Source organism: Pelobates fuscus, chromosome 5, assembly GCF_036172605.1.
Source record: "Pelobates fuscus isolate aPelFus1 chromosome 5, aPelFus1.pri, whole genome shotgun sequence".
Lineage (NCBI taxonomy): Eukaryota > Metazoa > Chordata > Amphibia > Anura > Pelobatidae > Pelobates > Pelobates fuscus.
In genome coordinates, this window is record NC_086321.1 from 370,916,167 (window position 1) to 370,988,255 (window position 72,089).

At 43.6% G+C, this 72,089-nt stretch overlaps 1 protein-coding gene across 1 annotated transcript; it reads left to right on the forward strand.

Moving 5' to 3' along the window:
• The first annotated feature begins 30,873 nt into the window (after nt 1–30,873).
• Nucleotides 30,874–49,504, forward strand: LOC134612293 (uncharacterized). Its single transcript, XM_063456632.1, has 6 exons — nt 30,874–30,892; nt 30,977–31,027; nt 45,230–45,322; nt 45,599–45,685; nt 46,382–46,603; nt 49,332–49,504. Exons 1-6 carry the CDS (start codon nt 30,874–30,876, stop codon nt 49,502–49,504), a joined length of 645 nt encoding a protein of 214 aa, XP_063312702.1.
• Nucleotides 49,505–72,089: the final 22,585 nt, after the last annotated feature.

A 72,089-nucleotide genomic window follows, 5' to 3' on the forward strand; every position in this document is an offset into this window, starting at 1 on the left:
TATAAAATGAACAAAGGTAGCATTGTAAAGTTACATAGCTTCATAGTAATATAGGCTGGGTAAAAAAAATGTTTGTGGCAATAATTTGTTTTCTTTGGATCAACAAGTTGTTATTCAGCATATTAACTACCATATCCTTGAATATTCTTTTTTTTTTTTTTTTTTTTTAAAAGCCACCAGATGTTTAAAGGACAACTGTCCTAATAAAGTTTTTTTTTAAAGTTTATTACATTTAAATGTAACTTTTTTTTTTTTGTCAATCTTTCTTTTATTGAGGCAGGAATTAAATGGGGGTACAGAATAGAGAAGAGGGGATGCACAGTAGTTGTACAGAGTGGGAACACGTTAACACAACAGTACATCTCCTACGAATGGCAGCCTCATTTTATATTAAGCAAGCTTTTCAAAAAGGTACTAAAACGCATAAAATAACAGTTGTGAGAGTAGCTTTGAACTATACGAATGTATCGTCAGCGTTAAATTGAGTAAACAAGTGTAGAACAAATGAAAAACAAAACCAATCTATGCTTGTCGTTGCTTGACTTGTTATGGTAAATAGATCTAGATGTTTAGGTACATGCTAGCTTGAGCACGGCTGTAGTCGCTTCAGTAGCTGTCGTGTGTGTACTCAGTAAGCCTATCCTTATAACAAGGCATATAACGGTTGCTTATAACATTTGCTTATATCAACAGCAATAGAATTGGTGAGAATATATGTAGGTGCATTTGGTATCTCACTACTGTATGAAAAATCGATGTTTGTAGTATAACTAGCAGTGTGAGCCTGTGAGTAGTGAGAGTAGCTAGACATAACAATAAAATAGAACAATAGAGGCAATACAGATTTTGCTTATTCAGTAGATACGTAAGGAGAATTAGCCAAGCCTCAGGTAGTAAGTAGTTAAGTATTAATCCGAGTTGCTGCACATTTTATAATTAGGTAGAAATGTTCCAGGGTCTTAGATCTATGTGCAGGGTAATAGAAAATTACATGTTTTAGGTTTAGATCTATGGATAAACTGCAAAACATTTACCCACTGGGCCCAAGGAGTCAAGGACACAACAATAGGTCGAGCAAGCTGGCACCGCCACAGCCGCTGGGGCAGGCAGGCACCCTGATAGATTTTAACCGTCGTATGGCATAGAAAATCAGTGCACATTTGTAGTATTATTCAGAGTAGGTGACAGGTTGAGTGACGATCAGGCTAATATATTTTAACTTACTGATAGCCTAATGGTATGCTTGTTTGCTTAATGACATGTCAGATTAGCCTATGCAAGAGTAGTCAGGATTTAAGTAGTATATAGGCATGCAGCAAACCTTCTACAGGAGTGATATCAAATGGTGTTCAGTGGGATGTACTTTGGGAGATGATGTGCAGTAGATGATAACATTGACCTTTCTGTGTATGGTTATAACAGGTTGGTCTTAGCATGCTAGGTACAACTCCCAGGCACACAATAGTATAATATACATTAGGTTATGGTAATCGGCTATACTGGCATATCTCGCTAGTAAATGCAGAGCAAGCCTATCTTAACCATCATTGGCATTCAGGGAATATTTAGGCATGTATGCATAGGACCAGGTAAGCTAGGGTCTGTACTAGTCTACAGTAGTGAATAAAAATCCAAAATCAAAAACATAACATACTAGCCATATAAACCACTGTATCCCTATTAACCCTTTCGTTACTGGAGTTGCAGTTTAGGGTAATCCCTTCAACGTTTAGACCTGTAGAATAAAGTAATGAAAGATAAGAACTCATGTCCAAGTTAGTGTTGTGCTAAAATATAAATGGCACATTAGCGTAGGGTGTCTGTGTAGTCCAACTAGGCAACAGCCCATAATGGAATAGGGACCAGACCTGCAGTTTGAGTCCAGTTTCAGCCGACGCCAGTGCGTGGGAGCCCGCTGAGGCAGGTATGGGGCGTCGTGAGACAGGTGCAGAGATTGGCATCCCTCCAGCCCCAGGCTCTAAGGAGAGCTCGCATCTCATTGCCACGGAGTCGGTTGCTCACGTTGGAGTCCGGATCCTTCCTCTGGTGGGAATAGCTTGAGCTCCAGGTGTTTCTACGCCGCCTGCGGCGTCGGGGCTTCAGCTGCTGTGGGTGATGCCGGGAGATTGCCTCCCTATGTGCTCTCTGCCCAGGTGGGCCTTTGAATGCAGGTACTCTTTGAAGCTTGATAGTTGTGCCCGGAGGGGGCCCGCTCTTTCCCTGCCTCTCTCCGCTCCGCTCACCTCTCCAGTCCCGGGCTGATTCTGCCACAGTGTGAGCCTTTAATTTGACCCAGAAGCGCTCGAAGGCTGCGTCTATACATGAGCTAGATAGTCCATGATGCTCCTCTGGGTCTCTGCCAACAGGGTGGACTTGTGTTGGGCCTGTGCCGCCGCCATCTTGCGTGCGGATGCTGTGGTATGCGCTCGTGTCTTTTTACCGGGTTACTTTTAGCTCGGGTCTGCGTGGTGGGCCAGTGGGGACCGGGATAACCCCCGCCGGTCCAAAGGGGGGGGGGGACAGCTTCGAAGGGGGGGCCTCACCTTTAGCCCTCGAACCAGGAGAGCGGCCGTCTCCCCTCGGCTCGAGCGTGGGTAGGCCGCAAGCCTCGAGACGGGTAATCCAGCGGGAGGGACCCTTACATCGGGTATCCCCAGGTGCAGCTTCATCCCGTGGGTAAGAAGGTTGCTGGCTGTGGGTTGCAAGCGTGAGTGGACATGGATTAGTCCCCGTAGATTGAAGCTTGGCCCGGGAGCTCTAGCTGAGCACGTCCGGGCAGCATGGCGGTCAAGCTCCGCCCCCCTAAATTTAACTTTTTTTTTATCTGGTTTAACAACCATGTTGGATCAGTTCCTACTGTGATTGCTCTGTGTGAACCTGCAGCAGCAGACAAGTTAGGTTGGGCAGCAGTTCAAATAACATTAGAATTCACTTCCTAGCTAGAACAGGGGACAAACCTTAGCACTGCTTCCCCCAGTAGCCGCGACTTGACTGGGGTCCTGCAACCACTCCGTCCTGGAGCCGAATGGGGGAACTCGCTCTATCCACTTCCAGGCACTGGACGACACTCAGTCCTGGGAGCTCTCGTCCTTACAAGGACTTTCCCAGTTGAATCCTCCACACTGGAACAAGTTGGAGTAGTGATTAGCCCTTTCCAGTAACCAGACGACACATAGTTCTGAGAGTACAGGCTGGAATGCTTTAATCTGTCCAGATGGCCTGGTTTTATACATTTATGGACACAGTCAAACACGCCCATGACATTCCCACACAAAACAGGGTAATCCCTCCCCTGTGCCTGGGAGATAATAGAGTCAGGAACTGTACAAACTCAATTATCTCCAGGTCCAGAAAAACATACATTTTACAAAGACCCCAAAAGTACCTTCAAAACCCACGAAAAGCCCACAAAAGTTACATCGCCAGATAGCCCTGATCTGGGTGACCAACATATACAAAAATCACCCAGATCAGTTCAGGGGTTTGAGATTTCCATGGAAGTCAATTATTTGACAGACCGCGCACATGGTCCTATGCCCAAAACAGTTCCATGAAACCAGGGCTAGCAGTTCGTCAACTTTGGTAACATAAAAATGAATAAAATACAGAACGTAGTCTCTATTTGAACCGTGGAGCTTGTTCCCCTCATCCATACAAGTGGCCGGTTCCACCAAACAGTGTTCTTCTAGGATCTATATAACCGAACACAGGCGATGATGGAAGTCCAGCGGGAGTTTCAGTGTCTGATTTTAGTTCCATGAACTCGAGGACCAAACACCGCGTTCATGCGAACAAGATGGCCGCCACCTCGTGGTCGTTCATACGACGAACAATTAGAACACTGAGGTGAAAACTGTTTCAAGGTGTTAACAGGAGTTAACAAGCTCCCGGGTGGTCCCTGGTTCATCCGGTTTTGTTCGGTTCCCGAACGGAAATTACACAAACCAAGCCAGTTAAACAATCTTCTACAGGTTTCCCTGCAGGGCCCATAGTCTGTGGGCAGGAGGCTGGCAAGCAGGCTCCTCCGGGAGTTTGTTACATGCAGATATTGGACTTTATAATGGCCAAAGATACAGAATGCCACAAAAGAGTGGTAAAACAGAATGCACAAAAGGCACTCATGTAACCATAACCTTACTGGATCAGGACAAGGAAAATCACAAAAATAAAAAAAACATTCCAAAGTCAGGATACCAGAAAATCAGGATGGTCAAATGAGCCAAAACAAAAACCAGGGGAAAATCACTAGTAATCTCTATGCACACCTATACCATCACACCATCTGCCACACACTACATTAACAACTGATAGACACACAGTGTAATATCACACATGTGATATCTAATGTAGTGTATGGAAGTGTGTATGTGAGTATCTGTGTGTACAGGGTGATGCACCAAGTTTGGAGTTAATGAAAGTTAAAAGGTGTGTGGTTAATGCTGGAGTCGTACATAAATAGTTTGTATGGGCACAGATATGTGTGTGGGTTTGCACCTGGATTTGTGGTCTCAGCAGAACAAGATAACTTGGACATATGTTTATTTTGAGATACCAGGTATAGACAAACTTGCTTGCTATCAGCACCTCCCCGTTTCAAGCATAGGAAAGGAGGATGATTTAAAGGACCACTATAGTGCCAGTAAAACATACCCGCCGGGCTCTAGGGTGAGGAAGGGGTTAATCCCTTACTTTTTTTCCCAGCGCCGGACTTCCTCGGCGCTGGGGACTCTCCTCCTCCTTTCCTGTCATCGCCAGAATGCGCATGCGCGGCAAGAGCCGTTAGCGCATTCAGCCAGTCTCATAGGAAAGCATTCTCAATGCTTTCCTATGGACACTGGCGTCTTCTCACTGTGAAAATCGCAGTGTGAAGCGCGGAAGCGCCTCTAGCGGCTGTCAATGAGACAGCCACTAGAGGCTGGATTAACCCATTTGTAAACATAGCAGTTTCTCTGAAACAGCTATGTTTACAGCAGAAAGGGTTAATCCTAGAGGGACCTGGCACCCAGACCACTTCATTAAGCTGAAGTGGTCTGGGTGCCTATAGTGGTCCTTTATCTAGCAAAGTATCAAACCACCAGCAGTCATACACTGCACATAAAAGGAACACTCCATTGCTCAAAATATAAATCACTGTTTAGTATATGTACCCCCAATGACTATTTTCATGCATGTACTCATTGGGGGTATATCTTAAAATGATTTGCAAAAGCTGCAATTCTTATGAACTTCAGCCTTTGCAAGCCATGCCCCTTTCCCCCAGAAAGAGCCTTTATCTCTTCAAGAAGAAATAACCAATTAGATGCTTCTCACTGAGAATCCTCTGAAGCTCTCCAATTGTGTACGGGCACACACTTAACCTCCTTCTCGTCTGAGGTCTGTGGACCCTGGTCTGAGTTCTGATCTGAAGTATGCAGGGGGCGCGTTAAGGGGGCACTAACGGAAATAGGAGAAAAAAAAACTGGCATTTGTAAAAAATTTTGTAAAAGTGCAAATCTGCAAATGTTCTAATAACAAATGTTCTAATAACAAATGTTCTAATAGACTAAGAATGGTTCAGGGACCTATAGCAGATTCAAATTAAAAAAAGATAGCAGTAGTTAATTTTGTGGTAGGAAATTCTATTGTATGCTTCGAGTTGTTCTTGGAGCACTCGAAAAAGTTGTTCAAGGTCACTGTGATATGATCAGCAAACAAGCCGAGTATGCATGAGTGACATGGTCAAAATGGTAGCCATGAATGTGAGGAAAGGATATGATTGATATAGCTGAAGGTCCCTATGATAAGTCATACAACAAGGGCTATAGGGGACAGCCCTGTCTTGAGTCGCTCGAATTATGGGATGCACCTTCAGTTCATTATGGGCATCAACAGCAATGCAAGTTAAATGCTAATGGTTATAATGTCATAGGTTCCCTGGTGCCATTCCACAGGAAGCTGTAAAATCCTTCACAAATGGTTTGATGATGTCAGGCACCCTGCTCTCCATTTGCACTGAGCTCCCATGGCAGCTGTTGGAAAAAGCCCTAGGCTATTGTAGCAAATAATTGAAGACACAATAACCACTAGAGTGGTTGCGAATAGTCAACTGTTTTAAAATGGTTTGACTTCTTACCAGGTATCTGCTCAGCGTCTCCACTACTTCCTATGTCAGTAGTGCAGGGTTTGGCCCATTAGCATTTGTATTGCAGGGCTTATATCAGGAGAGCTAATGGAAACTCCTGCTTAGGAACCTCTGGCCCTCCGTAGGTAGAGGAGGTACAGACCTGCACCTTTCGGGCCCCAGGTAACAAGTCAAACTGTTCTAAACTGACTTGACTCCTTGCATAGGGGGCGGGACACCGGGGCACTCCTGACACTATTAACACTACAGTGCCCTATAGTGGTTATGGTGCTTGGAGTGTTCCTTTAATACTTTTAGTCCTTTTGTCCCTCAATTCCCCTTCTTTTGATATGTTTGAAAATCAGTCTTTTTTTTTAGTTATATGTAGGGACTACTTTTTCTTTAAAAGAGTGTGATTTCCTTTCCTTATGCCCCTTGTATTTTGTGGACTATACTCCTCTCTTTGGCAGTTGCCTAAAGGTTATATATTTTTTCCTTACACCAGATCTTAGTACATGAGCACCACCATTTCGTCTTACTTTGGAATTCTTTTGACTGATGGATTGTGGGTAACTTAGTTTAGCAACGGAAATGGAGCTTTGCTTAAAGGGCACCCAGTCCACGTCATTATTTTAATGAAGTGGACTGTGTGCCATGTCCCTGTTTGTTTAACACGGTATCTGAAAACATCCGTTTTACGGGAACCACAACATAAACGATGAAAGGGGAGTAAAACTATAAGTTTGTATTTGTAATGCTATAGTGTTCCTTTAAGCTCTGCCCATTGTCAACATTTACCAGACATCACGCTACTCATGAGAAAAAAATGTACCAATGTTATTTTGTGTATAGCTAAAGAAAAACAAGGTGAATTAAAAAAAAATAAAATGAAAACGAGAAAAACCAGAGGGACAAAAACAGGATTCATTTAAAAGCAAAACCTACAACGTGACAGATCTGCTTTAAAAGACAACTGTTATCTGAAATAAAGTTTAACTCATTACAATGCTTTCCATAATGAAACAAAACCCGTTTTATTTTAACGAGTTTCTCCATCTCTTTTTTTTTTCATTTTGTGAATGAAACCATATTGGAATTGTTCTTCGGGGTCTGCTCTCCTCCTCCCCCCTCCCCCCCCATCCTCCCATGTGAACGTTAAAAAATCTTATTCAATTATGTTTTTACTTATCTAAATCCAGCATCGGACAAAGCTCCCAGCGCTGCATGGCATACCCATGTGATGTCACGCGAGCCCCCCCCGAGGTCCAATCAAAGGCTTCTCATAGACTCTGAGCCGCCAAGGGGAGCAGGCAAATAAAGAAAGACAGGGGGTATAAAAGGTGGTAGCGCGGGGGAGACAAAAAATATGGATGGGATAGAGAGAGCTACATTTAAGGGGGGTGGAACAATCTTCCCCCGCCAGGCGCTCTGCCAGACAGATGTTTTTTATGCACATAATTGACATTAGGCCAATGTCATCTGTGCTGGGGATTAACAGTAACTCTGGATGCGCTATATCTCGAGCTGATACACTGCACATCCAGACTCATATCACCATAACCATTTGAAATCCCTGCAGTGGTCATGGTGGTTGGAGTAACCCCTTAATGTCAAGGTCACATAATATGGAAAATACGTATCTACCCAGATCTCTTTCTGATAAAAACACAGGGATAAGTCAGCGCTAAAAACACAAATAACAAAAAAAAAAAAAGGCAGCAACCGTGAGAAAGGGATTCCCTCCAAGCCCCTTCAAGAAGGACAAATACAGGAGGATAAAAAGATAGGAGGGCTGCGCCACACAATTGTCTAAATAAACAATATGTAAGTCCAGAAAAAATAAAAGTTCCAATTAGAATAGAAGAATATCTCACATGTAGAAATAGCATTCTTAGAGTGTAGTGTAGAGAAATGATTCTTTTAATCCCAGGGGGTACTGTGTAGCTCCAATTTCCCCAAATGTTTACAACATATGGAGATATAAAAAACAGGAAAGTCCAATAGTGTAAAATGTTTAAATGATGAACAAGGTAAAAAAACGGTGGTAATCAACTCACGTTTATTAGAGCTTGGCCAGCTCTAGCATATCTCGCGTACAGTGGTACAAACCCCACTTATAGCATATGGTGCCAGTGTCCTTCATGTAATAGGGAACCGGGGCTCAAAGAGAAGGAGATATAAAGGCAACAATAGTGCTCTCAATAAAATACATAGGAGTAAAAAGGTAATAAAAATATACTCACAAAGATAGAGCAGGCTCACTGCTCTAGGGTAACAGCTTTGGTGGTATGATCCCCACCTCGGATACTTTGGAGTAGAGGATAAAATATATATGAATGCCAGATAGAATGTTAAAAAAAATAAAAGAAGGGATTAAAATGAATAATTGGTACAACAGACTGATATTAGTAACCAAAACATCTCTTTATTAAATAAAAATCCCAACAATACTTCTTCACCTCTATTCCCTCGCCCGCCCCTCGCCCCCTCTCAAACCATTGAGGAAGACCTGTCCAGGTATTTGTAGAAACAGGATAATATATGCTATTAAATCCACGTCTCAGTATGCAATACATCCATAGGTTACTATATATATATATATATATATATATATATATATATATATTTAAAGCTCTGTATGTCTAGGGGAATATTCACTATGCATTGCATAGGTAAAATAATTCATTCTCCATCAATTCTAATAGGAATTTTTGACCTTTTATTTTTTCTGGACTTGCATATTGTTTATTTAGACATTTGTGTGGCACAGCCCTCCTATCTGATCTATCGTTTTTATCCTCCCAGATCTCTCTCTGTCTGTAGCTACAATCACACCTGCTGTGTCTCTGTGGTATTTTTTGCCTCAATTTCAACCCAGAGAATTCCTAGCAGGGTGGATATGGAGTGCTCGTTGATTACAGTAAGTGTGTGTGGGTAGGTTACCTCATTAGTAGTTAGAGATAATTCTACCCCCTCCCCCCATCAGTTCAGTGACAGTTTACTAATGCACTGGATATATGACTGTATGGTGCAGTAATATTGCCCCATATGAGAGAGCTGTATCATCTCCCTATATAGTAAGCTCATGTCTGTAATTGGCGGGAAACCTCACCCTGCCCAGCTCCGCCCACCACCCGCCCCGCCCCCGCCGGCCTATCTCCTCACAGACTGCCTAGCGCGCGCTTTTCTGGAAAGTGCCTTGTGGGCGGGGCTGTAAACCGAGCGGGACATTGGGTGGGCGTGGTCAATGTTCAGCCCGCACTGGTCACGTATTCTTGCAGAACGCGTCGACGTCACCAGCAGCCAGATGGGAGAATTGTGTTTAATGGAGGAGAATGGTCTGCTGGGGGTGAGTGAGAGCTGGTTCAGCACTGAGTGTGAGTGTGGGCCAGGGGTTACTAAGTGAGAGCTGGGTCAGCAGTGAGTGTGGGCCAGGGGTTACTGAGTGAGAGCTGGGTCAGCACTGAGTGTAAGTGGAGGCCAGGAGTTAGTGAGAGTGGAGGCCAGGGATTGCTGAGTGAGAGCTGGGTCAGCACTGAGTGTGAGTGGAGGCCAGGGATTGCTGAGTGAGAGCTGGGTCAGCACTGAGTGTGAGTGGAGGCCAGGGGTTACTGAGTCAGAGCTGGGTCAGTACAGAGTGTGAGTGGAGGCCAGGGGTTACTGAGTGAGAGCTGGGTCAGTACAGAGTGTGAGTGGAGGCCATGGGTTAGTGAGTGAGAGCCTTGGTCAGTACAGAGTGTGAGTGGAGGCCAGGGATTACTGAGTGAAAGCTGGGTCAGTACAGAGTGTGAGTGCAGGCCAGGGATTACTGAGTGAGAGGTGGGTCAGTACAAAGTGTGAGTGCAGGCCAGGGATTACTGAGTGAGAGGTGAGTCAGTACAGAGTGTGAGTGGAGGCCATGGATTACTGAGTGAGAGCTGGGTCAGTACAGAGTGTGAGTGGAGGCCATGGATTACTGAGTGAGAGCTGGGTCAGTACAGAGGGCTGTTTTATTACATGAAAACTGCTGCCTTGCTGTATGTATCATTCATATGCTGAAGGAGGTAAAACAATAGGAGGGTCAAGATGTGTTGATATTTTTGTGGTCTCTTTAGATTTTATGCAAATGGTGCTCAAGAGATGGTTTTATTTTGTTAAAAGTGTTGTATTTATTTTTATTGCATTACGTTTATCTTTAAAAACGAGCGTGGTCAACTTTATCCTGAAATGTCACTTTCATATAAAAATCCGGCACTCACATTAAATTACTTCTAATTTGTATTGCTTTCATTTACAGTTTTATCTTTGTTAGCACAGACATACATTGATCACCCACAACATTTAAAACCACTGACAAGTGAAATGAATGAATGGCAAGCTGTGGTATGCAGTGATTAGTACCTACGAAAAATGGCAACTGGTGTCAGGGTCAAATTTCCCCAGGGTCCATTGAGACGTGGAGAACAAAGGCTAGCCCGTCATGTCCGATCACACAGAAGAGCTCAAGTTGCTAAAAAAACCTCAAAGGGAAGCTATAGTGCCCACATCCCCGCATGTGGTGCAGAAGGTGTTACAAATGGTGATGTCCCTCGGTGCTGGCTTGGGTCCGCCTTCTCTCCTTCCCTGAGGACGTCATCTTTTGGGGGAAACTTAATGGGGGAAGAGTTCTCTCAGCCAATGCTCTGTTATTCTCTAAAGAGTGAATTTCAAGTTTTTAGGACAAAATTAGTAGATAGTAGGATCAGGGAGCAGTGCCTATGAAGGAATTCCCACGCTCGGAGTGATATGGAGGAGGGAAGGAAAAAGACACGGATATAGTGTAGTATGTGGAGATCTTAAGTGATGTTAAATGAAGGGAAAGGAATTGCACTTACAATTTTCTGGAACCTATACTCTGCTCCACATATGTATGCCTGGACCTTACATTCCCCGCCTAAGGATATGTAGATGGTCTTTGGATGTCCTTAAAAGGGGGTCTCCAGTGGTAGCAGGGTATATCTCCTTTCCAATGGCAGTAGGCCGGTATTCAAATAGTTGGTGATATATACAAAAAGGATAAAAACACAAAATAGTGTTCTCTGGATAATACAAAATAAAATGATAGAAAATGGAGGTATACTCACAAGTGAAGAGCAAATAGGATAGTGCTCAATATATGTAGGTGTAGGTGGTATGATCCCTACCAAGGATATCACTCCTGGAGTCCTCCAGTGGGGGTGTTGGAGAGAGTGGAAGGAATTATATTATTTAAAAAATAAAAAAGAATAAAAGGCTAGGCTTAGAGGCCCCAATAGCATAAATGGGCTATCTTTATTGGAGATAAAAAAAAATAAATCAGTAACATAAAACAGCTTTAAAAAACACTAACGCGTTTCTCCTGCAAAGAGGCTTTATCAAAGTGTTACAGCATCAGAGGCCTATCCTGTTTAAATAGCAGATACAATTGATTACATCATCGCAATTAGTGACAGCATCAATCATGTGATACAGAAAACTTAATAAAACAAGCAATAATACAGTGCAGATGGGAGGGGTACATAAAATGGGTATAAATTATCAAATGGATAAACATAAATCTTAAAATTGGGGAAGATAAAAGAAAAGGATGGGGGGGGGGGGCGGGGCCGGACCGCCATGCTGACCAGTCGCATGCAGGAGAGGCTCCGGAGAAATCTGGCCTCTTAGGCAAATACTGCAGCTCAAACACTCGCATGGTACCCACAGAACGTACCCACGGTTGCGGACAAAGCGGCAGACGCTGAGATCGGGAGTTTACTCAGGAGGTAGCGAGGTGGACGGCCGCTGCCCTGTCTCCCTTCCCGGACACCGCAAGCCGACCTCATGTAATGCCTGCCGGTCCCGTTTACCCCCCTCTTTGGATCGGGGGGGTCATCCAGGTCCCAGTAACGGAGGGCTCGAGATGTGTGGAGAACAAGAGGCAGAGGGCTCCCGGGGCCTACCTGCTAAGATGGCGATGGCGCAGAGCAAGACACCAACGGCTCCCGCCCTACGAAGCTCCAGGGGAGAGACGCAGCACCACTCACCGAAACATGTAGCAGGCCCAGCGGTGAGCCCACCAATGCGAGAATCACAAACTTGCACAGACACCGAGCCCGCCGAAACACGTGGAGCCTCACAACCCTGAAAAGAGAAGCCCTGCTGCTGCCACACTGGGGAACCCCTGAAATAACTGCTAGGACTAGCCGGCCCATGCTGTATTACCACCACAGATCCGTGATGCCACCCTCAAACAGACCTCAGGTCTCCAGAGACTCCCTTGTGGTGCAACATGCCAACACAGAGTCCGCTGGACCTCACACAGACGCCTGCAAGCTTACAGCAGTTGGCGGACGCCGGTGCAAACAACAACCACCGCAGGGGCACCGAAGGACAGGCTGGAAGAAAAATCAGAGAGACTAGCGTGACTCCCGGCAGTCCAGAAAAACCTTCCCTAAACAGGACTCTCTAGCTAAACAGCATCACAGACGACACCGGACAGCCTGAGGACACTATCCTGACATATAAACTGCCTGTCTTATTAGCATGCTAGGCTACTCACCATGCACTCTCCCACTCAGCACAACACAATCTTGCTAGGGCTCCACCGCTCAGAGACTCCCCTCCACTATCTCTACAAGATAATCTTACTTACCATAGGCTCACTCACAGCTTGAAATCTGTACCTGATGTTAACTTGCACAGCCAGTAAACTCACTAACTATGTAACGACCACATAGCCATGCATGTATAGTCTAACTACTCTACATAAGTTTAACTCAAGTACTCCAAGCGTGTCATCTCTCATAAAAATTAAATGTGCTGATTACTCTGCCATGATATTGTATGCCGCTGAATAGCTTGTATTTGCTGTTGTGGCGCTACAAGCTTGTCTGTAAATGTATGCACAAGAAAAAAAAAGAATAAAAAAAAAAAAGAGCATGTGGTAGTTTTAAGAAGGGCACCAAGATGGCTGCCAAATTATGTTAATTGGGGACACCAACATGGCTGCTGCTGGCTTAATATTCTCTATATCAAAACTGTGGATAGAGTACCTAAATCCCTAGTATATGGGATGGGGAGATGTAAGAGATGTCTCCCTCCTGAAAATTATTATTTTTAGGTGGAAAAAAGTAAAGGAAGAGGGAATAAAAAAAAATTCCATCGTTTAAAATAAAAATAGAAAAAACAAACAAAATGGCGACCCCAACCCAAACCAACATGATCAACTGGGCCGGCGTCGCCATGGAGACCCACCTTACACAGTCTTGTAGTGCAGGGGGTAAGGGAGGGCTGGCAGTTTGTGCACTCAATATGGTTCTGTACAAGGACTCCTAATTTCTGATGGAAACACTGGAGGTAAAGCTACAGTTATTGTGTTAGAAGACCAATATCTAGTACATTTACCAGGAGTAGATACAGATATAGATAAAGAATAGCTTCATAAATAAACTAGAAAAGCTTCAATTTCTGGGGAAATTGTGTGAAGTGTTCTTGCCTCCACCAGTAGTCTACAATTGGAGTGGCTTGGGTAACTGTTGTGTGGTTGGAGTGGCTGGAGTAACTGTGGAAAGGTTGGACTGGGCAGAGTAACTTTATGGAGTGTTTGGAGTGAGTAAAGTAACTATTTGGAGTGGCTTGAAATATATCTATTAAATGTGATAGTGCTCACTTTTGTGTTATCAAAACTGTAGGAATGAGAGCAGTTTAGAAAATGTGTTTCATCTAGCAGCCTCTGTGTTCCGGAACACTCTGCTGGCTGCTCACACACCTGGGTTCCTATGGCAACTCACTCTACAGCAAGGGCAGAGAAGAGCGGTTAAAAACAAACTGCTCCAAATTGCTCACTTCACTGACTGTTGCCATCTTCAAATGGTCGTATTTTAAAAACTATGAACCCTACAGCGAAGTGCTGGGAGAATCACAAGACCCAGACCTACATTATGATGTATAGTATGTCTCTGAAATATTAAATATGAAAGCACAGTCGCAGTTTTGAAATTGCCCTTCAAATTTGAGCTGGCTAGAGTGGAGTTTTAATGAATGTCAATGGACGGCGTGAGTTGCAAACAAATGGTCATATTGTGAAAACTATCAGGACTATGGCTTAGCCGTGGACATTTTTAGCGGCAGCAGGGATAGCTGAACGTTTTGATATAAGATTTGTGTAGGTGGGCTTGAAAATGAGGGAATGGTGGCTGTTTATGAGGGAATGGTGTCCTGAGGGAATGGTGTCCTGATTTTTCAGCTTTTGTCAGCTCCCACTCCAGTTTTGAACATTCCGCCATTTATTCCTACGGGACCAATTTCGCCACAGAAACGACAATATTACGATAACCATCCCGCGAAACGTTCCACAAAGTAATAGCACACCAATCGGGAACAATCCGCACGTTTCTGTATTTTACTGTCTATGTAGTGTAAAAACTGTGGGAGGAGTTAGAGTGGTAAATTTGGTTATAATAAGAATAATAATATATATGTGAGATAACATTAAGTGGTCTTGCCATGCAAGAACACTTAAAGGACCACTCTAGTGCCAGGAAAGCATACTCGTTTTCCTGGCACTAGAGTGCCCTGAGGGTGCCCCCACCCTCAGGAACCCCCTCCCGCCCGGCTCTGGAAAGGGGAAAAGGGTTAAAACGTACCTTTTTCCAGCGCTGGGCGGGGAGCTCTCCTCCTCTCCGCCTCCGTTCCTCCCCGTCGGCTGAATGCGCACGCGCGGCAAGAGCTGCGCGCACATTCAGCCAGTCACATAGGAAAGCATTCATAATGCTTTCCTATGGACGCTTGCGTGCTCTCACTGTGATTTTCAAAAAATGTAACCTCTTGTATGAATGCTACACAGAGAATCCCTGCTATCAAAACAGTCAAGGAGCCTGCCTGCTGAGCTGTATGATATAGTATCAAAACTAGAATCCCAAAATGATAATAGTTTGATACATAAAATAAAAGTGCATATAGCCTTTCATAAATCAGAGGACCACCAGGGCCTGGATAATTTCTTCAGATACACCACCATCAGATGAAATTGCTCTAAAATAGAGAATGGCGATACATACTGCTCTCCGAATACAATTTATTGAACACATAAAACAAGTATAATTCACTCACAGATTGTGCAGTAAGGTATGCTCAAAGAGTCTCAGTCCTAACAACTGGCATGCTCCTGTATGACTGTTTCCTTTGTGCCGGCTTGGGAGACAGCTGGTAGTCCAAGATGAGCTGGTTTGGGAGACAGCTGGGAGTCTGAGAAATTGTACTACTTATTTTATGTGTTCAATAAATTTTATTCAGAGAGCACTATGTCTCGGCATTCTCTATTTTAGAGTCTGTTCATCTGATGGTGGTGTATCTGAAGACATTGAGTATTGAGACTGCAGGAACATTATCTATACACCAAAAACTGCTTCATTAAGCCAAAGTTGTTTTGGTGACTATAGTGTCCCTTTAATATTCATATCAAAATACACTTAGAATATATATATATATATATATATATATATATATTCTATCTCCAAATACATAATTACATAAATAATTTCATAAATATACACGTAGACTTCAAAAATATAAATATGTGTGTGTGTGTGTATATATATATATATATATATATATATATTTTATTTAAATTCTACGTGCATATTTGTCATTTTTATATAATTAAGTACATTTTGATTGCAATTTGAGGGACCTGCCTAACAACCCAGGTCAAATGTCCAGAGAATTTAATAATTTAATTTGCTAGCATTATATTTAACCCTTTAACTTTCCATGACACTCTAAAACCTGTAGATGGGGGGTACTGTTTTACTCGGGAGACTTCGCTGAACACAAATATTAGTGTTTCAAAACAGTAAAACATATCACAGCGATGATATTGTCAGTGAAAGTGATTTTTTTTGCAATTTTCACACACAGACGGCACTTTAACTGATGATATCATTGTTGTGATATGTTTTACTGTTTTGAAACACTAATATTTGTGTTCAGCGAAGTCTCCCGAGTAAAACAGTACCCCCCCCTCCCCCCATCTACAGGGTGTCATGGAGAGTTACAGGGTTAAATATAAGGTGTGATTTTCTGTTTTTTCACATTGAAATTTGCCAGATTGGTTACGCATGGTAGCCCAGGAATGAGAATTACCCCCATGATGGCATACCATTTGCAAAATAAGACAACCCAATGTATTGCAAATGGGGTATGTGTTCAATCTTTTTTTTAGTAGCCACTTAGTCACAAACACTGGCCAAAGTTAGTGTTCAGAATAGTTTTTTTGCATTTTTAACACACAAACAAATATAAATGCTAACTTTGGCAAGTGTTTGTGACTAAGTGGCTACTAAAAAAGATTGTACATACCCCATATTGAATACCCTGGTTTGTGTACATGTGAGGTGTGATTCAGAGATTTATGACAGATAAGTGTTACAACGTCACTATCGATAAATTAAAAAAAAATTATATTTTGAAACGGCTATTTGCTACTTGTACTTATAGCCCTATAACATCCCCCCCCCCCCCCCCCCCCCAAAAAAAAAAAAGCTAAGAACATGTATACATTGGGTATTTCTTAACTCAGGACAAAATTTAGAAACTATTTAGCATGAGTGTTTTTGGGCGGTTGTAGATGCGTAACAGATTTTGGTTGCTAATGTCAGCATTTTTAATCATTTAAAAAATAAAAAAAAATTTTTAATAGTAAATTATATGATATGAAAATAATGGTATCTTTAGAAAGACCAGTTAAGGCGAGTTGGCGAGAAAAACGGTATATAATATGTGTGGGTACAGTAAATGAGTAAGAGGAAAATTACAGCTGAACACAAACACAGCAGAAATGTAAAAACAGCCCTGGTCCTTAACGGTAGGAAAATTGAAAAACTGTCTGGTCACTAAGGGGTTAACTTCAAAAATATTCTGAAAAAGTTAAGAGTGAAACAGATGAAGGTGGTGGGTAGCTCTGGGCACCATAACAACTTTAATGTGTTGAAATGGATATGATGCCTATATTTCTTCTCACTACAAATTAAGTTTTACAAATAATTAAGTAAAAACACAATAAAGAGCACTCACAGTCAAAATGCTGTCTTAATGCCTAGTCCAGGCAGATTGCACGAGCTGTTAAGCAATATCAAGGAGATAAGAAATCTTCTGAATGTTAGTTTCCTTTTCCTGCCGATTTTATATTTGTCACTGAAAGGGAGGAGCCTCCGTGCACTCACAGCTTACAGCAAGCATGTCAAACTCAAAGGCTAGCAGCACGGGCCACATAAACAAGGTTTACATTTTTTTTTCATAGAAACGTAGGTTTGTTTTGTAAAGTACAGTATTAAAATAAACCAGCATCCCCCTCTGCTAAACCCCAGTCACCCCCGCCCTTGTTTAAAAAAGGCATGTCCCCCCAAATTGCAATCAATAAAATAAGTTAATTATGTAAAAACATTACATAACTATGCACATAGAATTTAAATATATATACATATTTATATATTTGAAGTCTACGTGTATATTTATGAAATTATTTATGTAATTGTGTATATGGACATATGTATATTTCGTATTTTTATTTATATATACATAGATAAATACATAATTTCTATCTAAGTGTATTTTGATATACCGTATATACTCGAGTATAAGCCGACCCGAATATAAGCCGAGGCCCCTAATTTTTTTTTTTTATTCTTTATTTTATTTGTGCGAAAAGTGACAACAAGCTTGCAAAGCCACGATAGCATCTGCAGGCATTTTTTTTCAAAACATTTCAAAGTGTGGCAGTTGAGACAGACAAGAGGATAACAGGCTATTAAACACCATTGAATTAGAGTTTAGCATGCAAGGTTAAAACGTGTATGTAACGAGGCTAATATGTATGTAGCTTTGCATCGTTAGGAAAGACAGCTTTTACGTTGAAAGTGTTAGTGACATGTTATTAACGGTTGGCACTAGGCAATAGACGGTGGCTTTAAACATGACTCACATTCTTTATGCTTAACTTTTGTTGTTGATCCATAGCAGAGCCACAGTAATTAGGGGTTAACAGAGGTGGCTTAGCTTAGTGGTTGTGTTTCTGATTAAACTATTGACACATAAATAACCATAGCGATGACTAGGAGTGTGTAACACATAAAGATTATTGGGTTAGGCATATCTGAAGTTTACATGCTATGTTTGTCTAGGGTTATTGTTGCAGGCACAACTATTTACATTAGTTTAACATTTCACTGCTATGTATAAATCAACAAATGTGTTTAAAACAGAGTTTTGCCATCTCAGTTAAACAAAGGTGATTCATCCTGGTTGCAAGCTTGGCACAGTTATGCAGTCATTTAACCTTTATCCCAGCTGGGCTATGAGCTTCCATCATGCCGGGTTGTCAGTATTCCGTTGGGCTACAGGTGCAGTCCTGAAGTTTGCTGGGGATGCCCAACATACAGAGCCGTATACAACGGGACACCGGCAGAGTCAGCCGAGCTGTTCCCTCTCAAGAGTCACTTAACCCACGCCCTCTGTTGGTATGGTGTTGTTCCCCAGAGTGGCGTTGTGCGGATCCTCCTGCCAAGGTGAGAGCCGACCATTTGGTGGGCTGTTGAGGCCTCTGGGTATGTCGTTTAGGCCTGCGGTGTGTCGCAACTGAGCTCCCCAATCAATGAGGTGCTTAGCGGCTCCTGCAGCTTTGTTGTGAGTTGCGTGTGAGGGCTTTCGTTTGGGTCGCGGTTGCTTGGTGGCGCTAGCTGTTCTTTTTAGGCGCACACCTCCAGATGCTCCCGCATGTCAATTTTTCAACCCTGAAGGGCAGTAGTAAGCTTTACGGGACTTTGGACTGATTGTGGCTCTGCGGCTGTATCTCCTCTCTCCCGATTTCTGTGTTTTGGGGGCTAGTTGGGCTTTCCGAGGTCCACCCGCCTCGTGTTTCGAGCCACCGGGAGGTAAGTGCTGTCGCCTGTCGGTCTTCCCTGTCGTCTGTGCCCCTCTGCACCTTAGTTTCTGCCAGAAGTCGTTAAATAATGCTTCCAGCCGCTGTTCGTAGTTTTCCAGCAGGCCGCTGGTTTCAGGCACTGCGGTCGCCATTTTGGATTTGGCTGTATTGCCGTGCGGTGCGCCCAGGTCAGGCAAGTTCCGCTTGTCTTTTTGAGGCAAAGTCTGTCTGCTTGTAGGTCCCTCGATAATGCCGGGATATCCCTCACCGGCAGGGGGGGGTGAACAGGGCTCTGATTGCCGAAGGGTTGTCCGCAGAACCGCTGGCGGGGAGGTCGGCCGCCTCTCCTGCATCCGCTGGTAGGCCGCAACTCTGTGTCTGCTTTAAAGTGTTCTTCCAAGCTCGGCGGTCCGGCCAGTTGCGTCTCAGGGCAACACCAGCTCTCTGTAACGTCAGCTTAGTAAGTTCAGCGTAGAATGTTGCGAATAAGTCAGTCATTTGTACATTCCAGCACGGAGCTCTGGTTTTGTGCGACCAGTCTGCTCGGGGACCAGGCCCGCCCCCGAGGCCCCTAATTTTACCCCCAAAAACTTATTGACTCGAGTATAAGACTAGGGTGGGAAATGCAGCAGCTACTGGTAAATTTCTAAATAAAATTAGATCCTAAAAAAAATTAGATTAATTGAATATTTATGTGCAGTGTGTGTGTGTGTGTGTGTGTGTGTGTGTGTGTGTATGAGTGCAGTGTGTGTGTGTTGCAGAGCCTTGGTGGGGGGTGGGAATTTTTATTATTATTTTTTATTATTATTTTAATTAAAAAAAAATTTGTTAAATAATTTTTTATTTTTTTCATTATTTTTTTTATTATTATTTATATTTTTATTAATTTTTTCGTCCCCCCTCCCTGCTTGATACATGGCAGGGAGGGGGGCTCTCGCTCCCTGGTGGTCCAGTGGATGGGCACTGTGTAGGAGGGGGCTGGCAGAGCTCTTACCTCCCCTGCAGCTCCTGTCAGCTCCCTTCTCCTCCGCGCCGGTCCGTGCAGCTCCCTCTGCCAGCTCACACTAAGTCTCGCGAGAGCCGTACTATGACCCCGCGGCTCTCGCGAGACTTACACTGGGAGCTGACAGAGGTGCTGACCGGACCGGCGCAGAGGAGGAGGGAGCTGACAGGAGCTGCAGGAGAGGTAAGTAAACTCTCTGCAGCCCCCACAGCCCCCAGTCTGTATTATGGCAATGCAAATTGCCATAATACAGACACTGACTCGAGTATAAGTCAAGTTGGGGGTTTTCAGCACAAAAAATGTGCTGAAAAACTCGGCTTATACTAGAGTATATACGGTAAATATATAATATCAAAATACAGTTACAATAAAATTACATATATATATATAAAAATCTTTACATTTTAAAATGTATTTTTAATTATTAAATTAATCGCTGAATGCCTCGCCCACTCAAGCCACTCAGTACATAGGCAGAGCATCGGAAGCCTGCCCGATGGCTTCTGATGCTCTGCTACACTGCCGGGCCCCATCGTGGGGAAACCTGGAAGTGATCGCTCTTGGGGACCGATCACTTGGCGGCCCGGCAGTCAGGAGAGGTATTGTAGGATGCCTCGACATCGAGGCATCGCTGCAATACTGTTAGAGCGGGCATTTGCTGCGGACGTGCCAGGTACGTCCGAGGTCGTTAATGACCGTTTTTTGTCAGACGTACCTGGTATGTCAGTGGTCGCGAAGGGGTTCAAATGATATATATATATTCATTTACTTACTTTGCCACGTAAAATCTACATGACATGAAAGTGCAGTAGAAGTAAGATTTATTTAATTCAGTTCAGTGAATGCTGAAATATTGTTTACTGGGGGGGGCGGGGGAGTTACCAAGTAGCGGTCATGTCTCTGGAAGTGATAGTCCACTATAAAGGACAATTTTCACCTCAAACATTTTTTTTTTTTATAAAATGATTCTTTCATCCAAAAAAAAAAATTATTAAATGCCATGTTAAAAAAATGAGAAACTGATTTCTACGTAGATATTGCAATCTATTTTATGGGAGTCTTTTACTAAACTGTGAATTGTGGATCATTGATAATGGAAATTTTAAATTATAGACCTAAGTAGCCGAATAGGGATAAAACGTGGAAATCTTTTCCAAAGTGACTATTATGACCAAATATGTGGCATTCCCTTGTCAGTCCTCACAAATGTCCTATTTAATGCCCTAGGTGAGCAATTTGTCATTTGATTTCAAACATCCGTTAAGCATCTAGTTCCTGTATTCAGTCATATACCTGAGCTACATCATCCACTCATTTTACAGCTCTTCTATTCTGTTCTTCCCTGTAGTGTAATCCAAATTTTCAGTGTGAAACTTCTTTTTCAGCCCTTTCTCCCTGTAGATTCTAGCCCCTGTATTTAGTTTTCTTACCATCCATTCCACATCTATGTTTTTCTTGGATCATTCCAGGTATGCAACCTCTTCATTATTCTGCAGAGTACTGTGCTGATAACGTTTAAGTAATTCATGCATGTCGCTATTTAAAAAAATAAAGTAGCTATTTTAATAAATCCCAAATCCTCCCTTTTGCTAAAACGTTCTGATGTTTGCTGATTTTCGAAGTGAATATAAGTTAACACTCATTGAAAAAACTTGAGCTATAAATTTTTATGCATATTTTAATTAAATGTATTCTTAATTTTATAGCGTCCACATGTTATGCAGAGCTTTACAATCATAGACTGGGGATAATTGAAACAAGTAGTTAGCATAATTGAAACAAGTAGTTGGCATACAAAATTACAATACAAAATACCATTATTTATATAATCTCATGTAATTAAATTTTTAAAAAAATGAAAAAATATGATGAAAAATTGAAAAAAATACATGTTTTTTGACTTTTATGTGAAAAATCTTTTACTCATCTACAAAAGCGAATGAAAAAAACTGCTAAATAGATTCAAAATTTTGTCCTGAGTTTAAAAATACCCAGTGTTTACATGCTTTTTGCAATTTTTTTGCATGTTATAGAGCTATAAGTACAAGTAGGATATTGCGGTTTCAAAACATACATTTTTAAAATGTATCAATAGTGACATTGTAACACTATCTGTCATAAATCGCTGAATAACACCCCACATGTACATATTTTTTAAAAGTAGACAACCCAGGGTATTCAATATGGGGTATGTCCAGACTTTTTTAGTAGCCACTTAGTCGCAAACACTGGCCAAAGTTAGCGTTCATATTTGTTTGTGTGTGAAAAAAGTCAAAAACTAAATTGAACGCTAATTTTGGCCAGTGTTTGTGACCAAGTGGTTACTAAAAAAGACTGGACATACCCCATTTGCAATACCTTGGGTTGTCTTCTTTTGCAAATAATATGCCATCATGGGGTAATTCTCATTCCTGGGCTACCATACGCTCTCAAAGGCAACGTAACCAATCTGGCCATTTTCAATGTAAAAATATTTGACCCTGTAACTTTCAAAAACGCTATAAAACCTGTACATGGGGGGTACTGTTATACTCGAGACGTTGCTGAACACAAATATTAGTGTTTCAAAACTGGAAAATGTATCACAACAATGATATCATCAGTAAAAGTGCTGTTTGTGTGTGAAAAATGCAAAAAAAGTCACTTTTACTGACTATCATCGCTGTGATATGTTTTACTGTTTTGAATCACTAATATTTGTGTTCAGCGAAGTCTCCCGAGTAAAACAGTACCCCCCATGTACAGGTTTTAGGGTGTCGTAGAACGTTACAGGGTAAAATACAGTGATAGCAAATTAAATTCTCTGGACTTTCGGCCTGGGTTGGCAGGCAGGTCCCTTAAATTGCAATCAATAAAATAACTTAATTATATTTATTTGTATATTTATTTATATAATTATTTATGTAATTTTGTATATGGACATATGAATAGTTTGTATTCTTTTTATTTATATATACATAGATATATATACAATTTCATTCTAAGTGTATTTTGATATAAATATATATATTAATATCAAAATACAGTTAGAATAAAATTTCGTATAGATATAATTTTTTAAAATTTTTATTATTATTTTTACGTGTTTAATTTAATTTAAATTACTTATTATTTGTATTTTATAATAATATATATATACAATATATATAGTTATTATATATATATATATATACGTGTGTAATTTAATTATAAGTGTATTTTTATATTAATATATGTACATATTAATATAAAAATACACTTAGTATGACATTATATATATATATTTTTAAGTTTATTTTTTTTATGATTTTACACTAGCAGGGAGACTGCCTGTCAGCACAGACAGTCCCCCTGCAGGCAGACACATGGACACCTATTGTGACCATGTGGTCGCCCTGTTGGGCGATCACATGGCCCCAGGGGTGCTAATCTGCCATGGGGAGACTGTCTGGGCTGCAGGCAGTCTCCCCACAACGGGAGCACCGCCGATCGCCGCCGGGGGAACGACGGCGATCGGGTAAGTAAATCTTAAAGTTAGGACGGTTCAGGACCGTCAGCGGTCGGCAATGGAAAAATGCCGATGACGGTCCTGAACCGTCCTACGTCCTTAAAGGACCACTCTAGGCACCCAGACCACTTCAGCTTAATGAAGTGGTCTGGGTGCCAGGTCCAGCTAGGGTTAACTAATTGTTTTATAAACATAGCAGTTTCAGAGAAACTGCTATGTTTATCAATTAGTTAAGCCTTCCCCTATTTCCTCTAGTGGCTGTCTCACTGACAGCCGCTAGAGGCGCTTGCGTGATTCTCACTGTGAAAATCACAGTGAGAGCACGCAAGCGTCCATAGGAAAGCATTATGAATGCTTTCCTATGTGACCGGCTGAATGCGCGCGCAGCTCTTGCCGCGCGTGCGCATTCAGCCGACGGGGAGGAACGGAGGCGGAGAGGAGGAGGAGAGCTCCCCGCCCAGCGCTGGAAAAAGGTAAGTTTTTACCCCTTTCCCCTTTCCAGAGCCGGGCGGGAGGGGGTCCCTGAGGGTGGGGGCACCCTCAGGGCACTCTAGTGCCAGGAAAACGAGTATGCTTTCCTGGCACTAGAGTGGTCCTTTAAGGGGTTAAGAGACTAGGTGAAGAAGACACTGCTTAAACAAGCTTACAATCATATGATGCACAGTTACTATTTATTTGATAAATGTAACTCCAAAAATACAACTGTGAATGTGACACATGCAACAGCTTAGGAATCTTGTCAGTCTAGTTAGTAACTTCACTTCACTTCGTTAGTAACTTCACCTTTGGGAAGATGCTCTGCCTCCAAATACTGCAGCCTCCTAGATGTAAATCCATCTTTGCTTAATTATTTTCCTCACTCTACCTACAGAATGAGACTTATTCAAATATTCAAAAGCTGCTCATCCATGGCTCGTGAGCAGCCTCTGTACTGCTCGCGGCATGGCCACGGACTACCGCTATACCAGCGAGGTAGGCTGTGCTTGATTTTGTGTCCGCCATTCTTTTTCGGAGCCGTGCTTCGGTCGCTCCGGTTCTCCCCACCCCACTGCCCCTACGGCTGCTAGCTATGTTGCGAGCCTCCCCTCTAACTGTTCTCACCTTCCAGGTCAAGTGTACCGTAGGAATAAAGCAAGTATATATAATTTCACATGTGTTTACATACTTTATGATCAAATTCATAATATATACGTTTCAAGCTAAGAATTGAACTGTTGGACGTTTTTTTCCCTAGGTAAATGATGAGAGTAGGTAGTCTGTTATAGCAGCCTCCTCATCATATCTTGTCACGTTAAATGCATCAATGATACATCCCACTTTTCTTTTTTAAAATTTCTTTATTTTTGGTTCGGCACAGAGTGCGGCATAGCAATATACAGTGGCTCACGCAGGGGCCGAATACGAACAGTTTTACAGGTTATGCATCAGCAGACAGATGATGTTTTAGCATATGCGGTGTTAATATGTGCCGCTCCGTGTCGTCTTAAATTGAGGGGGGGGGGGCCTTTTCAGCCCTTTAATCAAGTAAACAGAAAAAACAGTAATATGATAATAAAACAGTACAATATAATACATTGAAATAAAACGTTGCTATGTAAATAGTGCGGCAGTCAAATTGCTTTTCGGCTGATTCACGATTATAAAATACAATCTGTGTTGCATATATCTGTGTAGGCTTTAACATCTGTGTGTTGCGTCGGTACGGAGCGTGGTCCGCTGAAACACCGCGGCTCACACAGAGACCGGCCTCTGAGGAGTGACGTGTGACCTACTATACATGCTAGGCGTATGTCTGCCTATATGGCCTTGGTATCTTGCCTTTCTGTGTCGTTAATAACCATCGTGGGCGTGTTTAGCCCGTACATAGAGTAAACAGACAATGCAATACAGTGCCATATTCTAGACAAGCATAAGAATCTGTTGCGATTCGTCCAATTGTCTGATTTTTATACAGCGAAGAATTAAAAATGATAAAAATAAAAACTGTGGAGGGGGGAGAAGGGAGGGTGGGCCAGGTTGAGAAGCTGGGGGGGGGAAGGAAGCACCGGTCGTGGGGGGGGGGGGGGGGGGGGGCGGGGCGGGGGGGCGCGGCAGAGTGGGGCCCTTTCGGAAGCCTCTTTCTGTCAGCGTCGTAATGGTATGGCCCTAATCGTCAATATAGTCTTCCCAGGGTTGCCATATTTTGTGAAATTATTTCTATGTTCCTAATTTGGGCTGTGAGTTTGTCCATCAGATATGTGTCTTTGATATTTACGATTACGTCGGCGTCTGTGGGTAGGTCAGGTTTTAGCGACGCTTGGGCAATGGCCCTTCTGGCCGCTAGTGTAATTTTGTTAAAGAGTTGTTGTTCTTTCCTGGGAAGGCCGTCTATGGGTTTGGATAGTAGGATCGACCATGGTTCTAAAGCAACAGGTTTCATTAGTACGTCTGTCATTAGCGTCTGTATGCGCGTCCAGTATTTGTGTAGTTCAGGGCATTCCCACCACATATGTACGAAGGTGCCTTTACCCCCGCAGCCCTTCCAGCATGTATCGGTCGTGGTTTTCCCCATTTTATGTAGTTGCACTGGTGTGGTGTACCATCTCATGAGCATTTTATATGATTGTTCTTGGTGTAGTACGCAAATTGAGGTCTTGGCTGTCGCTTCCCATATGTCAACCCAGTCCTCTCCCTCCAGTGTCCCCCCCCAGGTCCGTCTCCCATTGGCTAATGTATCGTGGGTCCTTAGCGTCTTTAGCAGGGGCGCTGAGTTGTGCGTAAATAGCCGTTATTAGGCCTTTTTGTACGGCTTCGGTATTACACAGCTGTTCGTAAAACGTCATTGGGGTGTGTGCTGCTTTTTTAACCTCTGGAGTTCTAGCGAAGTCTCGTAGTTGCATGTGGCGGAATACATCCTTTGTAGTTAGGGTCGTCAGAAGTTTCAGACTGTCAAACGTTTTAAAGGTGTCGCCCTCGTACATTTGTCTGTATCTCTGCATCCCCGTGCTCTCTAAGCCCCTAAAGTCTCTTGCGCTCAGCCCGGGCTCAAACGCCTTGTTTCTCAAATATGGTGTCAGTGGCGAGGGGGTGTGTTTAAGTGCGTACTTGGTAGCTGTCTTGTCCCATATTCGTACGGAATTTAGAATGGCCGGGCAGGTGGTTCGTAGGGCGGGTCTGTCTGGTTTGGGGACCCATATCCAGTATTGTGGCAGGTCTGTGCCCATTAGCTTCGTTTCCAGGTCGACCCACCTATGGGAGCCTTCTGGTGTGTGCCACGCCACTATTTGGGCTAACTGAGCTGCCAAGTAGTAGAGGTGCAAATTTGGGAGTCCAAGCCCTCCTCTTAACTTCGGTCAATACAGCACCTGTCTGGCTATTCTGTGTCGTCTTTGTGCCCATATGAAGTTATCTATGTGTCTTTGTAGTGTGGTGAGGTCTTGCTTATTAACTTCTATCGGCAGGGCTTGGAACAGGAATAATAGGCGTGGGAGCAGTGTCATTTTAATGGCATATAGTCGCCCAATCCATGAGATTGGCTTCTCCTGCCATTTGTCTATATCCCTGCATAGTTTTTGCAATGTGGGCGTGTAGTTCGCGTCGTACAATTTCCCTGGGTCTGCGGTTAGTTTGAACCCCAAATATTTGACTTCGGTTCTCGAGAAGTTGAGGGGGTGGTGGTTGGCTTGTATGGCCGTGATCTCTGCTGTGTTCAGTTCCAGTGGCATTGCCACTGATTTTTCTAAATTAATTTTATAGCCTGATACCTGACTGTATTCGCCAAGGAGGGAGAGAAGGTGTGGCAGGGATCTCTGGGGGTTAGTGAGTGTAACCATTATATCGTCGGCGTACGCGGAAACTTTGTACTCCTCCCCCCCGCCCGTATGCCTGGGATGTTCCCGTCTTTCCTTATCTGCTGCAGAAGTGGTTCTAGCGCTAGGACGAACAATAGGGGGGAGAGGGGGCAGCCCTGCTTGGTGCCGTTGGCGGGCGTGAATGGGGTCGGAGCCGCTCCTGGGACAGCTGTCTGCGCCCTAGGTGCGGTGTACAGGGCTTTTATGCCCCGTATGAACTTTTCCGGCATTCGGAGGTGCTCCAAAAGCGAGAAGAGGTAGTGCCACAGGACCCTATCGAACGCCTTCTCCGCGTCCAGGGAAAGGATCAGAGAAGGCGTCCGGGTCCTTACCGCCCACCAGATGACATCTGCCCCTCTCCTAGTGTTCTCGTATAATTGCCGAGATGGCACGAAGCCGACCTGGTCCGGCTGGACCAGCCTTCCCAACAGGGGGTTTAGACGTGTCGCTAGGATTTTAGCGAACAACTTGACATCGAAATTTATAAGCGAAATGGGCCTGTAGTTCCCGGCCTCCGACGGATCTTTACCAGGTTTTGGGATGAGGGTGATGTCCGCTGTTAGTGTTTCCGGGTTGGGATGTCCTCCGTCCATCCATTCCGCATACACCTTAACTAGTCGTGGGATCAGGGTGTCTCTGAGGATTTTGTAGTAGGTACCGTCGTACCCATCCGGTCCCGGGGCCTTATTGTCTTTAAGTGCTGTGATGGCCTTATCTACCTCATCCTCCTCAATCGGAGCATTCAGTGTTAGTATGTTTTCCGGCGTGAGATGTGGCATCTTTGTTTTGTTTATGTAGTTTGTAACCGTAAGAGCATATGATGCATTGTTTCTGTTTAAGTCCAGGGAGTGATTATAAATGTTGGCTAGGAGCTCCGTGAATACCTGGTTGATTTCTGAGGGGTTATGCGTTATCTGCCCTGTCTTGTTACGGATCGCCGTTATGGTTTTGAACTGTTGTTTGGGGTTGAGTGCCCTGGCCAGGAGGGTGTCCATTTTATTAGAGCGTTCATAATAAAGACGTTTTTTACGGACTAGATCCCTACCCCGGTCCTCCACCGCTAAGGCCCTTATTTTGTGTCGAAGTGCCCGGAGGTCCTGGAAACCTTGCGACGTGCGGGTTTGTTTGTGCTTGGCTTCGGCCCTCCTCAGCGCCTTCTGGAGCTCAAAGAGGGTTTCTGCCTTCTGTTTTTTCCGCCGGGTTGCCAATTTGATGAGGGAGCCCCGGATGACCGATACATCCCACTTTTTTTTGTAAATCTCTTTTTTTATTGAGGCATAAAGTTATGTGGGTACAGAATGTAAAAAGGGAGACAATAAGGTTTCAAACAATTCGGGGGCGATACAATGCAATGAATATCATCTCTAGACGGTGTTAGCCTCGTTTTTTGTTTTTTTTTATAATTCTTCATTTTTGTGTGCAAGGTTTAAGTATACTAGTTTTGCCATGCCGCAACAGTTACAAACAGTTAATTCGAGAAGCGTGAGAATTGTGGCATATGATGGTGCTGCACAATTTTTAAGTGATAGACCAATAAAGAGGGTTCATATTTTGTGTACATTTGTTATATTAAGAGGATTGATTTACATGCTAGACGTGTTTTGTGTGAGTCCTGACAGCTGGTGAGTCGTCTATGGGACGTTGGGTGTTTAGGAGGGATGTATCCTTACTGCCAAGTGCGTGAATTTACCATACGCTGAGGTTGTGGTCATGGGGCCCTGTGGCTGTAATGGTCAGCTTGTGGACCTGTGTCGACGTGTGATGTAGCTTTGTTATATACATGTCGTGTTGGCCCAAAAGCTGAGTATCCCCTTGGGGGTGAGCTAAGGCCTTATAGTCATGAGGTGTCTAGTCACCCAGTGTATTGGGTTTGATTACTCCTTACCTAGGGAGTAGCGGGGGGGGGAGGTGTGTGAAGAGGTTCAGGGTTCCCTCAGTGTCTGTGCGTGGCTGTAGATTAACGCTCCCTATTTTTGAGGGGATTCGTCACTACTGAGTCCCCAGCCTTAGCTGTAGTGCCTGGTGGCTGTCATTGCTCCAGAGTTTGTGTGAGTGGGGTACAGAAACGCAAAGGTGAGTTTGAAACGGGGGAAGGGAGAGATAGTAATAACATAGAATAAAACATCATCGGTTGAGAACCGTATATAAAGTCCCAATCAGACAGTCCTATAAGTTAAGGGCCGGCAGGCCGGGCAAGCAGGTCACCAGTCTGGCAGTTAGTCCTTCAGGTCGGGTCGTCTCTTGAGCTTGTTCCTGGTGCTACAGCTCCCGCAGCTGTCGATCTCGGAATGAAGGCTGGTGCGTGTATCGGGTCCCAGGTGGAAGTGGGGTTGGGTGCTCTCGCTTGTGTGCTTTCCGGTGAATGATTTAGGCCCAGGGCCGCCAGTAACGGAGTTGCGTCTTCTATCGAGGTGAGTGTATGTAGGCTGCCATTCAGGGTTACTGTCAGGGATCCATTCATTCCCCACCTGTAGGTCAGGTTGGCTGAGCGGAGAGTGCTGGTCACAGGCGTGAGCGTTTTACGCCACAGGAGAGTTGCCTTTGTGAGGTCTTGATAGAATGTCAGGGATGCCTCTTCGAATCGTAGAGGTGTTTTTCCCTTAATCACCGTCATTATCAGGATTTTGTCATGGGCTGTGGCACATCGGAGAATGACATCTCTCGTCGCCATGGTGGATGCTCCCGCAGGACCTGGTAGGCGGTAAATTCCTTCAATGTTTAGTTTTTTGGCCACCGCCTGGGACAGGATGGAAGTCAGCAATCGTCTGACAAAGTGGGGTAGTTCGTCTACCGTAACTGTCATTGGGATGCCTCTTACTTTAATATTGGTGCGGCGTTGGCGGTCTTCCATGGCCGTGATTTGAGCAGTGATGGCCCTGTGATGGGACCGGACCTGTTGCACCGTATTCTTGAGCTCGGTCACCTGCATTTGGATATCTGCAATATCTCTCTCCGAGGCCTGTACCCGGTCCGTGATGGCCTTCATGTCTGTTTTAATGGGAGCGAGTTCATTCGCCAGTATTTTATGAAAGTCCGATAATAGGACCTTCAGGTCATGTCTGGTTGTCGGTGTGCAGTCGGCGGGATCTGCAGGCGCCATCGGGTGAGTGGCTACCGATCTGTCAGCCCCTGTTTGCTCGTTTAGGTGTGTGGAGGCGTTAGGCCGCGGGGTAGTGACGGGCCGCTGAGCCTCTGAAGGGGCGGGTTGGGGTGGTGCTGGCCGCTGGAACATAGTCCCGATATCCCTGGTATCCGTCGCCGTGGTCTTCTGCGAGCGGCGGCCCATAGCTGGCATGTGGGCCAGGCTGATGGGCAAGACGTGAGGGTAGTCGTCGCTCGCCTGCCGCGTGAGCAGCGTCTCCAGGCCTGAGAGGCATAACGCGGGGTAGGCCCCCGTTCTCCGCTTCCGTCTTGGCTGGGTCTTTTGTTGAAAAAAGGGCATCTATCGCCTCGGGAGTCGATGCTCGTTGTAGCTGGCTACTTTTGAGGTCAGGATGGGCTCTCACTTTCGGGTTATTTGCGTTTTTGGGTGTTTGTGTTGAGGAGCTCGCAAGCATGGCGTCCGTGCAGGCTGGTGGTCAAGCTCCGCCCCCGATACATCCCACTTTTATGTCTTTATTATATCTTATTTAAATGTAAGCATGTCTTGGTCTTTCAGGCTTTGACACTCCTCAGTGGAGCAAGGTCTCTGGCCTTTGTCATATGTGGGGTAAGACCACCCTTTTATACTTGCATGCTATTGGTACGCTGTATCCACTATACTGGCCTTGTCGTATGTGGGGTGTCCCCCTTTTATACTTCCATACTACTGGTGCGCTGTATCCACTATACTGCTGGGCCTCACTAATGTGCCTATGGCACTTTCTGGGTTGGGTGACCCCCTGCCTCTGACTGTACGGTTGGGTCCTATGATACTGAGCTTGAGGGTGACCCCTCCTTTATATGGCCTGTTTTGATATACTTGTGCTTGCTGGGTGACCGCAAGCCGACCTTGCCCTGGTGCCACATGGACCGGACCTTACTTTGGTTTCGGGGTCATCAGTCATGGCTGCTAAAGCTGGCTTCCATGCACCTGAGTGCCTACAAGCCTGGCTTCGATCCACATCTCCTCATACATCCTTGCTCTGCAGAATGGGTTCCCCCAGACCACATCAGGGAATTTCTCCGTTATTGGCTGTGGCAGACCATCTGGCATCCCGACTGGGTGCCTCCGCAAATCATTGCTTCCTAGTCTTTACTGAGTACTCCATGCACTCTACCAGACACCATAACCACTGTAAACCCCGCAGACAGCTTTACAGTTTGGTTGGGGTCTCGCTGTCCTCCACCCACCATGGACACAAGACCAGGATCCAGCTTCCAGTGCGTAGCTTCCCAATCCAGGGAGTAAAGCAGGATAGCTCTTACAAGAGCTAGTGATTGTAATCCAAGGGAGTATAATGAGTATAGCAATCCCCAGAGTGAATATAGCTCTTCCTTCTACACATGAGACGAGGCTCTATGTTGAGGGTGAAGAGGAACTGGTTTAATGGGAGCCACATGCAACCTTATATGCAACTCCCCATGCAAGGGGTTTCCAGATACATATTCCAGGGGCATTCCCCTCCGGACCTGAGAGGAGACTACAGTAAAACATACACATAATTACATTGGCTCTCAGGTCCAGGACACTCCCACACAACAGGGTAATCCCTCCCCTGTGCCTGAGAGATAATTGAGTCAGGAACTCTACTAAACTCAATTATCTCCAGGCACAGAAAACATACATCTTAACAACATCCCGAAAGTACCCCCAAAACACATGGAAACCCCACAAAAGTCACATCCCCTGATATCCCCGATCTGGGGGACCAACATATCCAAAAATAATCTAGATTGGTTCAGGGGTTCTGGATTTCCATGGAAGTCATGATTTTGACCGATCGTGCACATGGTTTCTGGTTTTTCGTGGTGGGTTCAGTTCAGGCGTTGCTCCGCCTTCCAATGTCCAAAGTATCTGCTATCAGGAAAGCAATAAAAATGTAAATACAAATTTCTTTAGAGTTAAAGGGCCACTATAGGCATCAGAACAACTTGAGCTTGATGAAGCATTTTTTTAATGGATCATGCCCCTGTTTTATTGGTCAGTTATCTGCCATTTAGGAATTAAATCAATTTTGTTTCTGTTTATGCAGCCAAACCTCCCCTGGCTGTCACTTACACAGCCTGCATGAAAAAAAAAGTTGTTGTTTTTATGAGTTTATTTTAAATTTTCAATCAGATGTTAACTTGCTTTAGATGTTTTTATATCTTGCATTGTAAATTGAACTTTAACTACACACAGGAGGTACCTGCAGGCTCTAGCAAGCTGATAACAGAACAGGGGATAAGAAATTCTAAATTAAACAGACTGTGTAATAAAGAAAGTTTAAACAGTAGATCTCCCCTTCAGGAAATGTTTATGAAGGCTGTGCAACTCACATGTGTCTTTAAGGCTGTTTAAACAAAGTGATTTAACTCCTAAATGGCAGAGAACTGAACAGTGAGACTGCAGGGGCATGATCTATACACCAAAACTGCTTCATTAAGCTAAAGTTCTTTTGGTGCCTATAGGGTCCCTTTAACATTGGTGCAACTAAACAAAAAATATATACACAAGCTGTTCTAAAATGCCCTACTTAGTAGCCTGAAGGTAGCCAAGAGCGCCAAGAGAACAGCTAGGTATTATCTCAGATACAGAGAGTGATTTATTCAGTAGCTTACATTACCACTACGTAGTCGAATCATCTAATGTCCTGTCTGGTAAGGGAGAAGTTAGAAACTAAGCACTCATGCTACAACAAAGAGTGACTGCTAGTGAAAGATTTGGGCCATATTTGTTTTGTTTTTTGGTGTGTTTGTGTGTTTATCACGAGAACTTATTACGACACTTGTATTTGGGCTCTCTCAACAATTTGTGTTCTTATTCCTCATTATCCAAGTGGTTTTCTGCAACTATTGTATTATCTCCTCATCCTACTTATGTCCCATTTACTACCCCCATAGCAATACAACTCCATCACTACCTGCTGCAGAACTAGTTGTCTCTTTCTGATCCGTCACCATTTCCACTTTTAGATGACCATTCATGAATTGTGTGCCTTTTCAAACTCCGTAGGACATTTTGTCCACAAATGTTAAAATTTGGAGCAATGAACTAGTGATACTAATCTGGTTGGTCGCAGACATTTTACATGTGAGCTTTCCCTTGTCATAATATGAGGAGACATCTACTAAGCTTCTGTTATTTGAAGGAACATTAACTGAATATTCTGTTTAGGCAGGTGCTGTGAATGTTACCTGCATCCATCACACAGAAGACGATTTGACCAGTGAAATTCCTGCGTTCTCTTTAAGATGTAGAATAGAGGGTATGTATCAGAGGTAGGGAGACGTGGGAGGCAGAGGAATGAGGGACCACTGTTAAAACAAATGTTAGCAAAGATTGGAAAGCGGAGATCCTAGGCATAGGGATTTGTCTGCAAGACTTGTTCGGTCTGAGTCCTGAGTGAAAACCTATGATTGCACAGGCTCTGCAAATGACTTTGGCGGCTAGACTTTGAGTGTGAACACTAAATAGATCAGGATGCAGAGTAAATGTTGGGGACATTAAACAAATGGGGGAGCAGCACTGAAGAGAGGGGAAGAGGAAAGGGGAGGACACCAGAGAAGAAGAATGGGACAAAGTCACCACTGGAGAAAGAGCACAAGTGTCATGGGCCTTGGAGAGGAGAAGCTAGATGCACTGGTGAGATGGGGAGGCAGGGGAAAAGACCGCATAATGTAAAGGTTATTGCTTATGATGCAGGAACGTTTCCTCAACTGTTGCTGCGATCTAGACCAATTAGCGCTCCTGGTATTAATAGTGAGGATGTAGTTCACCTTGTGAGATATAGAATAGATTTACTTTACTTTAACCTCTTAAGGACTGAGCCAAATGTACACGTTGTGAACAGAACAAAACGTAAACAAAACCTGGCATTTGCGCTATATGTCTGTCCAACCGTAATTCACCTCTTTCATATTAAATGCACCCTCCCTTATTATAGATCATTTTATTCAGGGGAAACAGGGCTTTCATTTAATATCAAATATTTAGCTATGTAACATAATTTAATATGAAAAAATGGGAGAAAATAAGAAATTTAGTTTTTTTTAGTTCTACGTGACATTTTAACTGTCAATGTCATAATACTGTTTGCTTTTACTGCAATAATATTTGTATTCAGCAAAGTCTCACGTGTAAAACAGTAGCCCCTATGTACAGGTTTTATGGTGTTTTGGGAAGTTACAGGGTCAAATATAGCACGTTACATTTGAAATTGAAATTCGCCAGATTGGTTATGTTGCCTTTGAGACTGTATAGTAGCCCAAGAATTAAATTTACACCCATAATGGCATACCATTTGCAATAGTAGACAACCCAAGGTATTGCAAATGGGGTATGTCCAGTCTTTTTTAGTAGCCATTTGGTCACAAACGCTGGCCAAAGTTAGCGTTAGAATTTGTTTGTATGTGAAAAATCCAAAAAAACGCCAATTTTGCCCAGTGTTTGTGACTACTAAAAAAGACTGGACATACCCCATTTGCAATACCTTGGGTTGTCTACTATTGCAAATGGTATGCCATCATAGGGGTAATTTTCATTCTTGGGCTACCATAGGGTCACAAAGGCAACGTAAGCAATCTGCGAATTTTAATGTGAAAAAAATGAAACACAAGCCTTATATTTGACGCTGTAACTTTTGAAAACACCATAAAACCTGTACATGAGGGGTACTGTTGTACTCAGGAGACTTCGCTGAACACAAATATTTGTGTTTCAAAACAGTAAAAAGTATCACAGCAATAATATCGTCCGTGTAAGTGCTGTTTGTGCGTGAAAAAATGCAAAAAACGTCACTTTTACTGGCGATATCATCGTTGTAATACATTTTACTGTTTTGAAACACTAATATTTGTGTTCAGGCGAAGTCTCCCGAGTAAAACAGTACCCCCCATGTACAGGTTTTATGGTGTCTTGGAAAGTTATAGGGTTAAATATAGTGCTAGCAAATTAAATTCCCTATACTTTCGGCATAGGTTGTCAGGCAGGTCCCGCTAATTGTAATTAATTAAGATACCTAATTATGGGAGGGGGGATGACGTAGGACGTGGGACGGCGCACGGAGGCACGCCGCGTCTCGCGGGTTTTTTTCCTTGGCCGGAAGATGGGAGACACTGAGCAGAGCGGGGCGTTGTGAGGGAAGACGCCTGATTTGCTTTCCGCTGCGGTTGGCGGTACTGGGCGAAGCGGTGTTGCTGAGCGGTTGCTGAGCGGTCGAGAGAGAAGACAGGTCCCAAACGCTTATTTTTCTAAGCGGAAAACTAATTCCGTCCGCCTAGTGACTGCTGGAAAAGAGTGATGGGAGTGATGGGAGTGACCCCCCAGGACACTTAAACGGAGAAGTGGATAAGTATACCGGCTGGTTTGCTATATATATATGCTACATGTATGCTATATCCACGTATTAGCTAACAGAGCTTATATATCACCCAGTCACTCAGTCACTAAGTGTACATTAAGGTCCATATTCAGGTTTTATACCCTACTACGTATTACTATTTACTACTATTGCACTACTATCGCAGTAATTGATATCCTTATCTTCCTTTAATCATTTACTAAGAACTATTAAGATTTAAAGGAAACCTTACTGAGAAAAAAATATAGGAACATAAAACAAAAAAAAAAAATATATAAAAAAAAAATATATAAAAAAAAAAAAAACAGAGAAAGAAATAGAACGCTAATAGAAAGAGAAAGTGAAAGAGAAGGGAAAGAGAGGAGGAGTAAATGGCCTCAAAAAAAACTCAGAAGGTAAACAGAATTTAAAAAGAACTGCTAAAAAACAAGAACCAGCTATAGAAAGGAGGACTTCAGGTTTTTTCTCTCCCCAATTAAACAAGGGGAGTAGTACTAAATCTATACAAGAAGAATCAATACCTATATTGGACCCCAAAGAGACTGAGATAGACAAAACTTTGTCAGATAGCTCATGGGAAGAAAACGTATCTATCACTGCCGGTTATTTATCCAAATGCCTGGAGATCCAATTTGAGAAAATAAAAGAAGAAATAAACCTGCAGTCTAGAGAAATAAAAAATGAGATTCTAAATATAGGAAGAAGAGTGGTATTGTTAGAAGAGAAGACGGACCAAATAAATATACAACAAAAAAACAATACGGATAATATAAATAAATTGGATGAAACTCTAGAGACCCTGAAAAAGAAGATTACGGATTTAGAAGATAGATCTAGAAGACAAAACCTCCGAATTAGGGGGATCCCGGAGACTGTTGTAAATGCAAATCTAGAAGACTATTGTGTAGAGTTTTTTTTGTTTCTGGGGGTTAATTCAGATAACGGCACAAGCGGCATTGAAAGATGTCATAGAATTTATAAACCTGGTAACGTACCAGAACAAGCCCCGAGAGACACAATTATTTGCCTACAATCATTCCGTTTCAAGACGCAAATTATGAAGGCAATGACAACAAAAGACCTGAAGGGGTCAATCTTCCATCAAATTAAGATTTTTCAAGATCTCTCATAACAGACCAGACTTCAAAGGAAATTTTTTACCAATCAGACAGAGGTCCTTAGAAAAAATGCAATTAAATATGCCTGGGGATTTCCGACACGTATAAACCTAACACATAATAACCAAAGACTGACCTTTGATAAACCGCAGAAATTAGAACAATGGCTACTAGAAGGGAATTTAAAATAAGTTATTGCACAAGGTATTTTTTTATTTTTTTATTTTTTTTCCTCGCACATATATAACACAACATAAAACAAATAAATTAGGATTAAAGCTACACTAGAGGCCATAGAAATGTAAAGAGTGGTCCCACACTATTAAGCTAAATCTCTCCTGAAAACTAAGAAAAATGGGGGAAAGAAGTGATAAAGGGAAGAAAAGAGAAGGGAAAAGAGGGAGAAAAAAGGGGGAGAAAAAAAAAAAGGGGAAAAAACTAAAATAGATAAAAGAACAGGAGTGTTTATATTAACCACAATAATAATAAGTAAATACACGATATATTAGAGGTAATTTGATAGAAAGATTATGACACAAAATAAAGGTAATACCTTGGATTTAAAGGTATATTAAAATATAAAATACACTAAATACACTAAAAACAATTTTTTGGGTTTAATTAAAAGGCTATTTAGATCAAATAAAGGGAGAAAGAAAGAAAAAGAAAGAAAAAAACTAATGAAATGGGAATAAATATCAGAAGTAACTTTATAGAAATATTTTGATATAAAATAAATGCAAATAAATGTAATATTTGAGAAACAAAGATATATTAAAATTCTAAACTTACACTAAAATTTAACGAAAGAGCTATTTTGGCAAAACAAGAAACAAAAAAATAAGAAAAAAAAAAAAGTATGAAATGGGAATAATTATTTATTTATTTATTTATTTATTTTTTTTTCCCTTCTGGTATTATTTTTATCCACTACACCCGTCCGGCCAAGGAGAAACTCTAGCTCGCAGATCTCGACACTTTTTCTTTTCTGCGAGCATAGAGTATGGGGACATTTTCGACGTCACTGATTAGAGAGTCGGTGTCGTTTTTGGATTGTTGTTTTCTCTCCCTGTGTTTTTGGCAGGGCTTCCCCCCGAAGGCTATGGGAGGCCTAGGTAGGGAGGAACACAAGGGAGGGAATAGATACATCGTTTTTTGCCTAGTAAAAGGCAGACATTGTACGTTTTATGTTGTGTTTTATATGTTTGTTAGTACAGATGGTGAACTTATCAGTCCTCGAAGGAAAAGAAATAGGATACATAAAATAAAATGAGGCTAGCGACGATTAATGCACAGGGGATAAACTCACAATTTAAAAGATATACAATCCTTGAGTTTCTCAAAAAAAGAACAAATCCAGATTGCAGCCCTACAGGAAACCCACTGGAGAACGCAAGATAAAAACAATCTTAAATCTAAATTTTTTCCTACTATAATTAGTGCCTCTATGAGCCAAAAAAAGAAAAGAGGAGTAGCCTTCTTATTTTCTAGGAATATATCATTAAAAATTATATACCAAGAAATTGATTTGGAAGGCAGATACATTATATTAGTAGCAGAAATTAATAATCAAAAATATACGTTAGTGAACATATACGCACCAAATCAATCACAAATTGCATTTATTAAAAAAGTACTTAATAAAACTGAACGCGTGAAAATGGGCCGAGTTATGGTTATGGGAGATTTTAACTGCGTACCCGATATTGAGATAGACCGAAGTTCTAAAACAAAAACCAGTAACTATGGAAACTTGAAGATGACTGCTAAAAAATTTTCAGAATTAATTAAACAAGCCCAACTTTTAGATTATTGGAGGATATTTCATACGAAGGAAAAGGATTTTTCCTGTTTCTCAAAAGCTTTCTGCTCATATTCTAGAATTGATCTCTTTTTGGGGGACAGAAACTTAGCGAGCCAAATTAAAAAGGTTTTTATAATAGCCACTACATGGTCAGATCATAATCCGGTCATCCTAGATATAAAAGAACAACATCAAAGAACAAGAGCTGACTGGAAAATGAAAGACTGGTTACTTAAAAATGAAGACAATCTTAAACAAATCAAAGATACAACAGATTATTTTTTCAAAGAAAACAGAAACAAAGATGTCTCTCCAGCAATGACTTGGTGTGCTTATAAATCAGTAATAAGGGGCCTTTTTATAAGCTTAGCAGCAAAAGAGAATAAATTAAATAAAAAAAAGGCAAATTTAGCTGAATTGTACATAAAACTAGACAATTTACTTGAACAAAATAAAAATAAACCATCTCGGAGTATTACTAATGAAATTATAGACACTGAAAAATTAATTAATGAACACCTTATGACAAAGGCTAATAATGCGTTGCATTACTTAAAACAGAAATTGTACTACACCGGAAATAGAGCAGAAAAACTAATGACGAACAGAATAAAAAAAGAAAAATCGAAAAGAATCATCACCAAAATTATTGATAATGGAGAGACTATCTTGAGACCTGAAAAAATAGCAGAAGCCTTCAAAAATTACTATCAAGATCTATACAATATTAAAGATCCTACCGAAACGGCGAACATTAGTGCATTTCTCGAGAACATAAAGAGTCCAAAAATTTCACAAATACAACTGCAGGAGCTTAATAAAACTTTTCAAGAAGAAGAACTGATTTTCTGTATCAACAAATTAAAAAAGAATAAATCCTCTGGTCCAGATGGATTTGATAACCTTTTTTATAAATTGTTAGGAAATAATATTAAAACGGACCTAATTGAAGTTTTCAATTCCTTTGTTACACCTAATAGCATTCCGGCAGAATTGTTACAAGCAAATATAGTGCCTATCCTTAAACAAGAAAAGGATGCAGAGAAGATAAAGAATTATCGTCCAATCTCATTGTTGAATACCGACATTAAAATATACTCTGCTATGATAGCAGAACGTTTAAAAAAAATTATATCAGAAATAATAAACAGAGACCAAGTCGGGTTTGTCCCGGAGAGGTCTTCAACCCATAACATCAGAAGATTGATTGACATATTGGATTCCGCTTGGACCACTGGAACTCCCATGTTGACCCTGTCCTTAGATGCTGAGAAAGCATTCGACAGGGTCAACTGGGAGTTCATGAGACAAACACTACAGCGATTTGGATTGGAGGGAAGACTTCTTGAGAACATTTTTGCCCTATACACTGGCCCAACAGCAAGAATAAAGGGGAATGGCTTTAGCTCAGAGTGGTTCCCATTATCTAATGGAACACGACAGGGGTGTCCGCTATCCCCCTTACTCTATATAATCTCATTAGAACCTTTGGCATCTGCCATTAGACAAGAAGAAAACATCTCGGGTTTTGACCATAAGAAAGAAAACATAAAAATAAACCTTTACGCAGATGATGTGATCATAACTTTAGAAAATCCGTTACAATCAATAACACAGCTCATGACAACTATAGAAAAGTTTTCACAGGTTTCTGGCTACAGATTAAATACAGACAAATCAACTATTTTGGCGAGTAATGTAAATATGGAAGAAAAAAAAGAGATAAAAAAGAGGTTTGACTTTACTTGGATTGAAAAATCATTTAATTATTTGGGAATTAACATCTGTACAGATCCAAGCAAAATTGTTGAGATTAATTTCCTCCCATTACTTCTAAAAATGAACAAGCTATTAAAAGATTGGAGAAATCTGGAATTCTCCTGGTGGGGCCGTATAAATATAGTTAAATCCTATGTTCTACCAAAGTGGTTATACCTATTCAGAATGCTTCCTTTGAAGGTACCCGACAGCTGGCTATCACTTATTCAACAATCCTTCTCTAAATTTATATGGCAATCAAAGAAACCTAGGCTGGCAAGAAAATTCTTGGCGATTAAACAAGCAAATGGAGGAGTAGGACTTGCGCTGATACAACAATACTATCAAGCGAGTACTCTCTCTCATTGCATTATCTCACAACATACAGAGTCTAAACATGAGAGATGGTATGCAATAGAAAAAAAAATGTCATATAATAAAGATCTGTCTACCCTTTTTTGGTTGACGCAAAAAAAGAAAGATAACTGCCAACCATGTTCTGAAAGTATAGTGTTACAAAATATTGGAGAAGCATGGAACAAAATAAGAAAAAATATGGGTCTTAACAATCGTATCATTAACACTTTACCAATTCTAATTTTGGAAAACAATATAGAAGATCTAAATTTAAAAAATTGGGCCAAAGCAGGTATTCAAAATATAGAAGACCTAATGATTGGACCAAATCTTAAATCATTTGAACAATTAAGTACAGAATTCGCTCTTCCAGAAAAAGAAAAATATAACTTCATAAGGATTAACAGTTACTTAAGCAAAGTACTAGATAAAGAACATTCAGAAGTTAAATGTAAGTTATGTCATCTGCTGAAAGCGAATGACACGAAAAATCTATTAAAAAAGTGTAATTCGATACTAAGACTCGAGGAAGAAGATCTTATTTTTCCGGCCATTGAGAAATGGGAGAAAGATTTGAAAATAAAGAAAAAATTGGAAAAAAGCGACTGGAAAAAAGCTTGGGTGTCTGTGGTTAAACATATTAAATGCTTAAATTTAGTTGAGTTACATTTTAAGATTATAAATAGACTGTACCTGGTCCCAAGTCGCATGAATAAAATGGATCATAACATATCAGCTATTTGCTGGCGGTGTGATAGTGCGACGGGAGACATGTTACATATCTGGTGGAGCTGTCCCTTGATAATAGAATTTTGGAAAATGTTTATAGGCAAAATCCAAGAAATAATCGATACTAAAATACCCTTGTCTCCAGAATTATTTATACTACACTTAAATCTTAGCCAATATAATATGGATTTTCAATACTTTCTTACTCATGCGCTAATAGCGGCAAAGATCTCTATAGCTAGAAGATGGAGAACTAATAGTATACCAAATTGGGAAACCATAAAAAATCAGTTAATCTTTCAGCTAAAAATGGAAAGCGGCTTAAATATAAATCTAAAAAAAAAAAAAAAGATGGATATAGATATATGGCTAAATAAGCTGTGCGCATTCTAATTTGATAAAGAAAATAGGAGAAAAAGAAAAGGGAAGGGAAAAAGGGGGAAAAAAAAATGAAAAGAAAGGAAAAAGAAAAGAAAAGAAAATAAGAATAAATGCTAAGATAATCAGCTAGTTACTCTAATTATTACTATGGGAACATTTCTGAGGACCTTTGTCACCATCTATAAGATATAAGATACCTAATTATGTAAAAATATTACATAAATATATGTGTAGAATTAACATATGTATGTATATATATATACGTGTGTGTGTGTGTGTGTATATATGTGTGTGTGTGTGTGTGTGTGTGTGTATATATATATATGTGTGTGTGTGTGTGTGTGTGTATATATATATATATGTGTGTGTGTGTGTGTGTGTGTGTGTATATATATGTGTGTGTGTGTGTGTGTGTGTGTGTGTGTGTATATATGTGTGTGTGTGTGTGTGTGTGTGTATATATATGTGTGTGTGTGTGTGTGTGTGTATATATATATATGTGTGTGTGTGTGTGTGTGTATATATATATATGTGTGTGTGTGTGTGTGTGTATATATATATATGTGTGTGTGTGTGTGTGTGTGTGTGTATATATATATATATGTGTGTGTGTGTGTGTGTGTGTATATATATATGTGTGTGTGTGTATATATATGTGTGTGTGTATGTGTGTGTATATATATATGTGTGTGTGTGTGTGTATATATATATGTGTGTGTGTGTGTGTATATATATATATGTGTGTGTGTGTGTGTGTGTGTGTGTGTATATATATGTGTGTGTGTGTGTGTGTGTGTATATATATATGTGTGTGTGTGTGTGTGTGTGTGTGTGTATATATATATGTGTGTGTGTGTATATATATATGTGTGTGTGTGTATATATATATAATTTTTTAAAAATATTTTTATATATAGTGATATATACGTATATATTTATGTATATAGATATATATTTCGTTCTACGTGTATTTTGCTATAAATATATATATATATTAATATCACAATACAGTTAGAACGAAATAACACACATCTATATATATTTTTTTTTAATTATTTTTTAATTTTATTTTTTAACGTATTTACATATTTTTTATATATATATTTAATCAGTATCAGTCTACGTGTAATTTGATATTAATATATATATATATATATATATATATATATATATAGTAAAATACACCTAGACAGTGTGTGTATGTGTGTGTGTGTTTATATATATAGATCAAAGGTAGGAAAAGCACTCCAAGGACTTCTTTCAATGTAGAAAATAAGTAAATTTTATTCGGCAACTGCCATGAAAACTTCAACGTTTCAGTCCTGTGTCAGGACTTTCATCCTGACGAAAGTCCTGACACAGGACTGAAACGTTGAAGTTTTCATGGCAGTTGCCGAATAAAATTTACTTATTTTCTACATTGAAAGAAGTCCTTGGAGTGCTTTTCCTACCTTTGATCTCTATAAATTTTGCTGACAAGCACCGGGCTATACCTACATCTTTACAGGAGTGCAAGCATTGGACAGTATGTATATGTGTATATATATATATATATATATATATATATGATCTAAGTATATTATTATTTTTTTTTTACACTTATTTTATTTTATTTTATTTCCAGTCAGCAGGGGGACTAACTGTCATTACAAACCCGGCCATGTGATTGTGAGGTCTTCGCAAGGACCTCACTCTCACATGGCCGGGGGCCCACCAGGAGGGAGGATCTGCAGCGGGGGGCTCCCTGGGAGTCCCCCCAACCGCCGGCGTGGGATAGCCGGCGACCGGGTAAGTAAGAAAAAAACGGAGGGCGTACTATTACGCCCGGTAAAAATAGGGCGTAATAGTACGCCCTCCGGTCTTAAAGGGTTAAATTAACTTCTGTATCTTGAACAAATTGTAGTATAGTTTATACCTTTAAGAAAAAAATACAAATCACAAACAGTGCAGTACCCTTTAGTATGTTTATATAGTAAACAGAGTAATATGTCCGTCTATATATACATATATACAGTGGCGTACACACAATCCATGGGGCCCCGGTGCGAAACTGATCCGTGGGTTCCCACTCTGACTCCCTCCTCCTTCCTTCGGCGTGGTTTGTGTGTTAGCTGGGAGGAGTGGCGTGCGGTCACTTCCTCCCAGCTCGGTGTGATGTAATCACTGGGGGCCTGGTTGCGCTGTTAAAGTGCCCAGCGCTGACCGAGCCCCCTGGCAATCCAAATCCATTGGGTGGCCCTGACAGCATGGGCCACCCGATGGACCCCTTGGACGGCGGCCCCGGCGTTTTGCTGCGCGGGCTTGGGCCGCAAATGGTGATGGCAGGTACCCGGTCGCAGGGGTCCGCAGGGCTGCTGGGCCCCCTGAAGTGACGGGCCCGGTCGCAGCTGCGACCGCGGTATGTACGCCGCTGCATATATACGGACTCGGAACTGGATGGTTTATTACACCGAATTGAGGAAGCCATTCAGCGAAACGCAACTCTGGGACTTATTTAATTGTTATACATTTTATTTGTAAGTTTGAATAAAGTATATACTTATTTTTATACCTTATTTTACTTTGCTATGTTTTTTAACCATCACAGTTCCTGTACTGCAAAGAGGGTGGTAATGTACCAAACCATATCCTGCTGATTTACTGAGCCAATTTATAGGCTCCAGGCTTGTGAGTATTCTACTTGTTTTAATATTGGAATATCTCCTAAACAATGTCACTACCTATGAATCTCTTTTCTTGAGATATCTGCAATTACATACTACGAAATCTAATACTGCTCTTCAACGAAGAAAAAGTGTAAGGTCACCTAAACTGACCTGCTGGCGTATATTCCTAGAGCTAAGCTATAGCTCTGGAAAATGTGAGTTCCCCATTACTCTGTTTTACTGTATAAACATACTAAAGGGTACTGCATCATTTTTTTTGTTGTTTGTATTTTTCCTAAAGGTATACACTATACTACAGTTTGTTCAAGATACAGAAGTGAATTTAAAGTAATGTAAATATATTGTATATCTCACAAGGTGAACAACCTCCTCATTATTAATACCAAGCGCTCCACTGTATTGGATATACAACATTTTGTGTGTGTTTTTTGGAAGAATTACACACCACAGTGTGGTATGAGCTATAGACACAGTAAATACAGTTTTATTATATAATATTTAATTTTTTGCACTTTAGAAGCGCTCCTATACATTATCTATATTGTGTTTGCCATTAGCGCTCCTGTTTAGAGGGACATAATAATGTGAAACTGACAATTTTGCTGAATTATGCAGATCATGTTCAAGCTACACGAGCTGAAAAAAAAGACCAGACTCCACTGACCAAGCAAAGTGAAAACATCATCTGTACGTTTTGCAATGGAAAAGGTACGAGGACTCTAAAAATATTTATATAGCATTAAAAAAATTCTGTAGAACAGGGTTAGGTAACCTTTGGCACTCCAGATGGACTACATCTCCCCTGTTGCTTTACTGCCATTAAGGTTGTCAGAGCATTATAGGAGTTGTAGTCCACAACCTGCCTACCCCTGCTATAGAACAAAAAATAAATAAAAATTCCCCTTCTATTGTTGTCTATTATTAGACAACTGCTGATATGTCATGTAAACCAAGTTAGTGCTACAATTTTACTTATCCTTACAGATCCTTGTGATAATGCTGAAGATATCGATCATGTAGACAATGAGAAGGACCTCTTGCTTCCTGAGGAAGCCTGTAACCATTTCATAGGTGAGGACAATTCCTTTACCTCAGGCTGAAACAACAAATGTTGTGGATTCAATAAAATAATTTAAAGTTACACTATAGAGTCAGGAACACAAACTTGTATTCCTGTCCCTATAGTGTTAAAAACTCAATCTAACCCACCTAAATATAATAGAATCTTACTTTTATTCCAGTTTGCTGCTGCTGGCTCTCCCCTTGATCTGCCTCTGGCTAACATAATCAAAAGTGTGATCTGAGATAATCACAATGTTTCTCCACAAAAAGCATTGGATTGGCTGAGACTGTCAAGAAGGTAGATCAGGGGCAGAGCAAGCACAGCCCTAGCCAATCAGCCTCTCCTCATAGAGATGCATTGAATTGATGCATCTTTATGAGAAAAGTTCACTGTCTCCATGCAGGGGGTTGAGACGCTGAATGGCAGTCACACTGTGTTAGCACTACCCCGGAAAGTGGCTCTAGTAGCCATCTGAGTAATGGCCAGTGGAGGTATCACTAGCCTGTAATGTAAACACTGCATTTTCAAAGCAAAAAGCCAACAAATTCAATAAGCTGTAGTTGTTCTGGTGACTATAGTGTCCCTTTAAACATGCAGACATTCTTAGTGCACAAAGTATTGGCTACATATTGATTTCTGGTTTTGTTTAGTTTTTTTGCTTTTTATTTGCTATGCTTCTTAAATAAAACATTTGCTTTTGTAAGAAGAAGACTTGCTAGATTTATCTGATGAAAACGATGAAAAGGAGAGTTCCGTTTCTGATGCAGCTTCTGAAGCTTGGGTGGCGGGAAGATATCCAAACTGGAAGGATGAAGATGAAGAAGACTATGATGACTATTCGTGCACTGTAGTAAATACCTCAGATCGTAATTATGTGGAAGAAGATTGGGATGCAGAGGTACTTGAATCTGTGGAGGACCCATATGGTAAGATAATCTTACATTGCCACAACCTCCAAAAACACACTTCCTCTTTCCAATCCAGATGTAAGAATGTAGCAGGGTTTTACTGTACATGCTAAGGTTGCCACATATCTTGTAAAACCTATAATGTCCCACACAGGGACTCCCTTTACTGAGTTTTGTGGTTTGTGGGCATTACAGATCAGTTTTAGGGATAACACAGTCTTGAGTGGTGACATCTTATTCTCTTGAATCGCAGGAGCAAATAAGGGAAGGGGAGCAAGCTGGCAGCAGAGGCAGATCTTATGACGCAAAACTCTTCCAATTACCACAGATGAGCAGTAATGTGGTGCTTGACAATGTGTTGCACATTGGCTAGCCCAGGAATAGTCAATCTCGGCACTCCAGATGTTTTGGACTACACCTCTCATGATGCTTTACCAGCATTGTGGGTGTTAGAGCATCATGGGAGATGTAGTCCACATCATCTGGAGTGCCGAAGGTTGCCTATCCCTGGGCTAGACTGTAAGCTCGTTTGAGCAGGGCCCTCATCTACCTATTGCTCCTCTGTCACTGTCTAATTGTCTCAATTATTGTAAATTTCCCCCCTTTCATAATATTGTAAAGCGCTGCGGAATTAGTTGGTGCTATATAAATACCAATAATAAATCATAAGTTGTGCTGTGCAGATAAGGGTTTTTTTTTTTTTTTTTAATTCTTTATTTTTGACGTGCAGTGTTGAATACAAGCTTTGTCACGATGTACTGCACATTTTTTTTATAACAGAAAACTAGCTTTTCGCAGAAAGCTTGAACATAGCGAGGTAATAGAAACATGCATGTTATCAATGCGTTAGTCTAGATGCGTATAAAGGTTAACCATTTAGTCGACATACGGATGCAGTAATATGATATAATTAACATAACGTCTAAGCATTTGCTGGCCGTTCATCCAGCGTGATTTTAGCAGAGTAAATGCTACTAGTAAGTGAATTAGACAATTAAGGAAAAAATCTCTACGACATATTCGCCTTCTTTTCTGGTATGGTGGACTAAGTTTAAATTCTCACCGTGAGGCCCTACTTTATATATATATTGTTCAAGCTAGACCATCCCGTTAGGACTGTAAAGTAAGAATGAATGTAGCTAGCACATAGTGTTAACACGCTATAGGACATTCACAGTAAGCATTAAGTATGCTAGGACTTGAGGTTAAGAAGCCGTTAGACTTCAGTGAGATTACAGTGAGTAGTTAATTAGCCCCCTATACTGGCTATCCAGTCAAATCTAGCTCCCATCGATTAGTACTTATGCAGGTATAAAAAGTGTAGCTAGCGAAATACATCTGCGGTATTGTTGATTGTCTGACTTGTAATGCATGAACAAACGTAGATAAACATTTTGCAGAGGGATAGAGAATTTAAAATAAAGGTTACTAGCTAGGGCTTCCGGGCATGTAAAAGATCAGGGTAAATCATAGGTAAAAGTACATAGCCGTTTGCAGGACTCTGGCATGAACGGGTAAGTCCAGTGCAAGTTCAGCCGACCCCTGACACCGGGAAACGCTGGTGCTCTGTTAGGCAGTTCCTCATGTCTTCGGCGTTTCTGTGTTGGGAGTCTGCCCTTGTAGTAGCCTGTAGGATGTGCAGCCGCTTGATTGCTTGGTGTGCAGCGCTGGTTAGAGTGAGCTGGGTCGTGCTGCGCTTGATGCATAGCTGAGGTGGAGTGCTTGTGTGGTCGGCAGGGTGGGCTATTCCGCTTATGTGTATTTGGGAGTGGGAACAGCGTGGTACTTTTCCCCGCCGTGGGGATCGCAGGTATCTGCGTCGCCGGATGGCTGTTCTGGGAGCTTGAGGCAGGTATCTGTAGCATCGGCGTCTCGTTGCGGGTCGGACCCATGCTGCCACAGTTTTCACCGCCTGTTGGAGAGTCATTCCGCGGCTGTGTAGTGTGGCCCAAAAGCTTGTGCAGATCTGGTCCAAGGCCCCCAGGAGGTATGTGGGTGGCTGGACGCAGGTACTCTGCTCGTTAGGTCGGCGCTGGGCGGCCATTTTGGATGCGTCTTGGCAGTTTGGTGCCCTTGCCCGCTGTGTGGACTGTTCAGTTGCCCTCTGTGCCAGTAGCTTGTCCGATGTGGACCGGGATGTCCCCCACCGGTCCGGGGGGGGGGGGGGGGGGGGGTTGGGAGATGCGAGGTCTCGTGAGGGTTCCGGTGTCGGGGAGAGCGGCCGCCTCTCCCTGACCCTAGTCCCAGTAGGCCGCACTTGGATTCCCGCTAACGTAGCTCCGACAGGCTCCGGGGTGGTCTTGTTCGGGTCCGTGGGACACCCCCGACGTGGGTGGTGTACCCTCGGTGGTCCTCTGGCAGAATTGCCGTCGCTTTGAACCCGGTTTCGGCCCGCCAGGCAGGAGCTCGTGCTTTGCGTGTCTGCACGGCTTGGCGGTCAGGCTCCGCCCCCCCAGATAAGGGTTTTTAAAATAAATAAATAAAAGAAACTTCTGTTAACATGTTCCTTTATAAATTGTATTTAATCTTTCTCTAGAATTTAGGTGCCGGTACCAAAGGTTAATGAGCTGTATAATTTTGGAGTCATAAAATATTACCCAGTGTTTTATGTGATTTTGGTAGTCATGAGATTATTAAAGGGAACCTGTCACCTTTTTTTTTTCTTTTTCTAAATCATTTTTAAAAAGTATATACCAGTAGCTTATTTATTTATTTATTTTAATCTAAGCTGTTTCTCTTACAACAGACATTGAAGAGCTGGTAGATGTTCACAGTGAGCAGCAGCGTGGAGTTGTCACAGAGTTCCAGTGGGCCGAAAACACAGCATTTAATCCCAGTTTACGTCATAAACCCAGTACACCCTTATGCTTTATGTGTAATACAGTAGAGAAAGGACAGTTTGAGGATGCAGACCAGTAACAATTGTTCCAATTCAGCAGGAAATACAGGTCCTTCTACGTTCCTAAGGCCTGTCATGTATATAAGTGAATTTTGCTTGTATGTGTCTTGGCTCTTGTTAATTATAAAGTCAGCCAGTGCTAGGATCGGCTCAGTGTAGTATCTGTGGTTATAGGGATATTCCAAGCACCAAAACCACTTTCTCTGAAATGAAGCAGTTTTGGTGTATAAATTATACTCATACGCTCTGCTTGGAGACGCTGAATTTTCCTCATAGAGATGCATTGATTCAATGCACCTCTATGAGGAGGTGATGATTGGCCAAAACTGCGTTTGGCACCGCCCCCTTGCCGATTTTAGCCAATCCAATTCTTTCCCTATGGGAAAGCATTGGATCGACTAAAAATCTGCAGTTTTGTTGTCAACAAGGGGCCGGGGCCAGCGCTGGCGGACCCGTGGAGAGCTGAAAACAAGGTTTTAACCCATTCTGAGGAGGCTAAGGGGGGGGGGGGGAGGCAAGCCACCTAAATGGTGGGTTTTCACTATTTGGTCAGGGATCATGTTTGTGTTCCTGACCCTATAGGGGTCTCTTTAAACAGACTGTGCAATAACAGTAGTGTCAAAATTAGATCTCCATTTGCAGGAGGTGTGTAGGGAGGCACTTTAAGTTACAGGCAGGGGAGGTGTAACTAGGATTGCTTAAACACATTGATTTAACTCCTAAATTGAAGATAATTGAGTAGTGAGACTGCATGGGCATGGTCTTTACACCCAAACCTCTCAAACTACAAGTTGTTTTGGTGCTTAGATAGTCGCCCTTTGAAAAAAATCTTCAGATCTGCGCTTTCAATCTATGTAGGCCTCAGATGGCCTTTTCCCATCTATGGATTTAACTGGTGATTAATCCAACTTCTCATCACCGATCCACTGCCAATAAATTAAGCAGCCACAGGCAGTGTGTTGTATACAGAAAGGAATCCTTGCACTGGTTGACTATAATTACAGGACCTTTCTGTTTATTGCAGCCCGGAGTTTGTAGTTCATTTTATTTATTTATTGTAATATTTTACAGACAGTTTTTGGAACCTTGTATGTTTTAGAGTAAAATATGTATGTTTCTGCCCTCCTTGTGATGCTAGCTAGAAAGATTTCACATTTTCCAGTACAGGGTATAGTGTGGGGATGGAGTTCAAATTGGTTCCCACCATCCTCTGGTACAATAGTCCCATAGAAAACTGTTCCAGTTTTATGCCATCACTAAGCACTGTCCTGCCATTCTAGAATTGCTTGTATTACTGTGCTTGTCACAATATGGTCCCTTCACTTATTGAGGAACTTCAGCTATTTAATGTATGCCGTCAGGCTACAATTCTTTATATGTATTCTTTATATATTGAAATGTATGTTACAGTTAAATCTGAGAGTCTAGTTAACATATACTTTGGCTAATGTACACAATGAACTGCCTGTTTTTTGTTAGAATTGGATGTTCTCTATACAGAACTAACTCCTTCTTCTCTTGTTGACGGCAAGTCGAGTTTTTAAGTTGGCGATATTTTAGCCAGTTTGTGTATTTTTAATTTATTTATTTTGGAAGGGGGGTTGAGTTCTGTCTCTGAAATTGCCTTTGTTGTGTTAGAAATTCACAACTTGGAGTAATTACTGCTACAGCCAATTTATGTGAAGATTTGAAAAAGACAAATCTCCGTTCTTTTATACCTTTAGATGATTACATGTGATGGGTTAGTGAATTATTTACTTAATTTCTTATAAGGTAAATATATATATGTATGTATGTGTGTGTATGTGTATGTGTGTGTGTATATATATATATATATATTCATACAAAAAGAGGTTGAGCTATTGCCGTGCCCAAATGATTATTGAACAAAACCCTGTGCAGCTAGCATCTCACACACTGTTGCTCAAGCAATGGTAAGAAGTCACAGTAAAACACAGACAGAAGGGCAGCACTAAAACATGCAAAACAATATGCCACATCTGTTTATTAAAGAACCAAACCTTTACTCTGCTATTATCTCTAATCTTTAATATATGTTTCTCCTAAAACAATGGATTGGCCTGTCAGGTATATGACACGAACCAGATCAGCACCAGAATCCGAATTTCTAATGATTTCTGATCGTTTTCACTCACACTGATCTTCTTTCTATTTACAGCTTGGTAGGAAGCCTTATCCTTAATGTGCTCATAGGATTTTTTTTGGGATAAAACAAGTGATGATTAAAATGCATGTGTGTGTGTATATTGATGTTTTCTTTTTTTTATTGATTTACTTGGGGGGTGCTGTCTGTTTGTTACATGAGTCAAAAATGCAATTTTTCTCCCCCCACAACTGTTCTATTTGTTATTTGGTGCGGTTTTAAATCCACTTTATTGATTTACTTGGAGACATTTTGCAATTACAGTATAGTTAAACAATGTAGTGGCGATAAACTTTTAAAAAAGTCAATGAGTCAGGCAGACATATTCAGCAGCAAACCAAAAGAAACCAAAGAAAAAAAAACATAATTTACTGTCTTATAGGTGGGGTAGTGTTTTCTGTCTGAGGGGTTAAAATGTTTCTTATACAGCCCTATGCTAGGTAAAACCGAGCTTGTCCTGATGTATAGTGGCAGTGTGTCACATACTCATCCACACATAAAAATGTGGTTAATGGCATTTACTGTCCTGACAGGAAAAGTTGTGCCAAGCATCATTACTGTCCTGACAGGAAAAGTTGTGCCGAGCAGCAATCATGCAAATGGAAACCTGGTAATTGCCTTTGGGGTCAAAGGCCGGTCACAGGCAATCAGATCCACAGGAGGGGTATTTAGGCCCAGTTCTTCTCTTGCTCAGTGCCCTGTCGTGGTTTAATGTAAATGGTTATCCGAGACTGCGTTCCTGATCTTGATTTTCTGGTATTTGACTTTGGCTTTGTTTTGACTTCCCTGATATCTGGTATCTTTGACTTTTGGCTTTCCCTCATCTTTGCGTCTGATTCTGTGTCCCTGACCTCGGCTAGTGTTTTGCCTTTTCTTGGAGACGTTAAGTCCGGCAATACCAAGGTCCGGTTATACGTTATCCTTAGTCCTAGGTGTGACACAGTACTGTGTGCTGGATCAACTTGTAATCCTGACACAGTGCACTTGGGTAAGTGCCCTATACTGGGCAGGTGATTCAAGAGAAAAAGTTAAAGATTTTAAATAAGTAATAAGTCCCTCCCATTTCCTCCTACCTTTTGATAAATGCACAAACTTCCTTCCAGTAGTCAGATTGGTGACATCCAGGAGTGCAGTTGTTGATGGTAAGGAACGGGTTGTTGCTGGGGGAGAGGGGTGCCACTGCTATATTCAGGTAGCCGTTCGGGTCATGGCCACTGGTGTTTATATTAACGGCCGTGTGCCCTTTCTATATTTATGTACTTCCCGGTTGATGGAAAGTGGAGGTCCGACTTGCAGGAGGTTGTTCTGACTACTACTATTGAAGAAGCTTGAAATGGTGGCCAAGGGGAAGGCAAGATGTTTTAGCCTGTTATAGACTATTGCAGCTGATGGAACGCACACTGCTTGCATATGCGTTCTATGGCTTAATGGCGCCCTACTGAGCGTGGTCGAAACCATATTGCCTGTAGGAGAAATAGCGAGTTTACATGACCCTATGGGGGAGAAATGCAGAGACCTTCTGCAGGAGTGTATTTGTTTATTAATGTATTTATTTATTGAGCTCTGCGGAGACTTTAGAGTCTTCAGTATCCAGGAATATTTACAAAGGTCATGGTCGTTCTACCAGGAGTTTGAGTGGTTCCTTACCTAGACTACAGTACCTCCCTGGAAATCTTAAGGGAGGGAGGGCATGACTGCTGGCAGGGATAAGGGGTTGGGTCATAAGGGGATACATTGTGGCACATGGGGGACATTAAGATGGGGGAAAAGGGGGAGGGTACTCACCAGTTCCCGGGCAGAGGTGTAGTGTTGCTAGCTTCCCGCCCACCCAAAAGAGTGTTTATGATGATGGTGGTGGTGTTGGTTGTGTGCTGTTGTTTCTTTGTTTTGTCACAGCTCGCGGTAGTCCTGGCCAGCGAAGAGGTTTGGAAGAAAGGGCCCAAGCGGCTTGGGGAGTCGCAGCCTGCTGATGGCGGGGGCAGGCTGCATCGGACTCGTGGGTCATTTGATAGAGCTGTCTGTTGGTAATCCCCCAACAGCTGACAGGTTGTGGACGCTGGTGATAATCTATGTTAATTCTGTTAATAAAGCTGTGGCCGTTGCCCTTACCCATACAAAAGGTGTTGTGTATTTATTGGGCAACGGGTGGTGGGAGTTTTTGGTCCGGGGTCAGCAGTCATGGCTTATATTTAAATTCTATTCCAGATCTTAGTAGAAACATCCAGTTGTGCCTACAAAAGCATGGTTGGTTGATAAATTGGAAAAAGTAAAAATGAACTCCAGTCACAAGTATTACCTTTCTGGTATTAATTAGAGATGCAGTAAGTTGAAGTATCTTTCTACCAGAGGAAAAGCATACGAATACCTACAAAGCAATCTCCTACATACAAAATAATTCAGAACTCTCGATCAGAGAGGCCATGAGCACTTTAGACCTGTTAATAGTCTCAACTCTGGCTGTAAACTGGTTGAAGTCACATTTGAGACCTCCAAAGAGATACTTTGGAAGTTTGAAACAGATCAGACTCTGGTCTGGAAAAAATAATTCAGATTTCTACAAAAACTTTAAGGAGTCTCCTATAGAAGGTATTACTATCTAGGGTAGTTGCCACAAGCAGAAGAAAGGATTTTCAAATTTCAAAACGTTGTTGGCAGTCGTGAAGATTTGCAGATGCATATGGAAACCTAGAATGTGACGGCAGATAAGAACCCCATCTAGTCTGCCCAATATTTCAAAATACTTTTAATTAGTCCCTGGATCTTTAGTCTAGGATAGCCTTATGCCTATCCCACGCATGCTTAAACTCCTTTACCGTGTTAACCTTTACCACTTCAGCTAGAAGGCTATTTCATGCATCCACTACCCTCTCAGTAAAGTAATTCTTCCTGATATTATTTCTAAACCTTTGCCCCTCTAATTTAAGACTTTCCTCTTGTTGTGGTAGTTTTTCTTCTTTTAAATATAGTCTCCTCCTTTACTGTGATGATTCCCCTTATGTATTTACATGTTTCTATCATATCCCCCCGTCTCGTCTTTTCTCCAAGCTATACATGTTAAGATCCATGAACCAGTTTATTAGCCCCTCTCTGAACTCTTTCTAGAGTATCAATATCCTTTTGAAGATATGGTCTCCAGTACTGCATACAATACTCCAAGTGAGGTCTCACCAGTGTTCTGTACAATGGCATAAATTGGGAAAAGATGTGCAAAACCAATCCGACCGCAACACAGAGGTAGCGTATATAAACAGACAAAGTGAAACTAGCTCAAAGACTGGCAGAACTATGCAGAGAGCTTGTTGTGGGTACAGAGTTACCTTTTTTCTTTTTCTATTTCAGCAGTCCACATTGGAGGCATGTACAACGATTTTGCTGACAATCTCAGCAGGTTAAGGTGGGGACAAGAAAAATGGGAATAATAGAAGGCTTAATTCACATAGGTCACAAGAATATTTGGTTTCCTAAAAATCGACTTGACAAGGAAAAGGACAAAAAAGCAGATTTGTCTCTCTTTACATAGAAGATCAGACAGACGTTTTGAATGGGCTTTTCTTCCCCTGTAAGATACATTTTCCCCCGGTATCTGTCATTCCCAGGGTTCTTCAGGACTTAAGTACAAGCTAGGGACTCTGCAGTAATGCCCTCTTGGCCTAGAAAAACTTCTGTCCCTATGAAGAGGCCTGAAGATTCCGCTTTTTAGACAAAGTTCCGAAGAACAAGGAAGTATCTTGGTGGTGCTGAAGGTGTTCAATCAGAATGTATGGAAGCTGCTAGGTTGATTCTGAAAAAGGCTTTACTAAAAATCTTTGAACTTCCTTGAAAGTTCAAATAGAAGCACCAAGTCTGGGATATTGCTTCTCATATTTTAGTCTTCTAAAAAATGTTTTTATTTTCTTGCCATTTGGTTAATCCATCCTCCAAAGAGAAAGATCGTTCCTCCTTTGGACTTAAAACTTGATCCTTAAAGGCACAATATAGTCACCCAGACCACTTCATCTCATCGAAGTGGTCGTCTGGGCACAGTGTCACACTCCCACTTAGTCCTGCAATGTAAATCATTGCAATTTTTTAGACTTGCCATTGTGACTTCTGTGATCCAGAGGGGAGGCAGCAGACGGCCCTATAGTGTAAGGAATACAACTTTGTATTCCTTACATGATAGAATCCCTTTAAGGTCCTTTTTACAAAAGCCCCTTTGAACCCTTACAAAACTATTCCTTGACCATTCCTTGAATCTTTTGGCTATTAAAACTGACCTTTTGATCGCTGTCACATCACTAAGTCAGTAGGAGAACTTCATGCCCTCTCTGCCTCAACTAGATATACTGAATTCTTTCCAGATGAAGTGGTCTTAAATTTTATACCCTTGTTTTGTCCTAAGGTCATGAGAGAATCCACTATCAAGTTATTTTACCAACCGTTTATAGCAATCCAAAAACACCTATCAAGTTGAAATGGCATTCATTAGATGTCACCTATTGTTCACCTGTTTGAGTAGAACTTTGGATTTCAGGAATTCCGACCAGCTATTTAAGTTCAAAGATCCCCAAAAAATGCCTGCAAGCTTCCAAAGCAACATTGGCAAGATGGATCACTGGGGCCATATTCTATGGTCACAAGTTCTCCTAGCTAGCTTGCGGCTAACTCTACTAGATTAGTTGCTACTTCTTGGGCAGATATAGCTTCAGCCTCTCCAGAAATTACCATATTTCATTGAATAATGGTTGCAGATTTTATGCCTAATTCCTTTCCTTCAAAATGGGGGGTGCGGCTATTATGCAAAGCTTCATTTTTTGCGATATTGTATATGCAAAGTTTTTTGGTTTTTTTTTTTAAGTTTTGTAACAGTTGCTAATAACATAACATAGCATATTTTCTAATGCATTATGTTAACTTTGATCCTGATCTCTGTTTCTTAATTTCTTAATGCATTACTGTCAGGATCGGGACAGGGATCCAACACGCAGAGTACAAACAGGTGGTAGGTACGTATACCGGACCTTAGAATGGCCGGACTAACGTAAGGAGTAAGCAAAGAATGGTCTAGAGACAAGCCGAGGTCGGGGGAACGAGAGAGCAGGTAAGCGAGAGACAAGCAGAGTCAAAGGGTAATAGAGATAAGCAGGGTAGAACAAACAAGCCGGGTCAGAACCAAAGGGACAAATAGAAAACAAGAGCACTGAGTGACTAGACAAGCTAGAACCACGACAGGGCAATGAACAAATGCAGAAAGCCCTACTTTATACCCTGGTTCTAGATAGGAATCACGCCCCCGACGAGTCCTGATTCGTGCTCGGGACTTGATTGACAGGTCGGAACGGATTGTCGTCATGACGTCGGCTACTGAGCGCCGCGTCATAAAAGGAAGCGGATCCCTCGCGGCCGGCGTGTAAACGGCCGAGAGAACTGCGAGGAACGAGTGAGTCAGCCCCTCTGAGAGGATGAACGTCTAAGTGTCTCACCTCCTCCGAGGTAGAGACAACAGGTACCCTGACAGTACCCCCCCTCTCAGAAACGCCCACCGGGCGGAAGGAACCGGGGCGAGATGGAAAACGAGAGTGAAAAGCCCTGCGGAGGCGAGGAGCATGCACATCCTCCTGAGGTACCCAAGTCCTCTCCTCAGGACCATATCCTTTCCAGTCAACCAGATATTGTAACTTCCCCCGAGAGATTCGAGAATCGATGATGGAGTTGATCTCATACTCCTCCTGACCCTGAACCTGAACAGGGCGAGGAGAGGATACAGCGGAGGAGAACTTGTTACAGACTAGGGGTTTCAACAAGGAAACATGAAAGGAGTTAGGAATGCGTAAGGCAGGTGGAAGAGCCAGGCGATACGCAACTGGGTTAATTCGAGTCAGAACCCTGTAAGGACCAATGTAACGAGGGGCGAATTTCATAGAAGGAACCTTCAAGCGAATGTTTCTGGTACTCAACCATACCCTATCACCTGGTACAAAAACTGGAGCCGCCCTTCTTTTTTTTTTGACAATCTTTATTTTAATTATTTTCAGTTTCGGGTATTACATATATGTGAAGGAACAGGAAAAAAGCGCATAACATTATTCGAGGAACTGTGTTGCAGTGATACACATTGTACGTTAGCAGACAAGTATCAATTTTTCAAGGCAGTTGAGACACTAGTGAGACACCTTCAACACTGAGACACGCCAAGTTATCTTCAGACGGCATAAAAGTAATTATATAATGGGCCAGTGCATTAGTGTAGACCTGCACAAATGCCCCTCTGTCAAGTCACAGCGAGGTTGTCTAGTTTCGCGTTGACCTTCGCGTGGCATATCTATCGCTGTCTTCCATTCTTACATAACTCCGTATTGCTATTGTCTCTGGCGTATTGTATGAGCAGATAAATAACTGCGGGTGCAAATCAATTCTAATGTGTAAAATTTGTTGTGGTCAACCCATTTGGTTTGCATCGGGTCATTTGCGGACTGTGTGCCTATTATCGCAGACTCCCGTACGATCCTATGTCGTACAGGGCATGGCTTCGTTGAAATATGGTAAGGATGTTTGTGCAGTGGCCTGTCTTTACTAACCGAGAGTGGCAAGAAAGGAGCACGTACCCAAATAGCCCTCAGGAGTAAAGTTGCTTCTCTTGATCGTATCAGGCTAGTTCCCAGCCTGGACCTATCAGTTGGGGTTCGTGCCATAGGTCCCACAAGCGTGCACTGGTCCGCTTGACCTGTGTCACTGAGGATGTCCTGCAGCATGTGTTTGGGGTCCTTATTATATGTCTGTGTAATTTTCCTGGCAGTGTGTGCGTGTGGTACTAGTTGCGATTGGCTGTGGTCTTGTGGCTACCGTGGTCTCGCGTGTTGTGCTTGGTCATGTTGCTAAGATATTGTGTGTCTCCAAGTTATCACCTGGACTGGTATCTAAGTCAATGGCTGCGTATTTTGCATAGTCATGGTTATCCTCGTCTAATCGTTGTTCCCTCCCAGGTCCCTTCCCCCCACCAGCGTCTCACAATATCCTGTTGTGGGTGTGTGCAAACTTGACTGGTGTAGGTCTAGGCTCCCTGGGAGGATAACAGTTGTTGTCTGTCAAGATTCGTTCTCTGGTAGTCTCGGTGCTCTCACTGTCTAGGTCTGGGCCCGAGTGTCTGAGGCGGCATTTGTTTCTTCCTACTCGCCCCGCAATCTAGTGAAGTGTCGGGCACGTCCCTGTAACTTGTGTTCCAGATGTCGGGGTGTGTTTTTGCGTTTAGACTAGATACCCGTGTTGGGGTAGCATGGGTTTGTCTCTGTCACATAAAGTCCGTGATTTCCGTCACCCTAGTTTCTAACCAGGCAACTTAGGAGCTTGGGTTGTTACGTTCTTATCTCAAGGTTCTGCCGTCTCGTCCCTTGAGTAGTCTAGGGTTGTCGACTGTCTTGTGTGGTATATTAGAGGGGTGTGGGGTTAGGAGCGGAGCCTCCGGCGGACGCGGCCCCCCCCTCCTGCACTCTGGCTCGTGCAATCCTCTTGGCCATGTAGTCCATCCACGGGAACCAGGTCAGGGCGCATTTTTCTGACCGACTTTGTAGTGATGCCGTCATCATTTCCATGTTATATATGTGCTCCACCCTGTCAACCCATTGTTGGAAGGTGGGTACCGTTGTGCTTTTCCAGTGTGTTGGTATAAGTGTTTTCGCGGCCGTGAGCAGGTGAATGGTCAGTCCCTTCTTGTATTTCGTTAGTGGCTCCTGCGTGTGGTTAAGCAGCATCGGCAGGGGCTGAAATGGGAGATCCGCACCAGTAATTTCTCTAATCGTTTGGTGTATCAACCGCCAGTATGGCGTGATAAGCGGGCATGTCCACCATATATGGAGCCCCGTGCCCGTCTCTGCGTCGCACCTCCAACATTCACCTGGTATTGATTCGTGTATATGTCGAAGTACGTCTGGGGTCCTGTACCAGTACGTCAAAATTTTATAATTGCACTCCTGGTATTTGGAGCTAATGGTCCCCCTATGCGTCAGCTGGAAGATTTTGTCCCATTCGGAATCTGTGAGCACTGTTCCCGTCTCCTTTTCCCACCGCCCAGTGAAGCCCACCGGTTTACTATCTCCATTGTGTTGGAGTATGGCGTACAGTGTTGATACACCATGTGTGAGGTGCCGTCTCTCTGTGCATAGTTGTTCTAGAGGGAGCACAGCTCGGTGTATGTGGTCTTTACCGGCTAAGGTGTTGTAATAGGTTCTCAGCGTATGGTAGTGGTACTCGTCTAGTCGTGTCGGTCTAGCATTCGGTAGTAGGTCTGCTAATGTTCTGAGGTTCGAGTTGGTGCACCATTGGCGGAGGTATGTCCAGTCTGCAGCCTGGAAGTTCCGTAGGGCTGCGGGTTTAAGTCCCCCCGCTAGTCTTGGGTTGTTGGTTATCGGAGTAAGGGGGTTGGGCGAAGTGGTAAGTTGGTTGGTGTATCTGGTCTTGCACCAGACCTTTAGTGTGGAGTCGATCATCGGGTTACCTGTATACATGTCGCCAGGTGAGGTTCCTCCCAGCCACAACAGGGCGGGGATCTTTCCCTGTGCCTGGTGCGTTTCCATTTCCACCCATAGCTTGGAGGTCGGGTTGGCATGCCAGTCTACTAGTCGGTGTAAGTGGGTCGCTGGTAGTATGCGAGTACTGATGGTAATCCCGTTCCTCCTGCGTTCTTTGGTCTTTCCAAGACCGCCCTGCGGACGCGTGTGGGTCTCTGGTTCCAAACAAAGCGCTGTATGCTTGCTGCTACCGTCTGAAAGAACAAGTGTGGTATGGTTATAGGCAGTGTTTGAAATAAATACAGAATTCGGGGCATTACGTTCATCTTTATTGCGTTGATCCGCCCGAACCAAGAGATATACTGTGTCGTCCACTTTTTAAGATCTTGTTGCAGGGTCGTGAGGAGGGGTGTAAAGTTTAATTGGTATGTGTGCTCCAGTTCTCGTGGTAGCCAGATTCCCAGGTATCGTATTTTCGTTGCACAGATCTTGAATGGAAAATGCGTTTGAAGGTGTTGTATCATGGCGGGTCCCTGGGCCAGCGGCATAGCTTCTGTCTTATCCAAGTTAAGCGTGAGGTTGGATACCGTTTTGTACTCTTTGAACGCAGTCAGGAGGTTTGGGACTGAGATTCGGGGTTGGTCTAAGAAAAAGAGCATGTCGTCTGCATATGCCGCCACCCGGTGCTCTGCCCGGCCCAGGCGGAACCCCGTGATACCCCCGTCCCGTCTGACCGCCTCCAGAAAGGGCTCCAGAGTGAGGGCAAACAGGAGGGGGGACAGGGGACAGCCCTGCCGTGTACCATTGCGTATGTTGAACGGTGTAGTAAGTGCACCATTAACTCTTATACGTGCCGTTGGTATCGTGTACAGTGCCGCCACCCAGGTTCGTAGGTAAGGTCCGAATCCCATGTGTCGTAAGGCTTCAGCGAGGAACGTCCAATCCACACGGTCAAACGCCTTTTCGGCGTCCGTGGATAGAATTACCAGTTCGCGTTTGTTAGCCGTCGCCGTGTGGATCACGTTAAGGGCCCGAATTGTGTTGTCCCGAGCCTCTCTTCCGGGTATGAAGCCGACCTGATCGGGGTGTATTAGGTTGGGTAGTATCCGTGCTACCCTAAGCGCAAGAGCTTTAGCGAAAATTTTCAGATCGGTATTTAGTAACGATATAGGTCTATAGCTGGCACAGTTAGTGGGGTCTTTGCCTTCTTTTGGGATGATTGTGACCGTCGCCCTCAGTGTGTCCGCTGGGAACTGACCGCCTGTTCGTATTGAGTTGAATCCCTCAAGAAGTCTTGGTAGTAGAATCTCCTTGAAGGTGCGCAGGTACGAGATGGGCAGGCCGTCCGGGCCAGGTGCCCTATGAGGTTTTGTTATTTTCAGTGCTCCGGCTAGCTCCTCGATCGTTAAGGGTTGTTCCAGTTCGGATGCTTGTTCCGGCGTGAGCTTGCGAGCAACATGGTTGCCTAGATATGCGTTGATTCGTTCCCGGTGGTGTTGGGATGCCGCTTCAGACCGGGTTGGTGTTTGGCCATACAGTGCCGTGTAGTATTCATGAAACGCATTCAAGATGCCCTCGGGGAGATGTGTGATTGTACGTCCCTGTGGGCAAATCTTATGGATGTGCTGCGTCCTTCGCTTTTCCTGAAGCATTTTTGCGAGCAGTCTGCCACATTTATTGGAGTGCTCGTAGAAGAACCTGGTTGTTTTTCTCGCCGTGTGTAGAACTCCCTGAGAGAGTATGGTTCGGAGTTCTCTACGGGCCTCAGTTAGACGAAGATAAGTCTCCTCATCTAGTGTGCGTTTATGTTCTTGTTCGAGTTCGGCTATGCGTCCATTCAGATGGATCGTGCGTGCTACCCTGTCCTTCTTGCGTTTGGTGCTGATCGCTATGAGATGCCCTCTTATGACACACTTATGCGCCTCCCATAGCGTAAGTGGTGCTATGTCCGGGGTGTCGTTCGTTGTGAAGTATTGGGTCAATGTGTGTGTCGTCATGGTAATGAGTTCGGGGTCATCCAGGAGTGTCTCGTTGAGTTTCCACTGACGGTCTTTAGGTTTGAAAAGCGGGGAGCTGGTGTGCGCTAATGTTGGAGCGTGATCGGATTGCTCCATCGTTCCTATCTCGGCCCCCTGTAGTAGAGTCAGGTATTCCTGCGCGATGAATATATAATCTATACGGCTGTAACGTGCATGGACCGCAGAGTAACAGGTGTAGTCCCTTCCCTCAGGATGGCTTGCCCTCCAGCTGTCCACCAGTCCTAGCTTGTGTAAGGACCGCAGCGTCGCCCGAAGGCAGTGTGCGGGTATTGCGCTGTGGCCCCTGGAGGTGTCCAGTCGGGGGTCGAGCGGTAGGTTCAGATCACCTGCTACAACCAGTAGGCCTTCCCTGAACTTTTCTAGTTTGGCCAAGGTCCGGCAGATAAAAGTGTGTTGTTTCCTATTGGGGCTGTACAGGCAGGCGAAGGTATAGGTGTGGTCCGCTATGGTGCCCTTGAGGAATAGGTAGCGTCCATTCGGGTCTGCCTGTGTCGCCTTGTACTGGAACTGCGTCGTATTCGCGAATAGTATCGCCACTCCTGCCTTCTTGGCCACTGGGTGGTTTGCGTAGTAACCGATTGGAAAGCGTCTGTTTTCGAGTTTCGGTGCGTCTCTGCTCCTAAAATGCGTCTCCTGCAAAAACGCTACTGAGGCTCTTGCGGCCCACAGTCTCCTCATCAGCAGGGATCGTTGTTCTGGGATGTTGAGGCCCCTGACATTGTTGGACCAATATGTCAGTCGTGCAGGGGCAAAACCCCTCCCGCCTGACTGCATCTCCGGGGGGAGGGAGTCACGCTCCGCCGCGGCTCCTGTGGGGGAAGACAAATAAAAGGGGAAGGAAAGAAGAGAAGGGTGGGGGACAGGTGGGGTGGGGAAGCAGACGTAAGCAGTCGTCTAGGTCAAAGGTGTTGTCTGTCCGGAGTCGTAAGTGTGGGAATGGGTGGGGTATGGTGTAACTATGACCCTGTACCGGGAGTTGTCGTTCAAGGGTTGCGTCTCCCGCTCGTCCCTGTGAACCCCGATAATATGTACAGTGGGGGTCTGTCACAGTGAGGGTCTGTGGGACTACCGTGTGTGCAAGACCGTTCGGGTGGTTTGTGGTGTGTCTTCTATCCCCTCCGTCGGCACCCAACCTGCAAGGGGTGCTGTAAGTAAGTTTCGTGTTTGCGCTGGGGTTCCCGCTAAGGGTATTCATATCTATCAAGCGTTCACTGGCCTCCTGTCCTCCCCAGTGACCCTCTCTCCCGCGCTGGCTTGAGTGGCCTGAGATTACTACTGGATTCCGTGTCACCGTTCCCCCTCCCTCCGGACCAGGGTCCCGTGTATACGGCTCAGTCTCGTCTGCCACGCTCAAAACCCTATGTTGCGCTATATCTGGCTAGTTCTGCAACGTCACCTTCTATCATGTGTATCCATAGGGCTCAGTCCGTCTGGCAGTGCGTGTGCGTTTCGAGTGTGTGGGCCTATCCTAGGTGATTCTAGTGTCCCCTGTCTGTTCGGACATGGTTCCGATTGCGTGTTTCTGGACCTCCTCTATCTCCTCTGGCTCCTATAGTGCAGATGTAAGAGGTCTGTCAATTTTGAAGGGGGGGTGCTTCCGTGGGGGTTGGCGGCTGGCGCAAGCCAGGTGCGTGCATATCTAAGACCCTGGGGTGTACCTGGGGGTTGTCTCCGGGATGTGCTGCTGTTCTTGCCACGTTTGTCTGCGGGTGAGGGTCCCCAGAGACCCCCCCCGGCCCCTGCGTGTGTGTATCATGGGGTGTATACGTGATTCAGGTGTCCTTCGTGGTGGGAAGTCTCGTGCGGGCGTATCGTGGTGCATTTGTGGGGGAGCAAGTGGACAAGTCAGCCTCTATTGGCATAGATATGTATACACCACAAACAAATAATCAGGCAGGTTATAAGATCACATTGGACTACCCCGTGTAACGTCTGGGACCCCCCAGGAGCCACCCACATGTACAAAATACTTCGGCAATGATACGTTAAGATGGACCAACTTTCTAGGGGGACCCTGGTCACCTCAACCGCTCCGTAACCGTACAGCGGCGGGGGCGGGCAGGGAAGGCCCGCAAGTGGTCTTCTACTTCTCCATACTGTATAGAAATGTGTGTCGTAACAAACCATAAACAATGCGTTCAGCAAGTGGATAACAAACTATGTACAATTCCCTCTACCTCTTACTCAGCCCACCCCGCTCCCCTTCCCCCCACACCCCCACATTCCCCATAAGATACTTGAGGCCCCTAAGTCCAGTGTTCGATTCATCTGATAGTTTACAGCGGTGCGTCCAAGAGGGCCAATGTATGGGGGCCCATGATACTAGGCCTGCCGCCGGGCTCTACGGAGTGTCCATGTCCCACCGCACATCCCATCCTCCCAACCTAGCGGGTCCCCATGGCGTGGACATCCCCTGTGTGGATCGTTACCCGGGCTAACATTCACTCTAGTGGGTCCCCCCTTCTCTCCCACCCAACCTACTAGTACCCAGCGGATGCCCCCCATACTATGCTGCCCCCGTCATCACCAGTTTTAAAGTACATACCGCTTGCCAATGGAAGCCTCTGTTGAAGCCTCGTGCTACGTGGGAGTGTGTCGGGTCTGTGAAGCGGGTCACTGCCTTAGGCGATTCCATGTCGGCTACTCCTCTGGGCCCTCCGGGCCGCCTCTGCGTCTCTGTGGCCCTGGTGCTGCGTGGATGTTATGCGCGGCCTCAGTGGGGCCCGTCGCCCGGGCCGGGGGGCCCTCTAGGATCCAGTTCGGGACCGGGATTGCGGGTAGGTTGGCAGCTCTGAGGAAACGGGGCACATCATTCGGCCATCTAATGATGTGCCAGACGTTGTTCACCTTGACTTGAAGGCTGAAAGGGAACCCCCATTTGTAAGGGAGCCGCCTTTCCTGCAGCATGCGTGTGATCGGCCTTAGGGCCCTGCGGGCATCAAGTGTAATTGTGGAAAGATCCTGAAACAACGAGATTTGGGCGTCCATGAAATTTATTCGTTGTTGATTTCTGGCCTTGAGCATGATAGTTTCCTTCAGCTGGAAGGAGGCCAGCGCGCAGATCATGTCTCTGGGGAGGCCATCTCGCCTCGGGGATCTTAGGGCCCTATGCGCCCTTTCTATGCCAAAATCACTCGGGGCGTTATCTCCGAGGAGGTGTGCGAACAGGCCCGACAGCATCTCTTGTGGCGATTCACCGTCAGCTTCAGGTAGGCCTCGGACCCTGATATTATTGCGCCGGCCTCTGTTATCGAGGTCCTCAATCTGTCGGCGGAGGTCAAGGAGGATGTTACCTTGCCTCGTGGTCGCCAGGTCCGTGGCTTGTCTGTGTTGGTCTGCCTGCAGGCGATCCGCTTCTAAGCCGTCCACCCGGTGCTCTAGCGTGGTGAGATCTGTCCGCACTGCTGCTATCTCTTCCCTTATCATGGAGCGCATTTCGGCCACCAGGTCAGATTTATCTTTCCTCGTCAGCATACTTGCCGAAATTGATGCGATGTCCGCCGCTATTTGGGAGAGGGAGTGCGCCGCGGGTGATTCTCCATGCGAGTCCGCGAGGCTGGATCCTGGCGAAACGGGTGCGGGCAAGTCCGTGTCGTCGGTGCCGCGCGGGCCATGCGGCGTCGACAGGAATCCGTCCATGGGACCGGGCGGGTGTCTTGCTGGGGTAGTGCCAGGTTGACCAGCGTTCGCCGGGCGTTTTGTTTTCCCCATTTGCGGTGTTATTAGCTGCTTTCGGACGCTATTTTTAAGGGCTTGGCAGGTTGAGGCCTAGGAGCTCGGGTGAAGTGTGTCTTACTCCATCTGTAGCTAGGCCACGCCCCCACTGGAGCCGCCCTTCTGCGCTTATCAGCGTGTTTCTTGAACAACATGGAATTATGCAGGAGAATTTGTCGAGTTTGATCCCACAACTTCCTCAGATTGGCAACATGAACATCAACCGACAGTACCCCTTGGGAAGGAGAAACCGATGGAAGAACGGAAGGATGGAAGCCATAATTCATGAAAAAGGGGCTAGAACGAGTAGAATCACAAACGAGATTGTTGTGTGCAAACTCCGCCCAAGGAATCAAACCGACCCAATCGTCCTGGTGTTCGGAAACAAAACAACGCAAATATTGTTCAATCTTTTGGTTGGTGCGTTCAGCAGCTCCGTTAGACTGGGGATGATAGGCAGAAGAGAAATTCAATTTGATGCCCAGTTGAGAACAGAAGGATTTCCAAAAACGGGAAACAAATTGGGAACCTCTATCAGAAACAATTTCGGAAGGTATCCCATGTAAACGAAAAATCTCTCTCGCGAATATCTCAGCCAATTCGGGAGAAGATGGAAGTTTAGGTAAGGGCACGAAATGAGCCATCTTAGTAAACCTGTCAACCACCGTGAGAATAACAGTCTGTTTTTTAGAAACAGGCAAATCGACAATGAAGTCCATAGCCAAACAGGGCCACGGTTTCTCGGGAATTTCCAAAGGATGCAAAAACCCACATGGAAGCGTATGAGGTTGTTTAGTTTTCATACAGACCTCACATGCTTCGACGAAATCCCTAATATCTTTACGTAATGAAGGCCACCAGAAATCTTTAGAAATTAAGGAACACGTCTTGCGAATGCCAGGATGCCCAGCCACCTTACTGTTGTGAAAGCACTGTAACAGTTCCAGTTGGAGTTCAGGAGGAACAAAATACCGTGCCCCAGGACCCTGTTTAGGAGCCAGGTGCTGTAACTTCATGATCTCGGCAAGCAACGGAGAATGAATCCTGAGACTCGTGTTGGCGATAATATTGCACTTGGGAACGATAGAAGACAAAACCGCCTCAGATATAGTAGAAGGTTCATGTTGGCGAGACAAAGCATCGGCTTTAGAGTTCTTAGAACCAGGTCTATAAGTGAGCACATAATTGAAATGAGTGAGGAACAAGGACCAACGAGCTTGCCTGGCGGACAAGCGCTTGGCCTCCCCAATATAGGACAAGTTCTTGTGATCCGTCAAAATAGTAACAGGATGCAAGGTCCCTTCCAATAGATGTCTCCACTCCTTTAAAGCCATGATAACCGCTAGTAGTTCCCTGTCACCAATGTCATATCTGCTTTCAGGCCCAGATAATTTCTTGGAAAAAAAACCACATGGATGTAAGGGTTTATCCACACCTAACCTTTGAGACAAGATAGCGCCTATACCTGTCTCTGAGGCGTCCACCTCGAGTAGGAAAGGCAAAGTCGTATCAGGATGAACGAAGATCGGAGCAGAAGCAAAACGTTCTTTGAGTGTTTTGAAAGCAACGAGAGCTTCAGTAGACCAAGTCTTAGTGTCAACCCCCTGTCTGGTCATATTGGTAATAGGAGCAATAATAGAAGAGTATCCTTTAATGAAGCGCCTATAGTAATTGGAGAATCCAATAAACCTCTGAATGGCCTTGAGACCCCTAGGTAATGGCCAATCTAAAATAGACTGGAGTTTATCCGGATCCATCTTAAACCCGTCCCCAGAAATCACGTAGCCAAGAAAGTTTACCTGAGATTGGTCAAAACTACATTTCTCCAATTTGCAGTACAACCCATGTTGTAGAAGTTTGCGCAATACCCTTCTGACTTGTCTGTGGTGGGTTTCAATTTCTCTAGAGTGTATTAGTATATCATCCAAATATACAATAACACAATCATGTTGAAATTCCCTAAGAACTTCATTGATCAGGTCCTGAAATACTGCCGGTGCATTACAGAGCCCAAAAGGCATTACCGTGTACTCATAGTGCCCATAACGGGTATTGAACGCTGTTTTCCACTCGTCTCCCTGCTGAATTCTCACTAAGTTATAGGCCCCTCTGAGATCTAACTTGGTGAAAATCTTGGAGCCTTTTAGACGATCAAAGAGCTCAGTAATCAAAGGAATCGGGTAGGCATTTCTAATAGTTATTTTATTCAAGCCTCGGTAATCAATGCAAGGCCTTAACGTGCCATCCTTCTTATTCACACAAAAAAAAACGGCCCCGGCAGGAGAGGAGGATCTCCTAATGAATCCTTTGTCTAGGTTCTCACGAATATACTCCTCTAAGACTAAGTTCTCCTTAGTGGATAAAGGATATACATTGCCCCTCGGAGGCATAGTACCAGGTAGGAGATTAATCTTACAATCAAAGGACCTGTGCGGAGGTAAAGTATCAGCATTCTTCTTGTCAAAGACTGCCTTTAAATCCAGGTACAGAGGCGGTATTTGTACGTCTGTAGACTGGGTAGAATTAACCGGTGCGTTAACTACGCAAAGCGGTGAGACTTTCTGTAAGCACCTGTTCTGACAACCCTGACCCCATGAGGTTATCTCCCCTAGTTCCCAATCAATAATAGGGTTATGTTTCTTTAACCATGGATACCCCAGGACTATAGGAACAGAAGGAGACGAAATAAGCATAAGAGATATACCCTCCTCGTGTAAGATACCAACAGTTAAGTTAACAGGTATGGTCTCACGAAAAATAACAGGTTCAGCTAATGGTCTACCATCAATGGCCTCAACGGCCAAGGGAGTGTCCCTTAGCTGGGATGGAATAGAGTGTTTAGTAACAAAAACTTGGTCGATAAAGCTCTCAGCAGCTCCGGAATCTATCAACGCCATAGTTTTTAGTACTCCCTTCTCCCAAGCTAAAGAAACAGGTAGCAGAAGCCTGTGATCTTTATAATTATGTATAGAGGACAAAATAGAAACACCCAAGGCCTGTCCTCTAGAGAAACTTAGGTGCGAGCGTTTCCCGGGCGATTAGGACAATTTAGGCGTAGGTGACCTCTTACTCCACAATACATACACAACCCCTCCCTTCTCCTGTACTGTCTCTCTTCTTCTGAGAGGCGAGTATTGCCTATCTGCATAGGTTCTGGAAAAACTGAGGTTGTGGACTCAGGACTTTGAAATGAGGGAGCTAGTTTAAAGGAAGGTCTACGGGTTCTATCTCGAGTGTTCTGCCTCTCTCTTAAACGTTCATCAATACGAGAGAGATAAGAAATTAAATCCTCCAAATTTTCAGGAAGCTCTCTTGTAGCAACTTCGTCTAGAATTTCATCTGATAATCCGTTTAAAAATATGTCTATATAAGCCTGTTCATTCCACTTAACTTCTGCCGCCAAGGACCTGAACTCTAGTGCATAATCCACAAGTGTTCGGTTATCTTGTCTAAGGCGCAACAGTAATCTAGCTGCATTGACCTTTCTACCTGGAGGGTCAAAAGTTCTTCTAAAAGCAGCGACAAAGGCATTATAATTATAGACTAACGGGTTATCATTCTCCCACAATGGATTGGCCCATCTCAGAGCTTTCTCAATGAGTAGTGTGATAATGAATCCAACCTTTGCCCTATCAGTAGGATAGGAGCGGGGTTGTAATTCGAAATGGATACCTATTTGGTTTAAAAAACCACAACACTTATCCGGAGAGCCACCATAACGTACAGGAGGAGTAATACGGGAAGAAGCACCTACTGTGGCTACCTCTAGACCTGAACTTACAGGGGAGATGGACGTAGTACGCATCTCTTCTGGTTGATTACTAGAACGAGATAATAAAGCCTGCAGAGCTAGAGCCATCTGATCCATTCTATGATCCATGGCGTCAAATCTAGAGTCGGAAGAACCAACCTGAGTGTTTGTACCTGCAGGATCCATTGGCCCTGTCGTAATGTCAGGATCGGGACAGGGATCCAACACGCAGAGTACAAACAGGTGGTAGGTACGTATACCGGACCTTAGAATGGCCGGACTAACGTAAGGAGTAAGCAAAGAATGGTCTAGAGACAAGCCGAGGTCGGGGGAACGAGAGAGCAGGTAAGCGAGAGACAAGCCGAGTCAAAGGGTAATAGAGATAAGCAGGGTAGAACAAACAAGCCGGGTCAGAACCAAAGGGACAAATAGAAAACAAGAGCACTGAGTGACTAGACAAGCTAGAACCACGACAGGGCAATGAACAAATGCAGAAAGCCCTACTTTATACCCTGGTTCTAGATAGGAATCACGCCCCCGACGAGTCCTGATTCGTGCTCGGGACTTGATTGACAGGTCGGAACGGATTGTCGTCATGACGTCGGCTACTGAGCGCCGCGTCATAAAAGGAAGCGGATCCCTCGCGGCCGGCGTGTAAACGGCCGAGAGAACTGCGAGGAACGAGTGAGTCAGCCCCTCTGAGAGGATGAACGTCTAAGTGTCTCACCTCTTCCGAGGTAGAGACAACAGGTACCCTGACAATTACATAGATAAAATTTACAAAAATAAGTGCTCTCTATCTGTAAATGAAGCTGCAGTTCACCAACAAGGTGTTCCCTCAACCTTGTGCAAAACAAGACAAATATATAGAGAAAGGTGAACAGCGCTAGCGGTATACACAGATATATATATATTACATACGTAATTGGAGATACTTCTCGATGGTATAGCTTAAAAGAAAAAAACAGAATACAATAATAGTGCAATATATTTTGATGGTATAGTGGATGATGGAGGAATATATAATTCTCACTCACACTTTGAAGAGCTTTATAAGCTCAATGTCAAGGGCCTGGACGGAATAATCCCCGTCTGTGGATTTCTTGGTGTGCAGTCTTCTACGTGAACTTTGTAGGTGTGAATTTTCGTGTGAGAAAATACAAAAAACCAATGGTATAGATAGTAGGTATATGTACAACGCAAATAAAAGAGAACCTACTTACATAGACTAGAGCAGTGAGGGCGAACCTTTTTGAGCCCGAGTGCCCCAACCGCAATACATGCCAACTTTTTTCCCTTAAAGTGCCAACACGGCAATTGCGTGTGTGGGTGTGTGTGTGGGGGGTGCGTGTGTGTGGGGGTGTGTGTGTTGTATGTGAGGGGTGCTGTGTGTATGAGGTGTGCTGTGTGTAAGTGTGTGGGGGTGCTGTGTGTAAGTGTGTGGGGGTGCTGTGTGTAAGTAAGTGTGTGTGTGTGTGAGAGGGGTGCTGTGTGTGGTGGTAGGGGTGCTGGGCGGGGGTAGGGGTGCTGGGCGGGGGTAGGGGTGCTGTGGGGGGGTAGGGGTACTGCTGGGGGGTAGGAGTACTGCTGGGGGGTAGGGGTACTGTGTGGGGGGTAGGGGTACTGTGTGTGGGGGGTAGGGGTACTGTGTGTGGGGGGTAGGGGTACTGCTGGGGGGTAGGGGTGCTGTGGCTGGGTAGGGGTTCTGCTGGGGGTGGTAGGGGTACTGCTGGGGGGATAGGGGTACTGCTGGGGGGTCGTAGGGGTCCTGCTCGGGTCGTAGGGGTACTTCTGGGGGGGTAAGGGTACTTCTGGGGGGTAGGGGTGCTATGCGTCAGTATCCCCTCTCCCTCCTTCTTACCTTTAATGAAGTGGGGGGGGAGGACACACAGCCATCCCTGGTGGTCCGGTGGTGGTAAGTACTGCAGGGGGAGGGATCTGTGAAGCAGCTCCCCTGTCCTCCCGCGCGATGCTGTGTGGAGCGTTGCCATGGTAACGCTCAGCAACGCTCCACACAGCATCGCACGGGAGGACAGGGGAGCTGCTTCACAGATCCCTCCCCCTGCCTCCCGACCCGGAAGCAGAGTAGGCGCCTGCCCAAAACAGGCAGGTAGGTGCCTACTCTGCATTGATGGTGAACCTATGGCCGCGTGCCCACAGAGAGGGCCCAGCGTGCCACCGGTTCGCCATCACTGGACTAGAGCAATGGACCTGCTCTAGTTTAAACAGCTTCAGGTGGAACAATCCCCACCTAAGGATGTACTGGACCCAAATGCAGCAGCAGCAAGATGAGGTAGGAAGTAGGACTAAAGATAGACTGGGTAATATAAAAATGTATATACTTTATTTTAACAAATATTTAAAAGTGAATAACAAATATATAAAATACTAGTCAGAATAAAAATATAAGAGTCCGTGGTTCTTCCTCACTTAACGCGTTTCGCCTTGGCTTTT

What these genes read in the sequence shown, in the direction of transcription:
- LOC134612293 (XM_063456632.1), top strand. An exon ending in TGGCCTTTGTCATATGTGGG is followed by an intron (nt 31,028 to 45,229) that starts GTAAGACCACCC and finishes TGAATTATGCAG; the next exon opens with ATCATGTTCAAGCTACACGA. An exon ending in AGCCTGTAACCATTTCATAG is followed by an intron (nt 45,686 to 46,381) that starts GTGAGGACAATT and finishes TGCTTTTGTAAG; the next exon opens with AAGAAGACTTGCTAGATTTA.